General features: G+C 48.6%; 6 protein-coding genes across 37 annotated transcripts; 4 read left to right on the forward strand and 2 right to left on the reverse strand.

The window, feature by feature from the left end:
* Positions 1 to 2,587: 2,587 nt before the first annotated feature.
* On the forward strand, positions 2,588 to 3,826 carry LOC120700920 (F-box only protein 7-like). The gene has a single exon (XM_039985118.1). The coding sequence runs from the start codon at positions 2,588 to 2,590 to the stop codon at positions 3,824 to 3,826; it is 1,239 nt and encodes a 412-aa protein (XP_039841052.1).
* Positions 3,827 to 8,630: 4,804 nt separating this feature from the next.
* Positions 8,631 to 11,040, reverse strand: LOC120697030 (protein ELC-like). The gene has a single exon (XM_039980121.1). The coding sequence runs from the start codon at positions 9,836 to 9,838 to the stop codon at positions 8,840 to 8,842; it is 999 nt and encodes a 332-aa protein (XP_039836055.1). The 5' UTR covers positions 9,839 to 11,040; the 3' UTR covers positions 8,631 to 8,839.
* A 243-nt stretch (positions 11,041 to 11,283) lies between these two features.
* LOC120697029 (exonuclease 1) lies at positions 11,284 to 17,243 on the forward strand. Of its 2 annotated transcripts, none has more exons than XM_039980120.1 (12): positions 11,284 to 11,601; positions 11,693 to 11,729; positions 11,857 to 12,018; positions 12,410 to 12,488; positions 13,835 to 13,879; positions 13,958 to 14,107; positions 14,178 to 14,292; positions 14,759 to 14,859; positions 15,538 to 15,635; positions 15,719 to 15,811; positions 16,250 to 16,467; positions 16,642 to 17,243. In XM_039980120.1, the coding sequence occupies exons 3-12, from the start codon at positions 11,858 to 11,860 to the stop codon at positions 17,130 to 17,132; spliced, it is 1,551 nt and encodes a 516-aa protein (XP_039836054.1). In that variant the 5' UTR covers positions 11,284 to 11,601; positions 11,693 to 11,729; position 11,857; the 3' UTR covers positions 17,133 to 17,243. The 2 variants fall into 2 exon arrangements, with proteins under 2 accessions (XP_039836054.1, XP_039836053.1); XM_039980119.1 differs by having other exon boundaries at positions 11,286 to 11,601; positions 11,844 to 12,018.
* Positions 17,244 to 18,997: 1,754 nt separating this feature from the next.
* On the forward strand, positions 18,998 to 20,366 carry LOC120697034. The gene is made up of 3 exons (XM_039980155.1): positions 18,998 to 19,401; positions 19,543 to 19,725; positions 19,815 to 20,366. Exons 1-3 carry the CDS (start codon positions 19,123 to 19,125, stop codon positions 20,139 to 20,141), a joined length of 789 nt encoding a protein of 262 aa, XP_039836089.1. The 5' UTR covers positions 18,998 to 19,122; the 3' UTR covers positions 20,142 to 20,366.
* A 478-nt stretch (positions 20,367 to 20,844) lies between these two features.
* LOC120697032 lies at positions 20,845 to 29,555 on the reverse strand. 31 transcript variants are annotated; one of them, XM_039980146.1, is made up of 15 exons: positions 29,335 to 29,555; positions 27,121 to 27,312; positions 26,211 to 26,954; positions 25,921 to 26,061; positions 25,688 to 25,819; positions 24,985 to 25,359; positions 24,220 to 24,280; positions 23,982 to 24,082; positions 23,608 to 23,769; positions 22,945 to 23,176; positions 22,681 to 22,735; positions 22,501 to 22,553; positions 21,962 to 21,997; positions 21,524 to 21,648; positions 20,849 to 21,252 (listed from the first exon to the last, which is right to left on the reverse strand). In XM_039980146.1, exons 2-6 carry the CDS (start codon positions 27,256 to 27,258, stop codon positions 25,078 to 25,080), a joined length of 1,437 nt encoding a protein of 478 aa, XP_039836080.1. In that variant the 5' UTR covers positions 27,259 to 27,312; positions 29,335 to 29,555; the 3' UTR covers positions 20,849 to 21,252; positions 21,524 to 21,648; positions 21,962 to 21,997; positions 22,501 to 22,553; positions 22,681 to 22,735; positions 22,945 to 23,176; positions 23,608 to 23,769; positions 23,982 to 24,082; positions 24,220 to 24,280; positions 24,985 to 25,077. The 31 variants fall into 31 exon arrangements, with proteins under 31 accessions (XP_039836088.1, XP_039836085.1, XP_039836084.1 ...); XM_039980136.1 differs by having other exon boundaries at positions 23,982 to 24,088; XM_039980124.1 differs by having other exon boundaries at positions 23,982 to 24,088; positions 24,220 to 24,491.
* LOC120700386 (putative F-box/LRR-repeat protein At5g02930) lies at positions 28,783 to 40,584 on the forward strand. The gene is made up of 4 exons (XM_039984597.1): positions 28,783 to 28,791; positions 37,023 to 37,832; positions 38,157 to 38,342; positions 40,249 to 40,584. The coding sequence occupies exons 1-4, from the start codon at positions 28,783 to 28,785 to the stop codon at positions 40,582 to 40,584; spliced, it is 1,341 nt and encodes a 446-aa protein (XP_039840531.1).
* Positions 40,585 to 69,607: the final 29,023 nt, after the last annotated feature.

Raw genomic sequence — 69,607 nt, forward strand, 5'->3', positions numbered from 1 at the left:
GGTTTTTTTATTTTTTTATTTTTGTTTTTTACAAAAATATATTTTTATTTTCGAAATTTACAAAAATATACCCTGTCCGCCCCGCTGCGGGGCGGTAGGGATTTTTGTGCAAAAATTTTTATAAAAATATTTACACGCAAGTCCCTGAGGGCCGGTCGCCCGGCAGCGGGGCGGCCGGCTCCGGCCACCCGGCAGCAGGGCGCCAGGCGTTCAGCTGAGCTGAGCCAGGAGATAGAGGAAGCCGACGAACTGATGACCGCGAACGACGTCACCACTCGTTTTGACGGCGCGGTGGTTCTAGCAGAGTTTGACGAGTGTAACTAGGCCATCTTGTGACCACAGCAATCCGGTTGTTTTTGTTGTTCACCGAGACGACCGTGGATCGGACTCACATGGCCTGCCCTGTAGGTATCCGTCGTCGCTCTCTGCACGGAGTACTGTTGCACACGGTCTCTCTCTCTGCGTGTGTCTGAGGAATCAGACTAATACAGTCGCAAATGGATTTTTTATGGAACAGTGCTCTTTGTTCAAGTGGCTGGACTCTGAAATAATGAACCTTTTAAACGTGGATGATACATGGAAGCTAGTACTCCGTACTAAGCAAAGCATCGATCTGCGGACACTCACGGACGCTGCAGCGCGTGCGCGCTTCAGTTTTACGAGCGTAAAAGAATTAAATTGACCACTAATCACTCCTAGCGCCCCGCTGCCGGGCAGTCTGGGGCCCGGCCGCACCGCTGCTGGGCGACCGGCCCCAGGGTAATGTGCGTAAATATTTTCGTAAAAGTTTTTGCACAAAAGCCCCTGTCGCCCCGCAGCGGGGTGACCAGGTCCCGGCCGCCCGACAGCGGGGCGGACGGGGTATATTCCTGTAAATTTCGAAAACAAAAATATATTTTTTATAAAAAACGAAAATAAAAAATATAAAAATAAAAAAACCGCCTCCTCTCTTGGGCTTGCGGCCTAACAGGTAGTTTGGGCTTGGGTTCGGCTGCAACGGCCCACGCGAACATTCCGTCGCCGATTTGGAAGCGGAGATGATCCATACTCCGAAGACTCCGATGAGGAAACTGTGCGGCGGCGGCGGCGGCCGACGCTTCTCTAGCCTAACAATAAAGCTCGCCATGGTCGGGTTTTTTATATTTTTACTATTATAATGAAATGGTTTTTTATATTTTTACTATTATAATGAAATAATGAAGGGCACTTATTTATTTAGCATTTTTAAAAAAACTCCTACATATTTAATATTTCTATAGCTGTAACTTTTATATTTTTACTACTTTGACTGATGTGGCACGTCACGATGACCTGACACGGTGGCACTGAATCAGCAAGCTCATGCAAAATATCATCGATGCCTCTAATCTCTTCCTCTCTTTTCCGTCTCCAACAGCTGGATTCCACAGCTTCTCTCACTTACAGGTGGCCCCCCACTCGTCAGCTTCGACTTCAACCCCACCCGGACGCCCTTGCCCACGGACATGACGACGGCTCTGCTCCCCGCGGCGCCTGGCCACGACCGCGGCCGACCCGGATGCGCCGCCCAGGGGCCTGCTCTCTCCCCGCCGCCGGCCTTGAGCCCCTCGCGGGCGCCGCCCCTCCTATGCGGCACCCATGGCCGCGCGCGGCGGGTGGCCCTGCTCTGCTGCCGCCGCTCCACCTGCCATGCGTCGATGCGGATGGCGTGTGCGCGTGCAGTTTGACGGCTGGTTAGCTTGCTGGCTCCGTGCGAAGCTAGCTTGTGTGTGCATCGATACAGTATGGAGAGGAGGGCGCGGACCTGGCCGAGCTCGCCGGCGAGGCCGTCCCGGCGGCTGCGGATCCCGACCGCGGGCCTCCTCGAGCACCTCCGCGAGCCCCCGCAATGCGCCGCCGCAGCCTTGCCGCCCTCCTGCTGCTCCTAGCGGCCCGCCCCCACCGCCGGCCCCTCGGACTTCTCCTGCCCCTTCCACAACCATGGCGAGCCTCCGCACGACCACGGCCACGGGCACGGGCGCAGCTACAGCGGCGGCGCGAACCACGACCACCACCACCACCATGCCCACGGCCGCGACGAGATCCAGCGGCGGCTGCTTCCCAAGGAGATGGCCGAGGAGGCGGATCTCGAGCTCGAGTCTGATGCCCCTCGTTTTTGCCTCTGCCGCGCTCGTGCTGTCCGCCGCGCTGCTGCTCGCCGTCGCGGCGCTGGCCGGCGTCCTGCATCGCACCCGGCAATGCCTTCCCCTGGAGCGACGCTACGAGTCGGAGCAGAGCGCGTCGCGGGCCACGAGGAGGAAGACGGAACTGACGAGTGGGGCTCACCTGACAGTGAGAGAAGCTGCGGGTACCAGCTGTTGGAGAGAGAAGAGAGAATCAGGGGGTAGCGAGGACATTTCGTATGCACTTGCTGACTTAGCGTGCATTAATTAAAATGGAAAAAATATAAGAGTTGTAACTAAAAAATATTAAATATGTAGGAGTTTTTTAAAAGTGATAAATCACCGAGTGCCGTTTGTTACCGTGGTAAAAATTGTAAAAAACCCGCCATGTCGGGCTCGACGGCCTTCGAATCGGATACCCAGTTTCGATCGCCGAATCGCCGCCAATGAAGGAACCGCCGGCCCTCGGCGCCGACTGGTCCAAGCTTCCGGCGGACATCCTCGGCACCATCCAAGGCGAGCTCGAGTTCCCCGACCTGTTCCGCTCCGCCGCCATCTGCCCCTCCTGGCGCGCCGCCGCCAGGTCCCTCCGCCGCCACGGCCTCTACTCGCGGCCCCAGACCCCCTGCCTCCTCTACTCCACCGCCGCGGCCGGCGCCCGCGCCGCCGAGCTCTACAGCCTCGCCGACAGGACCACGTACACCATCCCTCTTCCGGACCCGCCCATCGCCGAGCGCAGCGTCGTCGGGTCGTCCCATGGGTGGCTCGTCACGGCCGACGCCCGCTCGGAGCTCCACCTCCTCAACCCCGCCACCGGCGAGCAGCTCGCGCTGCCACCCGTCGCCACCGTCGAGCAGGTGAGCCCCGTCCTCGACGACGCCGGGGACCTGCAAAGGTATGACCTTTCTTTCTACGACGCCAAGCTGCCCAGGAAGGAGAACCAGCCGCCGCAGCCCTACGCGGCGGACCGGCTCCGGCTCCGGCGAGTCCTGTACCTGAAGGTGGTGCTCTCCTGTGATCCATCGCGGGGTGATTGCATCCTGATGATGATTCACAATCCATACCGGCAGCTCTCGTTTGCGAGAGTTGGAAGCAGCAAGTGGCACTGGATCACCACCTCGTTCTGGGTGTCCCAGTACTCGGACGGCATCTACCACGACGGCGCATTCTACGCCATGAATCTCCTAGGAGGGATTCATCGCTACACCATTGAAGGTTCTTGTGCCACACGAGATATTGTTCTGAAGGACACCCTGCCATACATGGCATATAGCATGTACATTGCTCGGACTACATCCGGAGACTTTCTGCAAATCCGGAGGATCACGACCGACACAAGCGAAGATTCACTGGAAACGCGGACGAGTGACCTTGAAGTGTTCAAAGTTGATCTTGAGGATCAACAAACCGTGGATGTTGATACCATGGGCGACGATTCCTTGTTCATCGGGCACAACTATTCCTGCTGTGTTTCCACAAAGGATTACCCTGGGCTGCGGCCCAACCATGTTTATTTCACTGACGACGATGAGTATTCGCTAATGGATGACCAAGATTACCGACGGGATGTTGGAGTGTATAGTTTGGAAAGTAAAAGTACCACTGAGATAGTCACTCCCGAACCATGGTTGAGTAGGCCAATCCCCGTATGGATAACACCAAGTTTCACCAAGATCAACAAATAGGTGTGTGTTCTTTGCATATTGTTTATACCTCTTTTACTCATTTACTCCTAACTAAGATGGTTGGAATCATTTCCATCTACCCCCTCCGTTCCAAATTATAAGACATTACAACAATCTTGGAGAGTCAAATTTTTTTATGTTTGACCAAATTTATATAATAGAATAATGATATTTATTATATAAACTAAGTACCATTAGATTTTTTATTAGTTATATTTTTATAGTACATCAATTTGATATTATAAATCTTTATATTTTTCTCTGTAATCTTGGTCAAACTTGAGATTGTTTTGACTCTTCAAGATTCTTGGGATGTCTTATAATTTGGAACGGATGGAGTAATTTTTATCCGTGGAACAATCATCCCTGTGTTCATATTTATTTATAATTTTATATATGCTTAGTTCCATGCACACTTCACTATCGAACGTATCGTTTTCAAGTTTCCTAGGCCCAAAATCATAGAGCTACAACCATCTCTGCAACTGTAGGCAACACCTTACTCTTTATATTAACTCAATCATAAACTTCCATCTGCCAACTCAACTAACTCAGTATGCATATTCCATGAGCTGCTCTATTTAAGCATACTCATTTCTTCCGTCACTCCTACGGGGTATGTTGTTCTGAATTTTCCCTTTTTTTTTCCTAGTAGGCTGGGGTGATATGATCTCAAGTTCTCAACGTTCAAGATGCCTACATGCTTGATCCGGGTATGCACTGCTTAGGAATGAGGGGCACCAGGAGGCACACCAAAACTGGCTGTGTTGCTGTGGCTGTACTCTGTTAATCAGAAACAAGCTAATGATTCCAGAGAAGTCACCAGTAGCAACTTTGTTGTAACGATGAAAACTGGACACCTACTTTAAGTATTCAGTATGAAGATCCGTAAGAGGAGGTCTGGGGTGGTGGATCTTGCGGCGTGCTCTTCCATGTTGTCGAGGCTGCCAGCGGAGGATTTGGAAGTGGTGGCTTCGATTTCGGCCCTGGTTCAGGCGGATTGGAGTTTAGGCTGGCGAACGGGATTCCTGAGCTCAGAAAGATAACTGGAGATCTTGGACTCCTTTGTAATTTTCTTTTACTTCAGGGTCCTGTTTGTAAAATGGGAATTGTACTGTTCATCAGTTTAATATATCCTCCCCTTCGCAAAAATAAAAAGTTTTGAAAGTTCAGCTTTTTACCAGAGAGAGCGAAGAGTTCATCATGTATATGGCATGTACCATACATATAATGAACATAGTGAAGAAAGATATTAACTAGTGCAACCAATCATTTGGTTCCCAGTAGAAACTAAAGCACAAAAGGTTGAAATCATTTCTTTCTAATTTTTATCCGTGGAACAACGTCATCCTTATGTTCATGTTTTTTATTTATATATGCTTAGTTCCATGCACACTTCACTATCCAGCGCATCGTTTTCAAGTTTCCTAGGCTCAAAACCATGGAACTACAACCATTTATGCAACTGTAGGCAACACCTTACTCTTTATATCAACTCAATCATTAACTTCCATCTGCCAAGTCAACTAACTCAGTATGCATATTTCATTACCTGCTCTGTTTAAGCATACTCATTTCTTCTGTCACTTCGTTCCTCTCGGGTTTGTTGTTCTGATTTTTTCGTTTTTATAGTAGGCTGGGGTGATATGATCTCAATGTTCAATTTGCCTACATGTGGTCACATGATACATGATCATTGCTGCTCCAGTTGGTCATCTCATTTAATTTCTTCTTGAGGAATGTTGAGTACTCTATCCTACTTGTGATGAGTGAATTGTCAACCATGCAGTGTGATCGTGCGCTTGGTCTTTGGATTGCAGGTACACGGGTGTCGAGTGTCGACGGGGAGCTGTTGTGGAGGTGCTGTGGCCGATGGACCGTGCGGTGGACGGCGGCGAAGGGCAGCCGGAACCGGAGCTCAGACCGGGCGGCAGCTATGACGTCCACTCCTGGATCGAGGGCGCAAGCGGCGACGGAAGGCGGGTTTCTTGGTTTGCGCCACAAAACTAAGGAGGCGGACGGCGGTCGAAGACGCCAAGTCGTGGAGGCACGGGCGTCGGTCTCGGGACTGACGGAGGCGACGGGCGTCGACGGCGTCTAGGGCCTCGCTGCGGGCGAGGAGGTGACGGGCGTCGGGCGGCGTCTAGGGCCGTCAGAAGGCCGAGGCGGGAACGGCGTCTAGGGCCAAGGCGTGGAGGCGGGAATCTTCCCGCGCGTGAGGTTTTGGCGATTTTCTCAAAACCGTCCACCTACCCGGGTTTCGCGGACCCTCCAAAACCGCGGACCTGATCTTCATCAAGATGTCGGCATCGCGGAGAAGACTTCGTTTCGAAGAAAGAACCTCGGCCGTCGGATGAGATCGTGTACAGGGGGTGCTACAGGCCAACCGGTCTGACCGGTCCCTAGCACCGGTCTGACCGGTCCAATGCATCGGTCTGACCGGTCCCGTGGGTATAAATACCCCTTCACTTGTGTTAGGTTAATTGCGGCTTTTGTAATCTGTTCGGGGACTCATCTGTTCTCCAGGCCGCCGCCCCTGCGTCTCCCTCCCTCTGTTCTTCTCTTTAGAGTAGGATTTGATTATGAAATTGTGAGACTTTGTATTGGATTTGATTGGGAAAGGAGGCCCTATCCTCCTTGTGCCCTCTGGGCTTTTGAATCAATCCAATTCCGTCCCTCTTGTGCTTTTTGTGCTGGATTTTGGTTTCATCTTTGGTGCACACGATTGCGATGGTTCTACGAGCTCTTTGTTGTGATTCCCGTGCTTCTAATCCTGTCCCAAACACTCTGGAATCACAAGCTCTTTCGAATTGGATTTCTTTAGTTTTTGAGAAAACCCCAATCCTTCTTGATCTCCCCTCGAATTCTCAAGATTTGTTGATCTTTAGGACGAGATCTCTTAGGGATATGTTCACGGGGTAGGGGCGAAGCTATCCCCCAAGTTTCATCGATTTTCATGGTCGTTTGGTTGAGATTCATCGTTTGAATCCAAGTTTTCGGGGGTTTTCTGGGTGCCACCGGTCAGACCGGTTGGCAAGACCGGTCAGACCGGTCTGCTAGTTTTTGAACAGCTGAGACCGGTCAGACCGGTCCAGGCAGATCAGGTCGGCTGTTTTCCCGATTCGCTTCCGAATTGCTTCGGGTTTTCGCTCGCTCGTACGAGGCATTTTGTGTTGGTTTAGCTTTTCAATAGCTATTCCAAACTTTGGTCAGAACACTCAAGGGCTTGGGTGATTTTCGGGATATAGGCCGACGGTTTGAATTTCAGAAGAAATTTTGATCGCCTCCCATTCACCCCCTCTGCTCGCCGGCTTCTACCACTTATTATGGAGCGAAACATGCTAGCGTTCAACCAACTAGAGGGATTGAAGGAACGAGCCCTCGCTCCCTCTCATCTGCTTTCTTCCTGCGCTCCCTCTTCGTTCTCCGCCAGTCCGCCGCTCTCCGTTGCCACCACCATGGCCTGATGGTCTTTATACTAATAACTCAAGTCATTGACCTCCATCTACCAACTCGGTATGCATATTTTATCACCTGCTCTATTATTTAAGCACACTCATTTCTTTTGTCACTTCCCTGTGAGGTGTTGTTCTGAATTTTCCTATTTCTAGGTAGGCTGGGGCGATCTAATTTCAAACGTTTGATATGCCTACGTGTGGTGTGGTGCGTGCTTGATCCGGGCATGCACTGCTTAGGAACGAGGGGCACCAGGAGGCACACCAAAACGATTACTTCTCCTGTCGATGCAAGACATGCTGCAGAAACGGGTTCCTTAAAAATTGCTAGTTTTGTCGGAACAATGAAACTTGGATATCTACCGAGCATTTGCCGTATAGCATCGCTGAATTCAAGAAAGCATCGCTGAATTCAACAATTGAGTTTAGCCTTCGTGCAATGTTGGTTTCGAGTGCAGTTTTCATCAGAGAGGACAAAGAAGTTATTATCACTTAATATGCAGTGTGTACCACACATAGGGAACAGGGGACAGAGTGAAGAGAGACAGGGGCGGATCCAGCGTGGGGGCTGGGGGTGCGCCAGCCCCCCTACGTGCTTGCACATCAAGGAAAAGTAGGGGAGGAATGAGGGGAAGAAGAAGAGAAGAAAGAAGGAGAGGGGGGGGGGCTGGAGGAGGAAGAAGGATGTCAGCCCCCCCTGTCCATGAATCCTGGATCCGCCACTGAAGAGAGATATTAGCAGTGCTGTCGATCACTTGGTGCCCAAAAGAGAACGGCAAGAACCTAATTTACTCTCTAGTCTGAAGTTCTGAACCTGGCTAAGCCCTCATAACCATGTACCATTTGACTTCCATATAGAAGCTTTGTATCCACACTTGATGATCCGCTCCATGTGTACATATGTACTCCACCTCTCACAGGGTCATTGCTGCTCCAGTTGGTTGTCTCGTTTATTCCGTCACTTGTTCTGGGGTGTTCATGAGGCACACTTGACACTACTCAAGCCATGTTGTTGGATAGCAGCTCTTGTTTAATTTCCTGGTGTTGTTCTGAATTCTTTTACCAGCTATATTAGTAGCCAGGCTGGGTGATGAATCTCAACATTCAACCCATGACACGTACAGCTGCATTCTTCATTTGTGATCCTTTGGAACGAGGGGCAACAGGAGGCACAACAAAACGGGACGCCGTCGACGTTCTTACGCTACATTTTGTTGATTACTGTAGTTGAGAAGAAGCAGAGCAGCCTGCTGAATTGTAGTCACCACAAGAAAAAATCTGTGGTACTAATCACCTTTCCGTTATGACAATTGAAATCGGACATCAGCTAGTGGTTGACACGGCACTGCTGAATTCAACAGTCGGGTTTGACAATTTCAGAGTTCAGTTTTCAATTTTCCCTTATCAGATCGAACGAAGAGTTCATCAGTTGTAGACTAATTTCCCAAGGAAAATTGCAATTTCTGAACACAAGTGAAACCATACCTGTTGATTGGACACTACACTGTGCCAAATAAACGAATAAATAAAGATGTTAACTAGTGCAATCGATTATTAATTAGGCGTTCATCGACGTGGACGCTGCGTAGCAATGGAAGAACTGCTCCCTGGCGAGGACCTTGACGCGCTTGATGTACTCCTGGAAGCTGAGGTCCCCGTTCTCCAGCGCGTGGCCAAGGGCGTCCATGGCGTCGTCCGCGGCGAGCTCCGACGCCTTGCTCTCCAGCCACCGCGGCGCGTCGCCCGCGGCCGCGTGCGGAGCCAACGCCGCTCCCGGATCGGGCGCGCGGCTCGCCGTGCACAGCCAGGCGAGCAGCTGGCCGCGGTGGGCGAGGCTGGCCGTCACGGCGCGCTCCAGCCGCATCCTCTCCTCTTCCAGGTCGCGGACGGCGCGGCCCATGGCGTCGCCGCGTGCCCGGAGGCCGGCCTGCAGCGAGGACAGGGCATGGATGTCCCCGTCGACGCCGCCGCGGAAGGCCGCTGCGTCCCTGCCCAGCCTCGAGGCGAGCTCGTTGGCCAGCACGGCGTGCATGCGCCGCCGCTCCTCCTCCACCGGCGTCGCTCCGGCGGTCGTCGCGTCGGCGAAGCCGAAGGTGGACTTCAGCGGGTGGCACATCCTCAAGGCCGCGACGAGGCTCCGCACGAGGCCGGCGAGGCTGGAGGTCGGCACGCTCCATTCGTCGAGGTACGGCAGCGTGCGGTGGACGCGGCCGGTGCGGTGGTCGACGAAGGGGTGGTCGGGGACGAGCGACGCCGACGGCGCGGCGGGGAGCGCGTAGACGAGCGGCGGGCGGTAGGGGTACTCCCTGGGGAGCCACAGGGTGAGGAGGACCGGCGGCAGGGCGGGGGAGACGGCGAGGAGGCCCCGCGCGTTGAGCAGCACGGTGGAGGCGCCGTCGTCGCTGGTGTAGGTGTCGACGGAGGGCGAGAGGGTGGGGAACTCCTGGAGGACGGCGAGGACGTGCTTCCGGACGAGCCACCGGAGGTCAGGGTGCTCGTACGGGGCCAGCGCCGCGTCCACCAGCACCACCGTGCCGACGGCAGCCGCCGTCGCCATGCACGCCGCCGCGTCCTCGCAAGCGGATCAAACGCTCCCAGAGACTCCGACAGAGATAATATGGGTCGTCGGGACGAGGCCGTTCTGCTTGTTTGGATCGGTAAAAAAATTGGGATCTTTGTCATGACTTCAACACGGATTGACGAAGACAAGAACAAGAAGCTTCTGCTACACTGTGCACGCAAAGCCTCGCCAAGTTTCCATTGAATTTAAGGTGTTCATACGGTGACAGCTACCTCCTGCCATTAGTTATCTCTTAACAATTGGCAAGAAATGCTGTTAGGACTATCTCATAGGTGTCCTTGCCACTAGCAAATGTGAAGGCGATGATAACGACTTCATGGTTATCAAGCAAGCTGGAAAAGTAGAGAATGCCGGCCTAGAACGACAACATCTGTGATATTTTGGACATCTGTGATAACTCCATTTGGTCACAACCAAGTGAGGGCAACCAGCAACACTCTAACAGCACCACCCAACCGGCCGTACTTTTCTCACACAACAATGATGCTAATACTATACTTATACAAAAACATTTTTTCGAGATGCATCTACTCATCAGTTTGGAAAAACCCAACTCAAATTCGAATATCACTTTTTTTTGCAGGGAATTCAAAACCTCACTTTTTTCTTTATTGGAAGAGCAGTGTTTCTCAATTTTACTCTCAGTAATGCTGCATTTCCTAGCCTCCTATGCCGGACAGCCTAGTAGAACTTGGAGAGTTTCCTGTGTGGCATGAAAATAAGCGAAAAATGCCTACTGGTCTGGTTTAACTTTTACACGCCAGGCTTGGTCCTGTCTCACTGCTGCGGGGACTCGTGCGTGCTCGGGTTTGAGCTCAAGTGAAGCAATCGAAACAAGGGAGGGTGAGGATTGAGGAACCCGTCAGAGAAGAAATCGAGTGAAAAGTGAAAACTCTCAGAAGCTGACCGATCAGCAATGAGAAAATTTGCTTCACTTCACGGGGATACACAAAAGTCTTGTGGACTTGAGGTGCTGCCACAGACCGTGATAGCTACCGTTACCTGTTTTTGTTGTTGAAATGTTTGGCTGACCAAATGGCAGGTGGACTTGTTGTATGTGACAGACAATTAAAGGAGTATCAACAAGGTCAGTCCCTAAGTAAGTACTGTACCTGCTCTTCGCAAAAAGAAAAAGTACTGTACCTGTTGTGGCTCAAATATTCCTTTTGGTCACGAGATGTTCCCAGTAAAACATATATTTTTATCGTTTAACTCCGTTATTTTCTTCTCTCGTTTTTTTGAGATTGAGAATTTACTCCGTTATTTTTCTGACAGCTTGCTGTTTAACTCCGGCCTATAGTAGCTCACGGGCCTGCTTGAATGGAAAAAACTGGACCAGGCCCAGACACTCTTAGGTCTTTTGGATCAGGCCTTTATGGGCTGGGCCTTTTTTTTTATTCAGCACTGGTGAAAGCGCGGGAAACTAATCCGGCGCGCGCGAAACAAAACGAGGCTCCCACCCACCAGTCCGCCTCGCCAGTTGTGGGACCCGCGATACCTCTAAACCTGTCAGCGACTCCATACTCCTCGCCTCCTGGAGCATGCCCCCATTTCTCCCCCTCCGCCGCTTCTTCCAATCTTCCCCAGTCATCTGAAATCCCAATCCAATACTTCCAGGAACCAATCGAAATCAGTTGGCTTTCGATTGTGTGCGCACACGGATGGGGATCCCCAATCTTCTCCGCTTCCTGAAGCCGTTCATCGAGCCCGTGCACATCAACAAGTACGCCGGCAAGCGGGTAAACAGATCCCCATCCCACCTCTCGCGCTGCAGTTTCTCTCACATTTCCATCCCTCTTGGTTTCCTGACATTTTGCGCTGAATCTGCAGGTCGGCATAGATGCCTACTCCTGGCTCCACAAAGGAGGTTCGGTTCGTTTGTATACCTGCAATGTGTTGAGTAGTAGTACTGATAAGATTCTTTCGACAGTATTTTTAACATATTTTGTTTGATTCTTGTGTTTGATTTATGGTATTTCAGCCTATTCTTGCAGTATGGAGCTGTGCATGGACCCCAAGAGCGCTGCAGCCAGGCGCTACATCAGCTACTTCATGCACCACATCAACCTCCTGCGGCATTACAAGGTTGTTCCCGTCGTCGTCTTTGACGGGGGCAGCATGCCTTGCAAGGCGGCCACGGATAATGAGCGGCAGAGGTATGGCAACTCGAGCTGTGATGATATTTGGTTAAGAGTTCAGAGTCTCATTGTCCGTCTCTGTGTGTAGTTTTGTGATTTCTCTCGTCAGCTTATGTGCTTTGATGGTAATATAATGTGCAGTGATTTGGGATTATTTCCTTTGTTAGCATGATAGCATCCATGAGGCATTTCTCTTTGTCAGTGCATACGGGGCCAAATTGGAGCTGGGCTGTCCTCATTACCTAAAAGGCTAAAACCAATTGTTGTTATGCTCATAGCCCATCAGCTATTCGATAGTTGTATAAGACTCCTGCTATTTAGATTTCTTTGCGGTCTATTATAAAAAGGTTATTATGCGATTCCAAACACCTAAGCTGTACATTTAAGTCTCATTTCTATTTACATTCAGGAAGAGGGCGCTCAGTTTGAAGATGGCAAAAGAAAAGCTTGAGCAAGGAAACACAGCTGCTGCTGCTGACCTATTCCGGGTAAGCGTCTACCTTTCTTCTTGCAGTTGTTGTCATACTCATACCAGAAAAATTGCTGCAACCTTTTTGTCTTCTTAAAATATTTGGTGTCATTTTGATATCTACAGACATTCAATGCCAAAAATTGACCCTCCACAACTTTGATCATTATTTTTCTGTGACTGTGTATGTTATAAAAAGTTATTTAAATCTACAACATCAATATACTGGAGTCGTTCCCATGTGACAATCACTGTTTTGTATTATGTTGTCAGAGTATTAAAAGTAGCACTTGCAATATTCTGGGATGTTGCAAGTAAAAGAGAATGCAGGTGGAAATTTGTTACTTTAAGCCCATGAGAACTACCTTAAATTTCGTCCCCATTTCCTTTAGGGACAGTGAGTCTGGACTCTGGAAGCCTATGTATCAACTGACAATTAGCTCTTTTCGGTGAAATATAAGACATAGGGTGCACAACTATGAAGTACTGAGGTTTGAAGTATTCGCTTATCACTAACCGTGTAGTTGTACTATGGAAGGGGAAAGTTAGAACAAGGGCAGAAGTGCTACTGATTTAATTAAGAAAAGTAGAATTCAAAAAATTACAAAGCCGTGATTGAAACAAGTACTCAGTGGACACCACCTGTAACTGAGGACAGAAAACAGAATGCAATCTTTAATACTGAAATTGACACTGCAACAAGGGATTTTCTAATACTATGAGAAATGTGTATGATAGCCTGATAGCATACTGTGCTGCACCATTAACCAAGCAAGATCCTGCAGTATTTTCAGCTGCTGCTTTCCAAGTAGTACTGATGGAATCATGGAAAGGGAGCAACAGAACCTGCACTGGATGTCATATTCAGATTTCTTCTAGTATTGTCCACATGTTCTCCAGTGTTTTAAAGGCGTCGCCTAGGTGTCCAGGCGGACCCAACTCGCCTTGAGTTACAGTGGCGCCTTGTCGCCTAGGCGTCCGGGCGTACCCAGCTCGCCTCGCCTCGCCTCGCCTTACCGCCTTTAAAACACTGATGTTCTCCACTTCCATTATCTTACTATTTTTTATCCATCTTTAGTGATGGGATGTGGTGCCAGAAACTTGTCACTTGCTTTTATGCATTCTATAGTGATTATTGCTTGATATTCCCAAATTTCAGTGTAGCTCTTGAAATGCTGCTAGGATCACATGACTTGATTGGTTTTGTTGATGTCATGATATAGAGTTAGGAGGCCAGTTGGCAAGCAGCAATCAAGTCATACAGAGGCACTAGTCAGAATAGAAGAGGATTCCTGTAATCCTTGGTTATGATGAGTAGGAGGCAGACATAATTATGATTCTCTGACACTGATTGTTAATTTACAGAAAGCTGTGCACATTACTCCATTGATGGCTTATCAACTAATTCAGGTACTACATTGAAAGTAATTCTGTGTACACATTCTTTACATCTTATAGAAAAAAAAATCCTAAGTTTTCGTTTTCCAGATTTTGCGGTCAGAAAATGTTGAATTTGTGGTTGCTCCGTATGAAGCTGATGCACAGTTGGCATATCTAACTACTCTTGATGCTGATCAAGGGGGCATAGCTGCTGTAGTCACGGAAGACAGTGACTTAATAGCATATTGTTGCCCTGCTGTGAGACAACTACTTCCTCCTCATATGCTTTTCATTCTGTTTGCGGTATCTGACATATATCAAAATTTAGATTATATTTAAGATGGATCGCTTTGGGAACGGTGAAGAATTCACAATGGAGAGAACCCTAAAGACAGAGAAACATGGTCTTTCCTTCCGAGATTTTGATCAACAACTTCTTACGGGTAAGTCATGCCCATGTCCGAACATTTTCCCCAGATGAATTATCAGAAATAAAAGTGATCTGAGTACTACTCCAGTTAAAGACGCCTCACTCTGCACAATTTAGCCTATTAAAGGTTCCACATTCTTGCAGCTTAGGTTTATCGAGCTTCTATACAGAATGACACCGATGTATTTTGCTTGACAAGTTACTGTATCTTTTGTTTTATTGTTTTTCTGTCACAGGTTGGCTAGCCATTTTCATTATCTTCTCATTTTTCAGTTTTCACCCTAGAGGACCTATGAAACTAAATTCTTTGCTTTCAATGTGTTATAAGAACATTACTTTTTTCTTAATCTATTCCCGTTTTTCAAATGGCAATATAAACATGTTAAAAGAGAAAGGAAAACTGCAGAAAACACCTTAGAAAAGGTTGTATTGCAAATATATTTTAGTACTGCTGACATTTCACTTTTATATTTGGACAGGCATGTGTGTTCTTGCAGGATGTGACTTCCTTCCATCAATTTCAGGCATTGGTACTAAAAGAGCATATTCCATCATCTCGAAATATAAAGATATCAATCGTGTATGAATGATTACTCCCTTGATCTTGTGTTATTATTAAGAAAAGAAACATTATTTACTCTGTTCATATTTTGCCATAAACTTCATTTAAGAAATGCAGGGTAAGATAGTAGTACCATTTTGAAGTATATGTGCAGTTTGCTAAAAGGGACAGTGCATTGAAAATTTTAAGATGCACTTATTTAGAAACTGAATGTTTTTTGAGCTATTGTGTAATTTTGTGTTTTAAATACTCCAATCTGTAACGTTACTGCATAACATTCTATAATGTTTTTGGAACATTTATTTCAGAGTACTTTGTGTAGTGACAGTAAACTATGAAATTTTTAAGACACATCTACTTACAATACAGAATATTTCCGAAACCATTTAGAAGCATATTTTGGAGTACTCTGTATGTAACCACTGTAATATACTGATTGAACTTTTGGAACGTTCAACTTTGAATGAAAGAATCTGATATATAATTTGCAGCAGTTACATTTTCTTAAACAACAATTACTTTGTGTTACTGAAATTTTCTGCTTGATACATTGCATACTGTTGCACAAGTGCACTCTCCATAATTACACCATTTTTTTATGCTGTATCTTATAATTGTCTGAACAATCTGCAGTCTGCGGTGATGAATGTTGTTTTGTTGTATAAAGAGCTGCCTGACTGATTTAAGCATTGCCAGGTTATATCAAACTTAAAGCTTGACAAGCGGTACTCTATGCCAGATGATTATGCTGATTCCTTATGGAAAACTCTTGCAGTGTTCAACCATGCTAGAGTGTAAGATTGTGTTTTATCTTGCTTTGCGCATCTGTATGACTTGTGAAAAGACACTGATGAGCCACTTTCTTTTAATGTCCCAGATATGATGTCAAAAGCAAGTCACTGAAACATTTGAAACCTTTGGATGCACAATATCTTACTTACTTGGATGGAGACCTGGATATTCTTGGACCGTATCCTAAAGTTTGTTTGATAAGCCTGAGCATGAGCCATCTGTATAAAATGTTTGTTGCTGACTACATCTCTGATAGTACTAGCATCAATACAGGGGGACAGTTTTATGTACTACCAGGTTTTGATGCTTCAATTATTGGTTCCTTCATTAAATGGCTGATTTATTTAGGCAAACAACTAAACTCTAACTTGCCACTAATTTAGGTGCGTAGTAGTCTGTCCTATTCCTTTTGGTTTTCTTAAAGTGCACTTTGTGCACTAACCATGCTTTGATTTAACCAGCGGTCATATGTGTAGTTGTCATAGTAGCAAATATCTGTAGTGAACTACTGACTTGATATGGCTTGCTGCCTACAAAGAAATATATTTCAAATCAGTCTTCCAGATAATTATTTATTTTGTACTGTTACCACTGTGAATTCCTTAATCATCTAAAGAGCATTATCACCATCAATTGCAAGAGGGATTGCAGAGGGGCACCTGAATCCAATTACCATGAAAGCATTTGATCAGTACTCTAGAATCATTAGCCCTATTGGTTTTCTTGATACCTCGGCATTTGACATTGCTAATGAATGTGGTTCTCAGGAAATTTCAACACAAAAGAGTTGTATTACAATCCTTTCATCCCAGGAAAGCAAAGAAAATATGTTAGGTAAGTGTGAACTTGGACAAACTTAACATTATTCTTTTCCTTTTTGCGAATCTAATTTCTTTCAAAGATAAAATGGATGATTATTATGCCCTCACTGTCCTATGGTACTCCAGTGAACTAGTCAAGTTCAGGACTTCTCATAGTGTTTTTATTTTATTATACAATGTTTTGCAGTTGATGAGATTTCTAGCGATGGGCAAAAGTGCAAAAAAGGTGTTCTTGCCCTTGGCAAATTTCTACAGCAGAAGCAATCCCCTCGAGTGGAAAGCAATCAAGTGGAGCTGAGAAATATCCCTGAGAACAACCCATTCAAGAAAAGGAAATTACCAGCTGATAAGGGTCAAGAATTGGGTCAAAATGAGTTACTAATTGATCTGGAAGATGAAAAATCCGATTTATCATGCTCAGCATTGTCACAAGAGAGCAATCAGACAATCAAGGATACGAAACAATTGGGTTTTGGCCATGAAGATTATGACGAACCAAGTTTGTTGTTGAATGAAGTACCTGTTGCTATTTGCTCATCATTGACACGACATAGTGTCAAATCTATGCCAAATAAGATGGTTCCCAAGAGGCAAAAAATCCTGAAGAGGTCCATGGATAAGACGAACAAAAAAGTTAATGGAAGCAGCGGAATAATGAAATTTTTCACGCGATTGTAATTCAATTCACCTGACTTTTCAGTTTTTCATTTGAGTTATTGAGAAATGGATGTGTTGACAGCCTTTTTTGATCTGTCTTGCTATAGTAAGAAAATTTTGTTTATCTTCAAATGCGAGTCTATTTGCGGTGATGGGTTCCAAACATGTTTTTTTGGGGGATCCATATCATGGTATATGTTCTTATCATGCACAACTATAACTTTATTTTAAAATTTGATGCATATGCATGAATGCTAGCCCGACACTCTTGGGAAAAAGAACTAGTGTACATAGTCACTGCTGTTAAGCTCTTGTATCTTGGTGAGTTTTCTAAAAAAAATGAAGACAAAAAACTCACATCTAACAGAAATTCTGTTTACCTCGTCTTCTATCCTCATTTTCTATCCAGGGGGTGCCGCTGGGCATCTTTGTCTAGCGCTGAGCGCTAGCTATTTCTTTTTGGATTTGGAGAAGCTGTTGGATTTTATTTTTTTTCGCTAGCTATTTCGTTTTACATAATAGATATATCAAAATTTTAACTATTTATAGATACAAGAGTTCTTGAAGATGCTCTTACATAGTCATTGCTTAAGTTGATGTGGATACTGTTTCGCTAATTAGAATTACTTATACGAAAGTGCCTGTTTTTAGATATTAGAAATATTCTAGCCTTTTGCATGTCCGATTCATGCAACCTGTACACGTGTGCCATGAACCAAGAAACTAATAATATTGTACACACACACATATATAATCTATCTCCAAGATTTAATTTACCACCATTAAAATAAGTATATACTTTGTTGACCTAAACTTCATATGCAAAACTCCTCTCGGCAGGCACACTCCACAAAATCATGAAATACGGGCTCATGCAAGGGGAATCCAAAAGGCTTTAGAGCAAGTATTATGGGTGGTGGAAAACCGGCTGAGAGTCTACGTGGACGAAGAGAAAGAAAGAGACTGGCGTCTGGCGACGCGCCGGCTGAAGCCGAGGAAGAGAGCATGCATCTGCTGCTATTGGTTCAGATAGTGGGCCCCGCCACCATCAAGTCGAGCGTCCCGGCGGTCGACGTGGTTATTAGCCATGCTCTCATGCTAACTAGGGCTAGGGCCTACTCGGTGGATGGAGATGGATAAGTACGTAGTGTAGCTAGCGGCTAGGGCTTGGTTTCTGCCCCAGCCTAAGGGCAGCCCCAACAAGTCGTTAGGAGTGAAGCCACCTCAACATTTCAAATTAAAATAATATGAAGAGATAACATGGCGTCGCTACGTTAAGCGAGATGCAATAGCACAACTTCTCATGCAAAGCGGGTCCCACCACTTCACCTCTCCACGGTTCTCTCTGCTCTCTCTCTGGTAGTCTCTCTGCTCTCTCTCTGGTAGTCTTCCTATGGCCTATCAGGAACATGGCACGGAGGGCTAGCATAATTTAGGAAATTGAGCTAGAGTAAGGCTGTTGGACAGGTCATCTACACTACATGCTATATTCTACGTGAATGATATTATAGAGAGTAGTATGCTACAATCATTGCGGGTGCCCTAACACTGTTGGGCGTCAAATCGGTATCAGAAATGGGACAGTGCCTCGGATGGGTCAACATGTCAGAACGGAACGGAACAACCATTCTGGGACCAGTTGACTGCCGGTGGCGCGTGAGGGTGGTTCCGGGGGCCCCACAAGTTGAACTTGCCTGAACCGTAACGCGCATGCTACTGCCCGGCCGGGCCAAGCAACCGTACGATCGGCGATCGCCGCTACTCGCGATGCAGCCTCTCCTGACCTAGCGCGTCCGTTTCCGTTTCTGCAGCCCACTGTCCTGTCCCCCCGCGCGGCCGGCCCTCCGGTGACCTACTAGCCGCCTCCCACTTTTCCTCGTCTCTCTCTCGCAGTCCCACCTACTCCAGAGTCCAGATCCAGAGAGACAGCGCTCACAGCTTGGTGTCGCCGGCGGCTGGCCATGGAGCTGCGATCAGGCCGCTGCGTCGTCGTCCCGACGCCGGCGGCACGATGCGGCGTGTCGACGTCGTGGCCCCTCGGCTCAGAAAGTTCAGGCTGCTGTCCTGTGGGAACCGGGACTGGGTCATCAAGTTCTCCGAGTCCAATAATATCGACAACCTCTCGTTCAAGTACTGCTCCATATCGTCTTGTTCCGTTGGGTTTGCTTGCTGGCGCCTCAAGAGTCTGGACATGGCCATCATCGAGTCGAGCTCGAGCACCAGCGAGCAGGGACGACATGTCGTCGATAATCTTGTCCACGTGTTTTCTCTGGTGATAATCATCTTCGGCGTACGTGCTTCTTCAAATCTTCACTGCTAGCTACTGTAAACTTTTCCAGCTTTGATTACATAATTTCCATTATTTTTTATTAGTTACATAGCTAGTAGTCGACTAGTCGTCCCAGGAGCTAATAATGACTAATATTTTCAGGGTGATCCTAGCGCAAATCGGAGCTTCGCGGAGGAGATAGCATGCCTTCCAGTGACCAACTTCTCTGTTCTGAAGCTGGAAGTACCTATACTGCAGTGCTTTACTGGACTACCAGTCGTGCTTCATCACCTGCTCACCACTCTGAATGTTAGAAGGCTCCAGCTGGTCATATCCCGATACACGGTATGAGTTCGCTTAGTTTAATTTGCACATCTTAAGTAGCAGTCATCATAGATGAAGCTTGATCAGTATCTGATTTGATCCTTGTTTAGGCATCATCAGTTGCAAAACTTCGTACTCCCATCATGGTGGTAGATGAAGATTTCTCCTACCCTGAGCTTGAAGAGGTCGAAATTGAAGGCTTCGATGTAACTCATTATCATCAGCTTCATTTTCTGGAGGTTCTATTCAAGTCTGCACCTGTGCTAAAAATTGTGCGAATCAATTTGTCATCGGGGGTTTCACAAAGTCACCTGGGGTACAAAGAACTCTCCAGCATTTTTCAGGCAAATGCTACGGTGCAATCATTTGTGAATGGAAGTCTTCAGAAATGTGATGAAGACAATCTGCCCCAGGCCCCATCGTCGCATCGCATGTAGGCGGTATAATCGGCTGGTAGGCGCCATTATGTGTCGCCATCCTGCCTTGCTTGCTCTTCGTGCTCCAGCCTTGATGTTTGTTAACTAATTGAAGCTATTAGTACTTTTGATGTTTTTTCCATATATTGCTTCCGTGTTTTAATTCGATCGAAACAATTTATTCAAACTTAAGAGGCCTTTTCTAGTCCATGGAATTGGTTGCTTTTTCAATGGCTTCTATTGCCATCTACAATTTATTTATTTGCAAACATTTAAGGGTGTGTCTCCACGTCAATTGATTGATATTTACATTATATGTCAATCACCAGTTTTGGCCGTAGATTCATAATCCTACCGTTGGGCATCCCCTGAGCACACTTTCCTGATTCGGGCCCGCTTCTTACTATTTGTTACCCGTTAGTAAGCATATCGGGCGCACTTTTATTGTTCCAGACAGGTTAATAAGTTGGTGGGCTTTTGTTCCGTTCGAGGCCTTTTAGCCTGTTGTATGTTGGAGGTTTTTCTTTTCATGTTGTCTGGTGGGGGCCTTTTGCCTGTTGTCTATCATGTTGTCTGTTGAGGGCCTTTTGCCAGTCTGCTGGGGGCCTTTTTTGCCTGTTGTCTGCTGGGGGCCTTTTCTGCCTGATGTCCCCCTGAATACACCATACCCCTAACCGACCACAGCTTACAATCCAGCCCGATAGAAGCTTTTTTGGAGGCCCAATACAAGAACACGCAAAAAAAAATTATACCATTAGCCCATTACATAGGTTAACAAAATTGATCTAATAACTACACAGAAAAAAGAGGCGGCCGTGTATGGTATGGTAGCCGCCAAAAAATGTGATATATCATAGATCTGCCTCCATCCCCAGACACACAAAAGGAAAAACAGATCTGCTGGGTAAGCCCCGTGAAACCATGGAGGAAAACCTTCCCAGAAGCAAGAGAAAGCAGCAGATGGAGATCCATTGGGGGGATCAACAAGAATATGAGCAGGATGCATCGGCAGACAATGTCAGTTCCTCTCTCCCCGACCTCCCATGTTATCCTCTTGGGTGTTCCTCCTTCCAGCTGATGACTTGTGACCTCAGGGGCACTTTCTCAAACTCAATTAATTAAAAAAGTGAATCTGCAAAAAGGTTAGGTACTCTTGTCAGTTTAGTTAGGCATAAATCTGAAGAACATGGAAAACATGGTATGGGATGTTGATGTTCATTTTTTCTGAGATGAAGAAAATAGCATATTTGACTTGCAAAACCATTGTCTATTTTGTACTTTGATGAGCAGTCATACTGATTTCTAGTTAGCTGTTACAGATATATTAAGATCCTCAGATTTTGCGTGCTAGATGTGGAATCATTTTAGAATCTAGAAATTAAGATGTTAGATTGTTTACTTACAATGATGCCTCATGGTGACAGCCGCCCCTTTGTTGGTTCTGCTGATTGTTGTTCCAATTTTGTGCTTTAGGTGGGAAATTTCACTGCAAACAATTGGGGTAGAGGTCCAAAAGAACATGATGTTCCTGTAGCAACAGGTGCTTTTATGTCAAACTCAAACATGATTATGCAATAGAGTTACACTGGGCTGATGATGGAACAGATTAGAAACTCTCAAGAAGCACCATTTTGTCAGCAACATGTTGAGGTATGCATTGGGTTGAGGGGGAGAATCATTAATAAATATGATAGTATATGGTTAGAATATACTACTATGGTTTTTTTAAATAAAGGAATAATCATATCCCGGCCTCTATATCGCAAGTTATATACTACTATGGTTAGTAAGAGACTCTTGAACTGGTGCTTGTAAAAAATAAATACAGACAAACAACATACCACGAAATGATTGGAGGCAGGTAACATCATTTTTTTCTGGCTCATTCGGTCGTGATGACAATCCAGGATGCACAAATCCACAGAACATACATGTGAGAAAAAAATAGGTGCTCCAGTTGCTATGTTTTACATATTCATTATAGATATTTACAAGTGACGAAATCTTGAAAAAATATAATGCAGGAACAATCTGGAAAAAGCTTTCAATTGCTGAGTGATGCTAGATATATGGATATGTGGAATTCAATACAATGTTCACAGGTTTGTGAGTGAAAAAATATCATGATTTTTTACAAACTACTATGTACTAAGCACATTGAACAAAAAAATATTTCGAATGTTTCCTAATGGGTGTTTTTCTCAGTTGATTGAGAGAGACCTTAATTTACAATATCAAGAGAATTCAAGCTCGGTGCATCAGACATATTTGGATCAGCATACTGACCTCAACAAGTTATATGAGGTGGGGTGGAAATTAATAGAAAGTGATTTGACATTTTGTCATTAAAATATAGGATGTATATGAAGTATTTGTCTACCTTTTCCCCTCTTCTGCAGGCTCCAGTTGGCTCTTTGATGCACATGCTGACATCTGATGATTTTGATCCAGCATTTGACAACTTACGTGAGGTAAAAAGGCACACATGAAGATTTGAAAAAAATAGAAGACAATTATTATTGTGGGTTATGTCATATGCTTTGAGAGCTTATGTGCTAACCTTCTTTTGGCTATGCAGCATGATCTTCACATAACAACAAGCAGATGCACAGATCCTGATCCATCGAAAATCAATGAGACAATTTTTGCATCCAATGAACAAGCAGAATCAAATGTTCAAATTTCTAAAGAAAGCAGATGCACTGGTCCAGGTCCATTAAGAAGGAATGAGATACGAGTTGTGGTTGATGAAGGTGCATTACCAGAAGAACAAATTCCAGTAACAAAAATTGCCATAGATACAACAGATGCTAATTTGCAATACCTAGAACGAATGAATGATGAACTGCTACTAAATCATATGCACTCGGCCCCTATGTGTCATGATGCAGAGATTGAACAACCAGGTGAGGGTCTGAACACACTTGCAGAGGTACAGTATGAAGACCATGACATTCTGGGTGTAGCACCTTGCATATCAATTGCTTCTGAGAATGTTGATGCACATGTGGGTGTACAACCTTGCATATCAATTGCTTCTGAGAATGTTGATGTGCCTGTAATAAATGAACAAAATGGTGTGGGTCCTCATGCTGAAATCAATGAAAAACATGACATTACAGAGGAAGATATTGAAATCTTTAGGCAAAATGAAAGTGTGGAAGCAGCTATATTGCTCAGTCAAAAAGAGGAGAAGAAGCATGTCCCGTGCATTGACACGCAGTTTGAAACACCAGAAGAAGCTTTTAAATTCTACAATAGTTATGCCTTGATTGTGGGGTTCTCTACTGTTAAAAATGGTACATACAAATCAAGACAAAAAGCTACACTTGGAGAGGTGACAAGGAGAATTTTCAAGTGTTAGCGGGGGGGGGGGGGGGGGGGGGTGCAATTCGACATAATGATGCAAGACAAGATGAACAGACCTTGAAGCAACATAAATCTGGGGTGCAATTAAGCAAAATATCAAGAAAAAGGAAGCAAGTACCTATCACCACAGATGAAGCAGCACCTGTTCCAGCAGCAAGGAAGAGGAGATGTGATATTGTTGACAAGACAAATTGTCCGCCAGAGATGGTGATAACAAAAAGGGGCGATGTGTGGATAGTTACTAGGCTCAATCTTGAGCATAACCACAATTTGCTTGCACCTGCCCTATCAAAATTGTTGAGGTCACACAGATATTTAACAGATCAAGAAAAAGCTATGATAAGGACATTTACAAATGTTAATGTGCCAAATAGGAAAATATTGGCATTTATATCATTCTTGAGGGGTGGTATGCAATTCACAAACTTGATCAAGAAAGATATAAGCAATTATAGAACAAGAGTGATGAGAGAGGGGGGGGGTCAGACTGACATTACTCAAGTTGTGAAGTTCCTAAAAGAGAAGCATGCTGAAGATCCTATGTTCTTCTTTTCTTTCGATGCTGATGAAGACAACAAAGTGCGAAACATATTCTGGTCCTACGGTGTAAGCAGATCTTGTTATGAGGAATATGGAGATGTTGTAAGATTTGACACAACATACCAAACGAACAGATACAACTTGAAATTTGCACCATTTGTGGGAATAAATGGGCATGGAGATAACTTACTCTTTGCTGGTGCAGTCCTTAGCGACGAAACAATACAGACCTTCAGGTGTTTGTTTAGCACCTTTCGTGCGTGCATGAGTGGAAAAGCCCCAATATCAATAGTTACGGATCAAGATGGAGCGATGAGAGCAGCAATTGAACAAGAATTTCCAGATGCAACACATATGAACTGCCTTTTCCACATTATGTCTAAAGCAGAAATTCTTTTGGGAACAACTTTATCTGGAAATCCAAAGTTTGCTATGGATTTCTATGACATTGTTTATAATTGCCTAACAAAGTAGGAATTTGAGAGGTTGTGGAGTTACATGGTACATAAACACAAAGTACATCATTTGAAGTATTTGAATGCAATGTATCAAAACAGGGAAATGTTTGTTCTAGTTTACTTCAAGGACAAGTTCTTCCCGTTTATATGCTCTACTTCTTGAAGTGAGGGTACAAATGCAATATTTAAGGATAATGTTGGACCGACGTCTAGCTTGATCTTATTTGTACATGAGTATGATAGGATTATAAAAAAACATGGATGAAAAAGGAAATCTAAGAGATAAGAACAAGGCATAAGAAGTAGTGTTGCTGCACCCTACATATGCTTTTGAAAAACAAGCAAGGGACTTGTACAACACCCAAATATTCTACCAATTTCAGCAGTTGATCAAAGCAACAGGTAGATACCAAGCAAATGAAGTTGAAAAGGGCAAGGTTTACATGATTTATAAATCTGAGGAGCATGCAAAAAGAGAAATTAGGCCAAGAAAGTACCTGGTTCTAGTAGATCTGAGTCAAGAAAACTACATTTGTATATGTGGGCGCTTCCAGAAGGACGGAATATTGTGTGTGCACATACTACGGACTCTAATCCATGTGGATGTTGGTGCGAATCTCACGATCCATAATGTCATTGTTCTCATGCAAACTACTCTTGACCTGGTCCCCACTTGAATGTACAGCATGTGCAGGGTCATTGTCAAAAACAACTCTACAGCACTCATTGTTGCACTTGGGCCTCTCTTTTGCACCAGCATGCTGGTAGAAGTAACTCATCACATCTAGAATGATATTTTGAGCATTTTCTGCGGCAAAATCTGTTGGTGCATTTGCATGCTTTGTGTACAAAGCGGTAAGATCATCCAATATCTATGAAAAAACATATCATAGGTGATTAGGCATCTTTATAGGTGATAATGGGAAAGAAAACACATTAAAAAAAGTTCAGGTCAGTAAGATCATCCAAAACCTAGAAAGAAACATACCATAAGTGATTAGGTATCTTTCTAGGTGATAATGGGAAAAACACATTAGAAAAATGTTCAGGTCACGTAATAATAAAACTGCTAAAAAAATTTCATCCGATTAATTACCGCATAGCCGAAAAGACCCAGCACACATACCAATGGAAAAAAGGGATATGCATATATTATGCAATTACGGAACAACAAAAGTGAATAGAAAAAATTAAACTAACCTTATGAGACATATTTCCTTCAACACATTTAGTCAAAGACTTCTTGAACATAGAACCATCAATAACACATGTAGGGGATTGGATCTGTGCGCTGGTCCTCTTATGATAACAGGTTAACTTCAGTGGTAGTATCTGTTGTGAGAAAAAAATTTAACATTATATAGATTAAAATTATTTTCAAAAATATTTGGTGCTAATGTAAGCAGCAATAAATTGAACTAAGCAAGTCTTATAGGATGTTTTCCATATATATGCCCTTGTACAGAGTCAAGCTTAGCCTTCTCCTCGATCATGTCTCCTTTCCACTCAACAAGCCTTGGCAAAGTGGATGGTAATTGTTGATGATCAAGATTTAAGAAATCAAGATAGACAACCTGTACACAATAAAAATAGAAAAGATCATTGAGTAAAACTAAATTAAAGCAAGTCACCAGGAAGCTATTTCATAGAAAAAAGGAAAAAAATAAATTGCAAGAAACATAACATGATATATGCAGAGAAAGTAATAACAAAATATACTCACACAAATAGTGTACAAGCATCCACACATGATGATGGAGGAATGATCCACATTCTTCATAAGTCCATTATACTCCTTGATCTGTTTTAGCAACCAGTAGTGGACAAACTCACTCCAATCCCACTCATTTGCTTTCTTTACATCCACCAAGGGCTGAAGGTACTCAGTGCTGGGGTGTGTCGTTGAGTTTGGGCATAGAAATGTAACAAGAGCAACTATGAGAAAACTGCGCACAAGATCATCTTCTGAAATGTTTTCCTTTGACAAATTGTCACCGAAAGCCTTAGCTGATGGAAAAGTTGTCAGAGTCATTGAATTCAGGAATTCACCCTTGCCGCTCTCGGGATCAGCTTTCCTAATTATCTGGCCACCAATGGGGATTCCTAAAACATCATGGATTATCTGAGGGTTCAAGGGGATAGATCTGTTGTTGACAACAATGCTTGAGCTACTGACTGCCACATGATCCACTATCCAGCGAGCGAAGGGGAGTGGTATGGAACACTTGTCGAAGAGCAGAAGTGAGCCAAATCCATAGGATTGTATAATTGTTCGTTTGTCTGGGTTCAATGACTGAATGACTTCCGAAAAGAAAGAAACATTTAGCTTGGTGATTGTCTTTTTTGGAGCAAGACGACCAGAGCCACGACCTGATATGCCACAACCACCAGCGCCATTGGGGACCGTGTTGATGCCATCAATAGGTGCATTTGCAGAGGATATTATCTTCCTGACTCCAACACAAACCTAAAAATAGGAAAAGGCTAGATAAGAGCTTTGTGACAAATCCACACAATAACATGATCGATAAGTACATAATTTTAGTACATATATTAACTTCAAAAGAATTGAAAAACAACGAAGGGACCCTTCCAAAATAAAATATAAGAAATAAACATGAAGAAATACTTACTATTTTCTTAACAATGGCAAAAAGTGTATCATCATCTAGTGCTTCAATATTCGTTTGTAGCTCACGCTGCCCATGCACTTCTTTGTGTGCAGTGCCACCAAAAGTATCATCCTCCCTGTCGCTAGCTGATTCAACCATTTCATGATCATCTTCTGGATCATGACAGCCACTCCCCTATCCTGGTGGCATTGTCTGAATACAGTAAACAAAAAAAATGAGGAACACAAAGCATTTGGAATAGAGCTCAGAGATGACTGCTTGAGCAGGTAAACAAAAAACTAGAGCTCGGCTCGTATCTCTTGAAATTCCTTTATTTCCTGAAACCATGAACTATTATGAAACAACTAAAACTCTAAGCATTTAGAAAAAATGCAGCCATAACATTACAATCACAGGGACAAAAAAAAGCACAAGGGAGTATCATAGGAATAAAACAAAAGTATAATTCTGAATTTTTTGGGTTCTAGAACATAGGAACCAATCAGAAAGTTGTAAGTCCTTTGCCCCAATCTAAGGTGGAGGGTTAGTCTCAAACAACCAATAGATCAACCATTCTGAAAAAAAAGCTGAAACTCTAAAAACATTTGGTAACTTCTGAAACAGTTTAAGTGGTGATATTTTTGGAGCACTGAAGGCAAAGCATCTAAATGATAGCTAAACCAGACCAGAAATATTGCTGCAAAACAGGTACTACAGAGATGCTTTTCTACTAGATAGTGATTCAAAAAAAAAAACATGTTCCATGGGAAGAATGCAAAAATCCTAGGAGGATGCGAACTGAGAGGAACACACATGAATAAATTTGACAACATGCAAATCATTAAAAGAATGGAATAGTGATGCGTTCTTGCTAGTCAGTAAACTAAGATTAATTGAAGTCTTTAACACACCCAATACTAAGAGCATTTCTAAAATTTTCAGAGTTAATATCCTAGTGATGGACATGTTAAGTGTCTCATTAAAACCCCTCTCTTCCTATTTCACAAAATACATTTGGTGATGGTATACAGAAAGTAGTAGATATGGGTCAAATGAAATAAACTATAGTTCATACCGAGTGAAATTACAAAAAGACTTTGTAAATTTGTGGTAACATTTGAACAAGGAACAAGCATTACGACATGCAAATAACAAGGAACCAACAAAAGATATTCTAGGATTCATCAGTTTACATTAAATAAGCATTACGACATGGCATTCTCAAAATCTTAAAGGCATGAAATGTAAGTGAAAATTCAGAAAAGTGCATATACAAGCAGATAAAACAAACGAGAGAGCGGGAGTATCCATCAATAAGAAGGCTAGCTCTCACATTGCATGGCAAAACACCACCCAGGAACTGCAGCAACTTGCCCCATAGTTCCCAAAATCCTCAGCTGCTGAGGACATGCACAGCTGCTCAATATATTAAGAGCCAAAAATGTCGCAGCAGGATGGATGGCTGCGGAAAGCACAGGTCCGAGAGGACCACTCTTACTAGCCGAGTTGACTTCAACATGAAGGATTTTTTTTTCTCATTGTTAACTTAAATATTCAAGCTGACAATATTTTGAAAGATGAAAAGATAGACAGACATATAGCAGCTCTCCTCACTAAATTTCGGCAACCACATACACAAATTTACAATGACATGAAACTCTTTTATCAAATTGTGAACTAGAAATGGAAGAGGTATGTGGGGAATTTGAACACAAAAATAGTCTAACAAACACGGCACAAAAGCCTGCTAGCCTGTAGTAGCTACTGAGGGAGGGGAGGATCAAGGATGATGAGAGTAGCTGGCGCATGGAAGGTTGGAAGCTGGCAGCCTATGCTGTGCATCTGATGGAGGCTCCCAGAGCCAGCCTGCCTACGCTACAAATCCAGAGAACACAGAGCGGCACCATGTCAAGGGAAAATTGATGTGCCTCGGTGCAGCGCATCATGTCCCCTCCGGCTCTAGTTCCAACATCGGATCTCCAACCCCCTCGCAATCCACTACCGAATCTGCATAGGATGACTCCAAGGCACCAGCCCCTTCCACCCAGCCCCAAAATGGAACCCTAAAACAAAATAACAGCAAAACAGAAGCTAAATCGACTTGAATCGCACACAGGAGACTCAGACAACACCCACATCGGCTTGAAACACACAAGGAGGATCAGAAAACACCCACAAATGAGAAAACCAAGGGGGAAATCACATCTGGTAGGTTCGATGGGTGTGGAGATTCACCAATAAAATGCCGTATCGCTGGTGTTGCCGCCGTCGATGAGCACACGCCCGGCACCGATTCACTGTCCCTCTCGCCTCAGTTCCCTCGATCTGGTGAGGAGAGGAACAAAAATCACCAGAAATCGCCGCGAGCTGTCTGCCACCTGCGCCTCCCACCTCTATCCTTTCGATGGGGATAAAAACGAGAAGGCCAAACAAACAGAACAGAGGATGGGTCTCCACCAAAATTGAACCCGACCCGCTAAGCATTAACAGGCGTCAAACGTACCAAAAGCGGGCCTGGTAGGATAATTTGCACACAAAGCAATCTCGCCCATCCATTTTCAATCGGATGTGCCAGCAAGTTGATTGACGGATAAGTGGAAAATCAATCAGTTGACAAGGAGCAAAACTGAACATTTAAATGATGGTTTCCTTTAATCCTTCGTTTCTGACGACTGTATCATAACTACTCTCACCTGAATGGCATTCGAACCACAAGGGCCTGTGAACATGCCATTATTGTATGGAAGCACGTACTACATCAAGGAACAAGTCAATTCGCTATAGTCGTCATTTAACAGGTAAGGATACTTATGATGAGGGGCAAAATATTCAATATAGATAACATGTTTCAGAATTAATGCTTCTGCTAATCCTTTTTTTCAGTGTCCGTGCTTATTACAACTATCATTAACTTTTGGTTCAGACCATAAAAATTAATTTTCCTACTCATTATGTTGTTGTTTTATTTTCTTTTGCCACATTAAGTAGAAGTAATTTCATCATGTTTTAATTCTCTAGAAACAAGGTTTGATGGGCATAAATTGAAAACTTCATCAAATGAAAATTTATTAATGTAAGCTATATATCCTTCCGAGCTTGAACGCCACTCTGGATAATGCAGTTTGGAAGTGTAGTAATTTGTCTCTTATTTGAAACTGAACTGATCAATGGAGTAAAACCATTTATTATGTATATAGTCACAGTTGATTAGTCTTCATAAGTATATATGTGAAAGCGGGTCATTAAGTGACGCGGTAAAAGTGATGGGGCACACAACTCCAAGAGAGTAGCTATCCTCCTAGCTAAATTTGGAATTTTTCCAATCCTGTAAAAAAAAGAGAGCCTCCTAAATGGTGAGAAACCAACAGACTAGGTATACCTTACTCCCATATTCAAAACCTTCGTATCACCCCCCCCCCAAAGCAACGCCGATCACCTCCTCCACAGATACATCGCCGCCCTGTCCTCCGATCCATCGAGACCCCCATCCATCAAGCATGAAGATTCCTATCGTGCTCCTACCGTGCTCCATCCATCACTGCATTCATCATCGATCAAGCCTAAAGCCTCCTGTCATGCTCGTGCCATGTTCCACCCATCACTGCATGCATCCATCGCAAGAGGGGGCTGCGCCGGCGTGAGGGAGCAGGAGACCGCGTGAAGGGGCGGCAACGGCACAGGCGGCCTCATTTGGCACGGGAGATGATGTGGGAGCTGGGGAGGGGGGAGGAGGAGCAGATGGCAAGGCACCAACGCTCCGGAAAAAAGCAAGCTGAGGGGGAGAGATATCGAGCGTGATAGCGAGGGAGTAAAAAAAAGAAAAGTCTGTTGCGTGGAAGGGGTTTTTACTCCAACTTATTCAAATTTACCCAGCCAAATCAATTTACCTAGACGGTTGGAGTTACTCTAACATAGTAATAATAGGTAATAACACCATGCTCTATTGTGTGCCCCCTTAAAATTCATTTCTAGCTAGCTGCTTCTGGGCCGGTACTAACACTGTGCTCGTGTCCCCCAAATCATAGATCCATCATCGACCCTCTTCTCAATCAGAAGCATATGTAAATCTAACGCCGACTCCCATACTATAGTTTTGTGGTCATCTCCTCACATAAGATGGTCCCTCGTCCATTATTGATATGATCGACAGCTGCTGGGGATTGATGAGAAGAGATTTAGCCTATGGGCAAAATGTGGAGGCAGATGACCGTGTGGCACAGTGGATTGAGGTTTTTCTTGATATTTCATGGTTTCAAAGGGAGATGGTGGTTGAGTGAAAAAAAAAGGACATAGGAGGATGAAGCATATCCATTCACCTATAGGTCACATTTGAGAATTGAGATTGGGATACGCTTGAAAACACATTATTGACGATAGCGCCGATAGAGTTTTCATGACCCCAGAAGCCTGTTTCTGGGGTCATGAAAACTAAAGATTAAAGTCTTATTATTTGCCACAAAGTTTCTCTACAATAGTGAAAAGTAAGCTTTCATAAAAAAACTACAAAAATACAATTTATCCCGCATCGGTTGAGGTACCATATATACGGGTCAAAGAACATTAAGTTTCATGGTGCCTAATTAATATGATATGTAACAAAACTAGGTTCTCATTTATATATAAATGTTTTTATGGTAGTTGTATAAAATTGTTCCTCGCCGTTGTGTAAATTCTGCCAACACTTTGAACCGATAGAGAAAATGATTGATTAATCACTTACTGCAGGTACGGTAGAAAATTATTATTTGACCTTATGAAAACTGCACTAGCCCCACTCAATTTCACTGGAAACATATGATCATAATACTGAATTTAATTATTTCATATTGAATCCTAGAAATACTCGAATTTACTCGACAAAGAAGAAAATTCTCCTAGTCCATTGCTTGGTCTTATGTATGTCGCCAGGGCAGCACTCCCTACCTTGGCCGTGGCAAAGCTGCACTGCTAGTGCCACTCTCATTCTCCAAGCCACTTAGGGTCTGTTTGGTTAGTTGGTTAGCTCTAGTCTGGCTAGAAAACTAAGCCAGGCTAGACTTCACCAGGCTTAACCAGTACATTCAGCTGTGTTTGGTTTGGATGGCTACTGATAGTTTGGATGGATGAGTCTCCTCTGCAGTACTGCAGGGAGACTCTCCCACTGACCTGTGGCCCCCTGAACCATGGGGCCCGCAGGTCAGTGGCACCGAGTCCCTCTGCAGTACTGCAGAGGAACCGGTTCCAGTTTGGATAGTCTAGCTTGTGTTTGGTTGCCTGTAGAAATTGGTAGGATAATCTTGTATTGGACATAGGTGAACTTACCATCTCTCTTCCTCGCCCATCCTCGCGTCGGACATGGCGTGGAGAGATTCGACGGCAAATTGAGCTCCGCCGCACGCGAATCCCTTCCTTGTCAAGAGCTCATGAACCTCCCTGTACATGGTGAATCTAGCTCTGAGATCTCCTATGCGTGTGGCCATGTACGCTGCCAAGCATGGTGCCACTCATCGCAGCAAGCTAGCGGGAACAGCTCTCGCTGTCACCTCCGAGAAGCTTGCAGCAGCAGCCCCTACCAAGCAAGCTAGCAATCAGCAGCCCCCAGCGCTGCATCTTGTGACTCTCGTCTCTGCTTCTCTCTTTCCGTTTGGTCACCTCTCCAATAGGCAAAGCGCAGCTATTTCCCCCTTCTGAATTTCCTCCAATCCACGCAGCTTGAGCTTCTCCCCCTCTTTGTTCTCGATCATGTGTTGCTCCTCTTCCAATCCAAGCACAAGAGCTGTTGGATATGTTCCAAATTCATATTGGGCGGGCCGACTTCTGCTGTAGCAAAGTGGAGGCCCGAGCAAAGCCAACGGTTCAGTACATATACCCTCGATTAGGGTTTACTCCATTACTCCCTTGTAAGCCGCCATACGGCGTTGTAATCCAAACTCTTGATAATAGTGAGAAGTGTTGTTGGCTGGCGCCCGTGGTTTTTCCCCTTCGCATTGGAGGGGTTTTCCACGTAAAATCGTGTGTCTCCGTTGTGATTGATCTTACTTGTTTCATTGTTTAGTCGCCGTTACTTGTGACAAGAGCTTCACCATCTTCCATCTGGTCCTTCCTCGCCTCCTTGCTTGAGCACAAGCCGAGCAGTACGCCACAATAAAATCCACCAGTCACCTCCACTTGCCAGCCATGTTGGTCTGAGCATATGCGCAAGCAGGAGTGCACGGCGGGGGAGCTGCCCTGGCCGCGCGCGGCCGCTCCGCCGGCCAGCAGTGGTCGTCACCCCGGCCGCGGGGGTGGCGCTGCCCCGCAGGGAAGCCGACCCGGCCGCTCCGTCAGCCATGGGGTGCGCTGGCGCGCCGACGACTAGGGAGAGAGCTGCCTGGCCACACGAACGCTACGCCGACATGTCCCGCCGCCGCGGCAAGCGAGGGAAGGAGTTGGGTGGTGGAAGCACATGAGGTGATGGGGAGCTTCCCGGGCTGCGGGTGACCCCTCCGCCGCCGTGCGTGGTTGTGGCGCGGTCTCGCTGGAGAGCTTTCCCGGCCGTAGGTGACCCTCCGCCACAGTGGTGGTGAGGCGATTTGCTCACATGTGTCACCGTTGGCTTGTACAAGCCTGGCTTAGCTAGTACGCCTCACAGCATAAAGTAAGCCTGACTTAGGTGCCTGGGCAGGCAACCAAACGCCATGAGGCTGCATTATGCAAGCCTGTTCAGGCCTAAGCCAGGGAACCAAACGCGCCCTTACTTGTTTGAGTTATACTCCACGCACGTAAGGGTTAATCCAGAGAGTGGTGATCCCTCAAAAAAAAAAGAGAGTGGTGATCGATTTGTGTTGTAATCACGAAAGTAATAACTTTTAGCAAAAAAAAAATCGATCGGCTGATATTCGTCCGATCACAAGTGGGTACGGCGCCCTTTCTCGCAAAAGCATTTCCTGACCGGTTGACGTCAGCGGTTGTCACATCCTGAAATTTTTGGATTTCAGGATGTGATTAAAATTAAAAATAAATAAACAATTTTCTCATAGTTTTAAAATTTTCTCAATATTTATTTTGTTCACAGAGAATTTAGTGTAAAAGAAAATAAACATTTGGTTGTTTTCCAAATTAAATAAGGTTGTTCTTTTGTGTTGCATTTTTTTCCGCACTACATTGTTTTATTGTTTGTGTTTAGCTTAAATTTGAATTCTTTTGAATTTGAATTTAAATTGAATGTGTTTGAATCATTTTCAAAAATAAAAAACCTTTCTCTTTTTCCCTATCCTTTTCAGCCCAGCCGGCCCATGTCTTATTTTTCTTTTTCTCTCTTTCTACCGTGGCCCAAACTCCTTGTCGGCCCAGCTTCTTCTTTCTTCTTCTCCTCCACTGCAGCCCAGCCGGCCCACTCCCTTCTTCTGGCCCAATCCGGCGCCCCTCTCCCCTCTCACTCTCTGTCGCGCGGGCCCCGCCAGTCAGGGCCTTCTTCCCCGCCGTGCCCGAGCAGGACTCTGCTCCGAGTCCGGCGCCCGCGCGCCCGCACCTTCCTTGGCCCTCATGCCAAGGATCCCCGGCCCCACCCCTATAAATAGGACTACACGGACCCCCTAGACCCTGAACCGAAGCCGCCGCCTCCCCGCTTGCCAAAACCCTAGTTCGAGCTGCCATTGTCGGAGTCGAGCTCGGTTGCCGCCTTTGCGCCGCCGCTTCGTTACTCTCCTCGACGCCCAAGCCACCGCCGAAGCTTCCCGGCAAGGTAGGGCTTGACGCCGACCCGGTTTCCTCTCTCTCTTGTTTCCCTTCGCGCGAGATAGCTCGCCGTCGTAGTCCGAGCCGCCGCTCGCCGTGGAGCGCCCTTGCCCGGCCTCCAACTCGCGCACCCAATTCTCTAGATCGTTTTGCCGTGTTGCGCACATGTTCCCTGACCCGAGCCCAGTTCGAATCAAGAGCCGGAAGGCCATTCCGGCCTTACGCCGGCGATCCGCCGTCGCGCGCCGCCCTTCACCAGTCAAGCGCCGCCGCCGTTTGCCCCCTTTGCCCAGAACCGTCAGATCTTGATCTAACGGTCCATATCAGATCTAACCCAAGTCAATACTGGTCAACCCTATCCAGTTTTGCAAAAGAGCCCCTGGCTTTTCTAGGAATCAAGCCGCAGTCCATGCCAGTTCAAAAGTATTTATAAACCAACCCTGTTTATTTTGTTTTAGCCCTTACACTTTTATAAATTTAAACCCGTCGTCCAGAGCTGGAGTTTTTGCATGTTAGCCCCTGCATTTAAGGTTTAATTTCATTTTAGTCACTGGTTTCTTTAGAGCTAGCCCCTGGAAGTTTAAATCTATCGCAAACAAGTCTTTAGAACCTTGTTTTAGCCATAACTTCTACGTTTTAACTCCGTTTTCATCGATTCTCGCACTCACGTGATCCTTGCAACGTGTGCGATAGCTTTATGACCTTGTTATCCTCTGTGAGCACAGTTTTCAGTGTCTTGCAAATCTTTTCCGCTAGCTCTTAACTCTATAGTTAATCGCGACTAGATCCCTGAAGCATCGTTTATTCCATAGAATCGCCGTTTTAGTTCCGTTTTCCGTGTTTCTTGCGCTCTCGTAACCGTAGCAGCGAGCTCTATCCTTTAGTACGCTCTTTTTAAGCCTTTCTTTTGTTTTGGTGTATTGTTCTTAGATGTATCTTCTTGTTTGCTTTGTATGTTTGCCCGAAGATTGTTCCGAGTAGAAGAATCGATGTTCGAGGATTGAAGATCAAGTTTTCCATGCGAGCAAGAGCTAAAGAGCAGTAAGAGTAGCTTTTCGTTGGAGAAAGGCAAGTGACCCTAACCATACTTCTATCTATGCTTTATTTACAAGATGATATGATTTAATTGGAACATGGAGAACCACCCAAGAAAACCGTACAACCACAATACTATATGGCTCTGGTCTTGGCTGATTAATTAGAAACTCTAGCTTGTGACAATCTTACCGAAAGGGCAAGAGGGGATGCATCGACGGGGTATAGCTCGGTCCTCTTGGGGCAATTGGTATTGTTTAATGGTCCTTTGGCAAGGTACCACCTCATTAGGACAGTGTTATGACCGCTTTGGCTTGAAACTTTAGCGGATTGTCACGGGTTAGGAAATCTTTGTAAAGGCCTCGTAGCGTTCCTATGCAATCACACCTCGGAAGTGTGGTATTGTGCCTGATCAGCACATATGCGTGGTTGGGTTCAAAGTTCTTCGGAACTTTTACGCGAATTGTGGTGAAAGTGTACAACCTCTCCAGAGTTAAAACTAACCGGTTAGCCGTGCTCATGGTCAAGAGCGGCTTGGCCCCTCACATGATTAATAAACTTAAAGATGGATTTAAATCACTTTCTGGTTATTTCTTGTGGCCTTGCTGAGTACCAACCATAAGTGTACTCACCCTTGCTTACTGCTGCTCAGAAGGAAAGATGTATGAAGTCTGTTGAAGATGTTGCTGAATTCTAGGCGTACGCAATCCTCAGTCGATTGCCTGTGAAGTTTGGAGTCTCCGTTTCCAGGATAAGTTGTATAACTCTGATAATATTTTAATTGTTGTTTTTACGTGATACTGTTACTGATTATTCACTTATAATGTCACTATATATATGAAACTTGATCCTGACATACATATAGTTATGCATTCGGTTTTGTCTTTAAAACCGGGTGTGACAGCGGTGGCATCAGCATCAGGGTTTGGTTGGGTTCACAACAAGCGAGTCTCCGAACTGACCAGACCGTGACCTAGCTGCAGTTTCCACTTTCCACTCCGCAGCCCCCCACTGCCCACAGCAGACACCACAACTCTCGGTTCGCGTGCCCTAGCCGCCTCCGAAACAAACGCTCTCTCTCTCTCTCTCTCTCTCTCTCTCTCTCTCTAGGCCCAAACGACACTACTACTCATCATCAGCGCCTCAGCAGCCTCGTGTCGGGATCCACATCCATGGAGATGTAGCTCCGGTAGGGCCGCCGCCTCCGCCCGTGGCAAGGACCCGCGCGTCGTCGCGGCCGCGGGGGCGAGGACCGGCTCAGCGCCCTCCCCGACGCGCTCCTCCTCCTCGTGCTCGCGAGCCTCGGATCCACGGCCGAGGCTGCGCGCACAAGCGCCGTCGCCCGGCGGTGGCGCCCGCTCTGGACCGAGCTCGACGTGCTGGTGTTCCGCCGCGTCAACCCGGACACGCTCGCCGGCCTGCTCGCCAGGGCCAGGCACCCCAACCTCCGCCGCCTCGAGATCGACATCTCCAGGCTGAACCGGCCGCTCCCGGCCTCGCAGCTGTCCTCGCTGCTCCGCGCCGCCGAGGAGCACAACCCGGAGGTGCTCGTCTTCAAGGTGACCGGCTTGGACCACTACCTCGGCGGCGTCCCCTTCCAGCTGTTCTGCTTCGCGAGGGCCACCTCCATCCACCTCCGGATCTGGAACCGCAGCTTCGCCCTGCCCCCCGCCGGCACCTTCGCCAGGCTCGAGCGCCTCGCCCTCTCGCTCTGCTGCGTCGACCCCGCCGAGTTCCTCCCCCGCTGCCCGCGCCTGCACGTCCTCCACATGGACTGCTTCTGGATGCAGCACGCCGTCGAGGTCCACTCGCCGTCTCTCCAGGAGCTCGCGCTCAACGGCATGCCCCACCGCGACGACGCCGACGGCGACGCCGCGCCGCGGCGCGTCGACATCGCCGCCCCCATGCTCAGGGAGTTCAGGCTGCGGACCTACGGGGGCGTGGAAATGATGGCGTCCTTCTCGGCGCCGGCGCCCATGGTGGAGACGCTCTCCTTCATTCACGTACTTCGCCATTGCGTCTCGTGCCGTTGGATTGGCCGACAGCCAGCTGCACGTCATGGATTTGGCCACGGCGATGGAGTGGCGCCGCAGCAGGAGAAATGGTGGGCGGTTCGATCCTCCTGTCCGTGTTCGCGTCCTCTCACTGTTGGTCGTCTTCAATGTGCGTGCGCCTTCTGTGATCTCGATCTATCTCTGCACAATTTTATTCAATTTATTTCCAGCTTTAAAATTAATTAATTAAGCTACAACGATCATTTAATTTTCTGTTATTAATAATTTATATTTGAGCAATAGTAATAGAAGTGTTTGTATTATTACTAGCAGGCTAGTTATGATGGTGCTAGCCGGAGCTTTGCGGAAGAAATAGCAGGCCTTCCAGTGAGCAACTTCTCAGTCTTTAAGCTGGAAATCCGATCCATGTGGCATGACTTTGGGGCAGTTGTCTTTGATTCGCTCAAGGCAGTGAAGAATGCAATACAGAGGCTTGAGTTGGTTCTACCTCAGACCATGGTGTGTGTGTGTCTATATACACTTCCTCAAATAAATATGAACCATATGCATCATCATCAGAAGCTAATAAGCTAATGCAGCATACATTAACACTTGTCTAGGATCGTGTTTGGGTACCCAGACGATATTTGGATTACGATCCTGATGTCTGGACAAATGAAGATTTCTCGCTGCCTAACCTTGAAGAGATCCAAGTTGAACGCTTCCATCTAATTGATCACGATCTTGACGTCCTAGAGGTGTTATTCGCATCTGCACCCAACCTAAAGACAGTCCGAATTCAGTTGCCTGCTTGGGTTTCACAAAGTGGCCATGGATACATACAACTTTGCAGTATTTTGTGGGACAATACTTCTGCGAAATGCTATATCAATGGAAGACTAGAAGTAGAGAGTGAAGAAAGCCTTCCACCTGGCCCACCTAGCGCGTCCTGATGATCATCTGCTGCTGGTGCTATCACTACCGGAAACCCGCTGGTTGCCGTGTGCCGGAAGCTTTGCCGTGTGCCACATATCGGGCACACGGCAAACGTAGCATTTGCCGTATGCCGAAAAAGCAACACACGGCAAAGGACCCAACACACGGCAAAGCCCATGTTTGCTGTGTGCCTGCCTTCCTGACACACGGTAAATGATACACACACGGCAAACATGCCCGTATGCCGTGCGCGCACCCGATGAACACACGGCAAAAATAAAAACACACGGCAAAATTCAAAGTTTGCCGTGTGCCACAGTTGTAACACACGGCAAACATGAGGCACACGGCAATTTTTTGTTAAAAAAACTTGATTCCGCCATTGCAACTTTTATGGGTAACTTGTTATTGTATGTGTCACTTTAAATTAGATTTTGGTATTTTTCTCGATCCTTTTGCTATATTTAACTTTTTTATTTCAATGAAATGAATTTCATAGAATAAGTGAAGTTTGAATTGCAATACTTTTACATAGAGTAATAATGAAGCAAAAAAATTATATTAACATCCTGAGATCCCATGTGAGACCATATACAAAAAAAGGATGGAAAATTCGAAATTCTTGCTCATGAAACATGCCCTGGTACATGTGGCCCAATAGTTTTAAAATTTTATAAAAAAAACAAACGTAGTCTAAAAAATATAAGATTTGTCATGATATTATGATTTCATACTTGGATGCCATGGTAAAAATTTGAAAAGGTTTCGAACAAGTTTTCACCTGTACTCCTTATAAATCGAAGTACATCCAGAAAAGATCTATAGAGTTGAGAAGAAGCCGTTGAATTTGGAAGTCAAAGTGTTGATCAAATTGGATGTTGACTTCAAAACTTTTTGTACATGCAATAAATATCTTAGGATCATTCATGCCAAAGTTTGGCTATTTTTCGGTTTTGTTTGATAATTTTTATTTTTTTTGCAATTAAATAATATCATGTGGTATACATTGAATTTTAGCTATATGTGCATAAAATAATGATTTTTTTCAATATAATAATCAAACAAAAAATGCTGATTGAGATGTGCAAGATATCTAAAGTGTTTTCAATTAATTTTATTTTGATAAGATGTGGTTCAGTTCCATATAATTATAAAACAGAAAATGTATTTGCCGGGTGCCACATGATCAGGCACACGGTAGCGCGGGGCACACGGCAAAGCTGGCCGAAGCCGCCACCGGCGACGCTCGCCGCCAGGCCGCTGCGTCCATGCCTCGCGCCCAGGCCGCCGCGTCCACGCTTCGCCAAACCGCTGGCCACGTGCGCCGCTTGCGCTCGCCGGTCCCACCGCTGCCCCGCGCCCACTTCTTTGCCGTGTGCCGGATCGCGGGGCACATGGAAAAGCGCCCGCCCCTTATCCCCTTTGAGCCTCACACATGCCACACACAATCACACACACACGCCACACACAATCAGACACACACACGCAGCCCGTCACCTACCTCCCGCTCGCGCCCACGCCACCCTGCCACCCCTGCTCGCGCCCACGCCAACGCCTCCGGCCAAGCTCGCGCTCGCGCCCGCGCTCCCCCGTGCCCACGCTCGCTCCCCGATGCCACGCTCGCCGCGCCCACACGCCCGCGGGCTCGCCACCCCGCCTCCCGCACTCGGCCCGCGCACAAACGGCCACGCCCGCCGACACCGACGCCGACGCCCGCGCCCATGCTGGACACGCCGTCGCCGACGCCACCCCGAGCTCGCCGGCGCACGGGCGGGGTTGCGACGCCACCTCCGTTACCCTGCACGTCGCCATGGCTGCCGGATAAGCTGGCCGCCACCCACGCTCGGCATGCCGATGTCCACTACTTCACGGCCAACCGCCTCGACCGCCATCGAGCCCTAGGTGAGCACGTGCAAAAGGCCGTCGCTCCTTCTCATGTTCGTAGTAGATTACATAATCTCATTGCCCGTGATGATATAAATTATTACCTAGATTTGGACTTGGTAACATATTATGATCTTGTGCTTGTGGCTGCATTAATTGTGTCATGTAGTCATCATGCTCATGATTGTCATCAAACCATGTGACAAATCCATGCCCAAAGCAACTCACCTTTGTGTTGATATGATTGGGCTGGGTGTGTCACATGGTTTCATGTATATCATGATCCTCTTTTGTTGACATGATTTATTATGCTGCAAGTTCAAGATCAAATGAAACAAAACATATCTGAGGCATACAACACTAGTTTAATGCTTTTTATTGAGATGACTAATAGTAACAAATCATTGATTATAATTTCACACATGTTATTCTTTTTTGCAGGACCGAGCACCGCCACCTAGTTCCCATCGCCGGATTCCGCCACCGGACCACTTGTGCCACCCACCTCAGTTTGCAGGACGTATAGCAAGGTGTGGCATACAAGACTCTGCTTTGCGTATCGCATGGTAATGATAGTGGACCGGTGGTGCTCGCAAGAATGGCTGGAGATGCACGAGGCTGCCCGGCAGCAGCGTTTGCTGATGCCAGGTGCATCGCACCATCAGGGCAACCGTAACCTCAAGGCGTACACGGCTAGATATGTATGTGAATTAATTTCTTTATTCTAATGCTCAATTCTGCATAATTTCTAACCATTTTCCTTTTTTTCGCAGTCGGCGTCACATGGTGGTGTGCCTTGCACCCAAGTCCAAGCATACTGTTTGGCCCACAAAGGAAAGGCGACGTCCGATGTCACTTTCAACCCGCAAGATCCGTCCGAAGTGTACAGCAACGCAAGCGTCCACAGCCGCCTCAGTGGGTACACCTCGATGGCACAAGAAGTTCATGGGCTGGAGTTTGATGCGATCAATGAGCCCATTGATGGAGAAGTCGTCATGAGGGCGGGAGGAGGCAAGAAGCATGGACGGTACTGGTTTGGCAACAGCTTAGTCGACACGGCGACTACTCCCACTCTCTCGCAGATTCGAGCCAGTAGTACCAGCTCAAGCCCTGCCATACGCCCATGGCCAGACAGTACACAGACTCAGTTGAGGCTGTCAAGGTTATTTCTGTTTCATCCGTCGTTCCTCCATTTTTACATATGTTCGCTTTGAATTCTAACCCTGGGATAAAATCCTTTAGGCCCAGATGGAAGCAGCCTTCCAAGCACGGCAGGAGGCAGCAGAGGAGAGGTGGAGGGCTGAGCGGGATGACATGCAGCAAAAGTTGGATCAAGCTCTAACGTTTATGCAAAGCCTGGGTTCGGCGATGGGTGTTTCGCCTCCACAATTCCCTCCGGCCCCACTTGTTCGTCGTGCAGAAACTCCTCCTACCGTAAGTGGCTTTGACTCCTATCGAGTTTTGGAATGTCTTAGTGACTTAGCATTAACCTAGATTTACTTAAAAATAATGTATTATGATACATCTACAATGACTTAAAACTTAGGCTAATGCTTGTAGTTTCATTCTTATGTAACTCAATTTTTATGCCTAAATTTGAATGCCCGTAACTTAATTCTTATAGAACACATGTAATATATATATTCGCTTATGTGCAGAATCAGTCGGCGGCATCCAATGATGGGCCAGTGAATCCTGACTTCTCGCCTCCGGTGCAGCAGCCTCAGCAGTTTGTGTGGCCACCGCCTCAATGGGTGGCTTAGATTCAGCAGCAGCCGTCACCACCGCAGCAAGGTTGGTCGCAGACGCCTACATGGCCGTCCCCGCCGATGTGGCCGCAGCACCCGCCACCGCCACCGTCGGCCCTGTGAGTTGTATGGACTTCATTTCTAGAGACAAGCTTTGCACTTGAACTTGAATGGACTTTGTCGTATGAACTTGTATGGACTTGACTTGAACTTGTGGTTGTCGATGAACGATACTAGAGTTTATTTGTATCTGTGCATTTCTGGATAATATTGAATGCCTCCGATGCTTATTTGGATTGCATGCGATGATTATTATGATATATGTGAACTGTTTGTATTATTTGGGGTACCATATACGCAATAAATAAATAAATAATACAGGATCAGGGACATTTGCCATGTGCAAAAACCATGTCACACGGCAAAGGAACCAATGTTTGTCGTGTGCCAAAGCCAAGGCACACGGCAAACATTGGTTCCTTTGCCGTGTGCCACGTCGCCAGGCACACGGCAAAGGCGGCTGCCACATCACTTCCTAGGTTCCTACTTTTTTTTTCCGTGAGTCAGCTTTGGCACACGGCAAAGGCTTTGCCATGTGCCCAATAAATGACACACGACAAAAAAACGCTTTTGCCGACGTTTGAATGCTGTGTGCATATGAGGATTTGCCGTGTGCTCGGCAAAGCAGCAGTCTCCCGTAGTGCATGCGTGATGCATGCGTCACCACCCTGCCTAGCCCTTGGTGCTCCAACAACTTGCTTGATACTTAGCTTGTTGAGCAGTTGAAGTTAAATATTTCGCATGTTATAATTTTGAAACTGGTATGGTTTTAGAGGTTATATTATTTGATAGTTGTATATCAAAACCTCCCATGTAATAATTTCGGAACCACCTGTATATTGTTGGAACTTAATGCTTGCATATTGTTTATTCCATGTCAATGCTTGTTTTTTCGACTGCTTTTGCATGCACCATCATCCACAGGTTTTGCAAATGCTGGAGTGAGAGTATGTTTTGATATATTGTTGTTCTTTTCTTAATGCCATAACCTTGAAAGTAGGTAACGTACAGAAGTGTGTTTGTGAACATGCCACTGTATAGGAGCATGCATAACTACACTGATGGAAAAGAACTACCTACAGGTAGAAGGTATTGAAAGGTATGTTTTGCTGATAGATTCCAGTTTTGGTAAAAATTAAACAAAAGGAAAATCTTGTATGTGGGGGGTGGGGGGGGGGGGTGGGGGGGGGATTGAGTGATATTATATGATGGTCATGGGCAGCGGTGACAATGCCAGCAGGCCGTAAAAATCTAGTTAATCAGTTCTTTTAGCGAAAATCAATATTTTCTGTCATATATATGTAAATTCCTGAGTTAACATATGTTCACTACTGCAGTTAATCAGTGTTCCCCTTTGTCTCAAAATTAAGAGTCGATCTTCCTAAAGTCCAATTTTATGCAGAGCATCCAAATAAACAACAATAACCAGCAGCCCACTTTTACAAAACCTTATTTCGCACCATTATTTGTGCGATTAAATTAATACTATTGAAATAGCATCATTAGCCTTCAAAATATATTGTCGGTACCTGTAGCAGGGATACCCACTCTTACTGCAGCAAGGTAGGACCCGTGTAGTTATCCGTAACTGCGTGGAAAGGACGGAGTAGCCAGGCCCCACGGGTCAGGCTCTCCCCTCTCCAGGCCAACGGCCCCGGACCCGTACCCCGCCTGGGGATGGGTCCGGAGACGCCACGTGCCTCTAGGCAAGGGAAGATCCGGCTGACAGCCGAGACCTCGGACCCCATAGGGGTCCGGGACCTCCTACGCCCGCCGGACCCCCCATTTACCGCGTAGGGGTCCGGAGCCGCCACGTGGCCCGGAGGCGCGGGCTCGAGCGCGAGCCTTCCGCTGGAGGACTCGCTCGACCACTGCATTTAATGCTGATGGACAAGGCGTGCTCTGCCGCCGCGGAACGCGAGACAGCTTTTGTCAGGCACCGCTGTGCGCCGCGAATTACCAAGGTGCACAGTTCAGCCGCCTGCACCGCACCCGCGCAGAGCCCGTCTGCCGCATTAAATGGATACAACGGCACGGCACTTTTCCATCATGCCGCCTACGCCGCAAGCTACACCGCCTGCCTAAGCAATGTGGCGGGCGGCGCCACTAGCTGCATCTGGCACCGACCCGACAAGACAGCGCTAGGACATGGTGGATGGAGGGCTCCAGGAGCAGGCAAGGGATCCAGGAGAGAGATCTCCATTGCCTGCAACGCATAATGTATGGACAATACGGTATTTAATACTACGACGTTGGACCCACCTGTCGGGGACCCAACAGCTGTGTACGCGCCCCCTTGAGATATAAAAGGGAGGCGCTCGCTGTGCACAGGATGATCTCCGGACAGACTGAAGCTCTCCTAACCTTCTCACTCTCGTGGGAAGGCAATACAACACACAGTGGACGTAGGGTATTACGCTCCGGCGGCCCGAACCACTCTAAATCCTACGGTGTTCATCGTGTTCTTGAGTGAGATCGATCTAAGACTAGCTAACCCCCGAGTACACACCCTCTGGGTTTAGGCGGGTGCCTTCCGCCACCCGGCTGTGGTTTGCAACACCATGACATTTGGCGCGCCAGGTAGGGGAAGCATTTAGCTGGTCGCATTTCATCATCTTCTTCGTCCCCATGGTTCGCGTGGACGACGTGGAGATGACGGAGGGTGTGGCGTCCTCCATGCCACATGCCTCTCGCGTTCCTGCTCCAGGGGCAACTGTGCCTGTGGAGTAGCCACTGTTGGCGGCGGCGCGCGCCGCTCGCCGGCAAGAGTCAGGGCGCCCATCAAGGGCCCCCTCACAGGCTGCGAGCGGTGGAGCGCTGGCAGCGGCTAGGGAGTTGCTTCGCAACCCCCCGGCTGAGGCAGCCTCGCCAGACGCCCTGAAGCAGTGGCGGGACGACGTTGACCGTCTCCTCCACCTGGCTTAGGCCTCCCCCAGTTCTGCAAGGACTGGGCAACGACCTCAGCCCGGCAACGCGGTGGTACCTTACCACCAGCGTCAAGGCGGTGCGTCGGCGTCCGTGCGCCCCCCCTACCGTGAGGGGTGCACGAACAGAAGACCTGCGGGCGGAGCTCAACCGCCGGCGCGCGGGGAAGGATGCTCGCATCTCCGTCGAGAGGGCGCGAGAGCGCCGTCTCAACATTGAGGGTCGCAACCTCAATGTTGATCTGGACGCGGTGGCACCCAGGCCTCCAGTGAATGCCCGTATACAGTCAGGCGCACCAGTGGCTGGGGTGGGCTGTGCTGCACTTGCGGAGCACCTCCGCGCCGTGGCGTGGCCACCCAAGTTCCGCCCACACCTGCCGGAAAAGTACGACGGTACTACTAACCCGTCGGAATTCCTGCAGGTGTACGTTACCGCCATCACAGCGGCTGGTGGTAACGGCGCCGTCATGGCAAGCTACTTTCATGTAGCCTTGTCTAGGCCAGCCCGGACCTGGCTCATGAACCTCACACCTGGGACGATCCAGTCCTGGGAAGAGCTCTATGCGAGGTTCACAGCGAACTTCGCCAGTGCATACCAGCAGCATGGTGTGGAGGCACACCTTCACGCCGTGAGGCAAAAACCCGGGGAAACGCTCCGGGCCTTCATCTCGCGCTTCACCAAGGTACGGGGTACCATTCCTCATATCTCAGATGCATCTATTATCACTGCTTTCCGCCAGGGGGTACGTGATGAGAAGATGCTTGAGAAGCTGGCGACGCACGAGGTGGAAAGCGTCACTACGCTTTTCTCCCTGGTAGACAAGTGTGCCAGGGCCGCTGAGGGCCGTGCATGGCACTCAGCCCCCCAAGACGGAGACACCAAGGCTGGTGGCTCCGGTGCTACCGCTCAGGGCGGTGGCAAGAAGAAGAAGAACAAGAACCGGGGTCGCGGGGAGCCGCATTCTGGCGGACCAGTCGTTGCAGCAGCAGCGCCAGCGGCGGCGCCGGCAGCGGCGGCAGCGGCTGGGGGCCAGAATGCACATGGTAAACGTCCTTGCCCTCAAGGTGGAAGTGGAGGTTCATGCCCAGTGCATCCCACCGCTCGTCACAGCGCCGCTGACTGCCGCGAGATCCAAAAGCTCGCGAAGCGGGTCAGTGGGCGGCGTGAGCAATCCTCCAAGGACGGTTCACCCCCTCCTCGCCAGCGGGCCGGCAAGGAGAAGGCCTCCGACAGCGGGGCCGCGGCCGGGGAGAAGGAGCTGGGGTACCAATCCCCCGCTCGAGAGCTGAAGGGCGTCTATCACGACAACGATTCCAATTCCGACAACGGCGACCGCCGCAAGAAGCTGTACGTAATGTATGGCGGAAGCTGGGAGCTTGTCTCCCGGCGGGACGTGAAGACCCTTCGCCGGGAGGTCCTTTCGGTGAAGCCGGGGGTCCCGAAGGTGGCGCCGCACCAGAGGTGGATGAACACCACCATCTCTTTCGGGCCATCCGACTGCCCGGAGAATATGGCCGGAGCTGGTGTGCTACCTTTAGTCACCGCTCCTGTCATATCCAACGTGAGGCTCTATCATGTGCTGATTGACGGTGGGGCTGGCCTCAACGTCATCAGCTATGCAGCGTTCAAGCAGCTGCAGATCCAGGAGTCCAAGCTGACTCCCTCTCGCCCATTCTCCGGAGTGGGCCCACATCCGGTGTTCCCTCTGGGGAGCATCACATTGCCGGTCACGTTCGGGACCGAGGAGAACTTCCGCACAGAGAGCATTCTATTCGATGTTGCGGAGGTGAACCTTCCATTCAACGCCATCATTGGCCGACCGGCACTCTACCGCTTCATGGCCATTGCTCATTACGGGTATTTGGTCTTGAAGATGCCTTCCCCTGCCGGAGTCCTCACCGTGCAGGGCGACCGCACCCTGCCGTTGCTGCAGTTGAGAGACTGCATGCTCTGGCGGCAGAGGCTGCACGTTCCGAGGAGGATCCGTCCACCTCGCAACCTAAGGCGCCTGCAAAGGCCCCCAAGGTCCAACCGTCCGATCCGAACCATGTTCCCGTGAAGACGGTGCAGATTGGAGCGGACTCCACCAGGACCACCCGCATCGCGGGGAACCTGGAGGAGAAATAGGAAGACGCGCTCATCGCTTTCCTCCGGGCAAATGTCGACGTGTTTGCCTGGGAACCGTCACAGATGCCCGGGATCCCCAGGGAAGTGATCGAGCACAATCTGAGGATCTACCCCGACGCCACGCCGGTGCGCCAAAAGCCTCGGAAGCAGTCTGTGGAGCGGCAGAACTTCATCCGCGAAGAAGTCCACAAGCTCCTACACGCCGGCTTATCGAGGAGGTCCACCACCTCGAGTGGTTGGCCAACCCGGTCGTCGTCCCAAAGGTCAACGGGAAGCTTCGAATGTGCATCGACTACACCAGCCTCAACAAGGCATGTCCAAGAGACCCCTATCCTCTTCCGCGTATCGATCAGATCGTGGACTCCACCTCCGGGTGTGACCTTTTGTCTTTCCTAGATGCATACTCTGGTTTCCACCAGATTCAGATGTCTAGAGAGGATAGGAAGCATACTGCCTTTGTAACAGTAGATGGGCTTTATTGCTACATTGTCATGCCATATGGTCTAAGGAATGCCTTGCCCACGTTTGTACGAGCTATGAACAAAACTTTCTGTAATCTAATTAGAGATATTGTTGAGGTTTATGTCGATGACATTGTGGTCAAGACTAAGGTAGGGTCAACACTAGTGGAGGACCTGTCCCTCGTCTTCGACCGGCTCCGCGCCACGCGCACAAAGCTGAACCCAGAGAAGTGCATCTTCGGCGTCTCAGTAGGGAAGCTGCTGGGTTTCCTGGTCTCACATCGAGGCATCGAGGCAAACCCAGCCAAGATCAAGGCGAACGAAGCAATGAGGCCTCCTAGCCGTATCAAGGACGTCCAGAAGCTTACTGGGTCTCTCGCTGCTCTTAGTCGCTTCATATCGAGGCTGGCCGAGAGGGCCCTTCCCTTCTTCAAGCTATTGAGGAGGTCCGGTCCATTTTCTTGGACCGAAGAGGCTGAACATGCCTTCCAGGAGCTGAAGCAGCATCTCACCTCGCTACCAGTATTGGTGGCTCCAGAACCCGGTGAGCCGTTGTTTCTGTATCTTACTGCGTCTGCGGAGGCAGTCAGCATGGTGCTGGTCACCGAAAGGACGGAGCAAGCTCGCCAGGGGAACACCAGGGTCCTCCCGGCCAAGGATGGTGAGCCGGACCAAGGACGCGGGGGGCCGTCAGCCTCACCCCAGCTTGAAGGTCCGGATCCCGCACAAGCGGGTCCAGAGGAGCCTCGTCCCAGTGGGAACCCAGAACCGCTGGGGGGCCAGGGACCTGATGTGGTGGACAAGGGCAAGCCGAACCCAGTAACTAGGGTCCGGACCGTCCAAAAACCAGTCTAATACGTCAGCGAAGTCCTTCACGAGGCAAAAGCCAGGTATCTTGAGACGCATAAGCTTATCTATGCAATACTTATTGCGTCCAGGAAACTGCGCCACTACTTTCAAGCACACCGAGTTGTTGTAGTGACCTCTAACCCGTTAAGAGCGATCCTGCACAACTCCAACGCCACATGCAATATTGCCAAGTGGGCAGCAGAGCTGGCAGAGTTCCAACTGGACTTCCAGCCACACCATGCAGTCAAGAGCCAGATCCTGGCTGATTTCATAGCGGAGTGGACTCCTTCCCCAAGCAACTCTGGGGGTCCGGTCGTCAACGCTGGACCCCGGAGCCGGAAATCAGGACACCAGTTTTCACCGAGCCTCACTGGACACTCTTCTTTGACGGGTCCGCCCGCGAGAAGTGGGCCGGAGCTGGTGTGGTCCTCCTCGACCCAAACGGAGATCAGCTGAGGTACATGGTGCACCTTGAGTTCAAGGCCACCAACAACATGGCGGAGTACGAAGCTCTGATCTTTGGCCTGACGCAAGCCCTCTCATTGGAGGTCCGGCAGCTTCTGGTGAAGGGGGACTCCCAGCTAATCATCAAGCAGGTCCTAGGGGATTGCAACTGCAACAATCCCCAGCTCGCCGCATACCTCATACACGTGAGGAAGCTCGAGAAGGACTTCGACGCCTTGGAACTGCAACACGTTCCCCGCGAGCACAACTCAGCAGCAGATGATCTCTCTGCGAGAGCATCTACCTGGGCATCCGTGCCCGAGGGTGTCTTTGAAAGACGGCTGCTGAGACCTACCATCCAGCCTGCCGAGCTGGGTGAAGGGGATCAAGCTAGCACCCTGAAGCCAGTGGTCCCGGCAGCATTCCACATATGGTGCCCAATCTGGGCTGTGTGCTCTGTCGAGGATCCTAGTGACCTCGTAGAGCCACCCCCACCAACTCAGGGAGCTCCCGATGCATGGATCTCCGAGATCCGGGACTACCTGAAAGATAATATCCTCCCTGATGACGATGTGTCCGCTGAGCGCATAGTCCGATTGGCTAAACGTTACGCGGTGGTAGAAGGGGATCTCTACCGCCGTGGCGCCAATGGTGTTCTCATGCGGTGCATTTCCCAGGGAGAGGGCCGCGAGTTGCTCGCAGAGATCCATGGAGGCGAGTGCGGAAGTCATTCCTCCTCTCGCACGCTTGTTGGCAAGGCCTTTCGGCATGGCTTCTACTGGCCAACAGCACTCCAGGATGCGGCCGAGCTGGTAAGGTCCTGCAAAGCATGCCAATTCCATGCAAAGCAAATACACACCCCGGCTCAAGCTCTGCAGATGAGTCCGCCCTCATGGCCATTCGCTGTGTGGGGTGTGGATATCCTGGGGCCATTCCCCCGGGCTGTCGGCGGGTACCGGTTCCTCTATGTCGCCATCGACAAGTTCACCAAGTGGCCGGAGGTTACCCCTGTGGTGAATATCACTAAGAAATCAGCAGTCGCATTCCTCAGGTCCATTGTGTGCAGATTTGGCGTCCCAAACCGCATCATCGCGGACAACGGGACCCAATTCAAAAGCAGACTCTTCCAAGAGTACTATGAGGACATCAGCATCCAGCTATGCTTTGCGTCCGTAGCACATCCCCGCAGCAATGGACAGGTTGAGAGAGCGAATGCAGAGATCCTCAGGGGACTCAAGACCCGCACCTACAACTGCTTGAAGAAGCATGGTGCCAAATGGGTTGACGAGCTTCCGTGCGTACTATGGGGCAACCGGACCACACCCAGCCGAGCCACCGGGGAGACTCCGTTCTTTCTGGTCTACGGGGCTGAAGCATGCCTTCCCCCAGAAATCCACCTGGGCTCACCACGGGTCCAGGCCTTTGACGAATCCATGCAGGAGCAGCAGCGGTGTGACGACGTGGACTTCGTTGACGAGCGAAGGTGGCACGCAGCAATCCGAAATGCACGCTACAACCAGGCGCTCCGGCGCTATCATCAACGGTTCGTACACAGCAGGGACCTCGTCCTCAGACGGATCCTGAGCCGAGCAGGGCTCCACAAACTTTCCCCCAGCTGGGAGGGGCCCTTCAGGGTTACAGAGGTATGCCGGCCCGGATGCGTTCGCCTCGCCACAGAAGATGGAGTGCCGCTGCCCAACCCATGGAACATAGAGCATCTGCGTAAGTTTTACACCTAGGCAGAGCATGGAAATAAACTTTTCCTTTGTAATAAGATAGAGTTAGCGTGCGGCCCAGAGCGGTTGGGGGCCACCCTCGTAAACCCGACCTCTGGCATCCATCGCACCGTCGGCTAACGCGCGGCTCAGAGCGGTAGAGGTCCGACCTCGTAAACCCGGCCTCTGGCATCCATCGCGCAAGCCATGTACATCAAGATTGCAAAGGAAAGATTTTCTCCTAGTTCTGTCTTTGTGTCAAGTTAATTTTCGTGTCTTGATTCTCGAAGTTTTCACCTTCCTAACCCCCGCGGGGACCTCTACTCTTGTTGCTACAACTAAGATCTGCATTGAGCTGCTGGACTGCCATACAGATCCGGACCCTCTTGCTGCTGAGAAGGGGTCCGGACCCCTAGGGACCTACTCTGGAGAGCGGGAGCTTGTTTCCAAGGGTGGTCCGGAGCCTGTGTAGCCGCTTAGCTGGTTCCATACCCAAAAGCCTACACACTCCACCACCCTGCAACGAGTGCTCTAGTACCTGGAGCCGGGTAATTGGGGGCCCGGACCTCGTTCCAGCTCAAGAGTTGGCTTCCTAAGTCCAACACGGCATGTCCAGCTCTATATCTCAAAGGATCGAGTACAACAAAGTGACCTCACCCACTGCTGCGAAGGGTCTGGGACGATGAAGCCAGGTCCAGAAAGATCGTGCTGTTTCCTGGAGTGGTCCGGAGCCCTGCATAGTGCCTTAGCCTGGTTCCAACCCTAAGCCTACGCATTCCACCACTCTGTAACAAGCACAGAGCTACCTGGACCAGAGCATCTAGAGCCCCGGACCTGGTACCAGCCTGGGACTGGTCAACAATGAGTCCCGCGGGCCTGCTACTAAGCTGTAAATTTGAAATGGTGCGCAGGTTAAGCCCTAACTAGTGGTAGCCAGCCTCAAACCATTGAGCCTACCTACCAGGGGGTCCTAGCATCCGCTTCAAAGCCTCCATGCAGATCAAGATCCAATCTCGATGGTAGACAGACTCAAAACAACTGAGTCTATCTCCCAGGGGGCCTGGGGGATCTGCTTTGTCCCAGACGTCATGAATGGATTCTGCATGCGTCAAACAGCTAAGTTGAAGTATCGTTGCTACTGTATAAGCAAATTTGATTCTTCTCTCTGTAGTTCTGTATGCTACACAGGGAACAAGGCGCTTGCTCGTCTTACAAACTATGCGGCACCTATGTCCAAGGAGATCCGGAGTATCTTCTATGGCTCACGTGGCAGACAGGTCCAAACAACTGAACCTATCCGCCAGGGGGCCAGGGCGCCGGGGTGCTGCATACCGCTAATCAACAATAGACAAACAGCTAAGTTGAAGTTTCTTCTATTTCAAAAAATTCAACTAATACAATGTTTGTTACATAATGCAAAAGATACAATCCCCAGCTTAAGGGTCAGCGGGCTCTCGCTTGAAGAAGGCGGCGACGAAGTCAACGACCTCCCGCACGCTGTCCCGAGCGGCGGCCTCCATCTCCGCTACGGGGCCATCGACCACGGGCGCCAGCGAGATGGTCGAGTCGTGGCTCCGGAGGCAGGTCAGGATCTGCTCCGCCACCATCCGGATCAGCTCGCGGCCCTCGGTTTCGAGCTGTCCAGCAAGGACCGGCCCCAGGCGCTGGAGCCTATCCGAAGCAGAATTCAGCACTGGGAGGGCGTCAGCTATCGAAGCTGGCGGCTCCGCCACCTGGATTGGGCTCAGTCCAAGTGGCACCAGTGCCAGGCTCGCCTCGGTCGCCCAGTCAGCAATCCGCTGGGCCTCCACGCGCTGGTCCTCCTGGTGCTTCCGGACCGCCTCCCGGACCGTCTCTTGCACCCGGGTGTCCAGAGCCGCCTTGGCTACCTCCACCTCGCGGGACCTCTCCTCGAGCTTGGCCTCCTTCCGCTCCGCCGACTCCTTCAGCTTCTTGAGTGAGTCCAGCTGTCGGCCAAGTTCCTTCTCTATGCCGGTGACGTGGGCCTCCCGTGCATAGAGGGACTTCCGGGCCTCCTCCAGCTCTGCCTCGGCATCAGTCAGCTTGCTGCTCTCTCCTGCAGTTGCTCGCGCAATCCCTGCAGAGTAGCAGAGAAGACGTCGAGCTCCTGCCTCCGGACCTCGAGGTCCTCGCTGCGAGTCTCCAGCTCGGACTGCTGAGCCGCAAGGCGACCCTCGAGGTCGGACCGCTGAGCCGCGAAGCCAACGACCTCCAGGGTGAAGTCCTGCTCCCGCTGCGCCAGGGATTTCTCTCGGTTCGACACTGCGAACTACCGGTCAAACACCTTCCTAAGGTTGGCTCGGTAGGCCTCTTGGTCCGCCTTGAGCTTCGACCGAGTTTCTGCAGCGTGGGAGGCTTCCGCCTTCGTCTGCGCTTCCAAGCGGGTGTGCCAATCGGAGAGGCGATGGCGCTCGCTCTCCAGAGCAGACCACTCCCGCCGGAAGGCCGCCTCGGTGGAGGAGGTTGCCTCCTCGATCGACCGCCGAACCTGAAACAGCACCTGGGGGAGGGGAGTCGCATCCTCCTCTGGGAGTTGGAGCTGCAGGAGCCGCCTGCCAAAGACCACCTCCAACTCCTCCTCTGCAACAGGACCGGAGCTGGAGGTGGGCGCTTCCGCTGCAGCACTTGTCTCCGGCGCCTCCGCTGCCGCCACGGCGGGTGCGGCTGTGCCCAGCTCCGGCGCCTCCGCTGCCGCCGTGTCGGGTGCGGCTGTGCCCAGCTCCGGCGCCTCCGCTGCCGCCGCGTCGGGTGCGGCTGTGCCCAGCTCCGGCGCCTCTGCTGCCGCTGTGCCCAGCACTGGCGCCTCCGCCGCTGCAGCGTCGGGGGGAGCAGCACCCAGCACCGGCGCTTCCGCTGCCGCCGTGTCGGGCGCGGCTGCGTTCAGTGCCGACGCCTCCGCTGTCGCCGCGTCGGGCGCGGCTGCACCCAGCACCGGCGCCCCTGCCGCCGCAGCGTTGTGCGCTGCTGAGTTTGAAAAAGACACGCCTATCAGCATCATGTCACGCACCATTGAGCTAGCATAGGATGCTGTACCTGAGGGTCCCGCACCCGCTGTTGCTGTTGCTGTCGACGTTGAGGCCGCGGCCGCCTGGGCACCAGCCGACGAGCCAGCGATGGTGGAAGTACCGCCGGGGCGACGACCTCTGGAAGAAAGCCGGATAACAGTAACCCAGAAGTACCGGGAACCCAGCGTCCCCGGAGGCCCGGCCTCTTCTCCTGCAGCTGCTGCTGTTGCTGCTGCTGCCCCTGCAGCTGCGATACAGGCGCAACCCGGGCTTCCTCCTGCTGTTGCTGTCCCCGTGGCTGCGGCACGGGAGCGACCCGGGGTTGCACCTGCTGCTGCTGTTGCCGCTCTCGCGCCCGCTGCTCCTGTGGCTGCTGCTGTTGCTGTTGCTGCCGGCGGGAAGAATTCCTCGGCGGCGATGGTGGTGGTGATGTCGCCCTGGAGGACCCGCGAGGGCCGGCAGCCCGGGAGCTACCCTGGCCCGCGCTCTCAGAGGTCCTCTGGCGCTTCGCGGCGGACTCCGAGACCAGGGTCCCGTCGCCCCTGAGTAGCCTACGCCGACCTGCATCTCCCGACGATGCACCGGAGCTGCTCTGTGCCCGGCTGGAACCGGCCGCGGCAGCACTGCTGGCCGCGCCCTGCTTCCCCTTCGTGGTGGCGCCGGGCCCCGCAGCGCTCACTGTAGCTTGATCCCCGGACGCGCCAGGGATCTGGAGCCCACGGTTCGGGTCGCCTCCGGTCTAGCGTGGGGCCAGTCCCCCGTCGTCCAGAGTTGGCAGGGTAGCCAGCACCGCCACCCTCACCGGGTCCTCGCAGAGGGGGACTATGCACTGAGGGAGGATCAGGTTCTCCGGGATGAAGGCGTCTCCCATCACGTTCCGCACCAGAACCTCCAAAGCCTCCTGGGTCAGGTAGCTCCCCTCTCCGCGGTGGGTCCTGCTGCAGTCGTTGAGGCCAGTGAAGCTCCAAGCAGGGCGCGGGCGCTGCTTCAGGGGGGCGATCCGGCGCTTCACGAAGTCTCCGAGCACGTGCCACGAGGTGAGGCCGCTCTCCGCCAGCGACCTGATCTTGTCCAGTACGGAGTCGAACTCCGGCTGCAGCGACGGCTTGGCCCTCCATGATGCTTTGTCGGAGGCGGGCCCCTCGGTCGGCAGGGCGAGGCGCTCGTTGGCATCGGTGGTGGCGATCACCCAATCCCTGCGCCACTCCTCCCACTTTCTGCCGGCATGGCCAGGAATGTAAGGAGTCGGCAAGTCACTCCTCATCTGGAAGTAGTACCCCCCACTTCGTCCCTGCTCCTTCCGGACCTCACCAGAATGAAGAAGTAGCGGAAGAGGATGACGCAGTGCCGCACTCCCACGAACATCTCGCATAAGTGCACGAAGATGGACGTCAGGAGGAGGGAGTGGGGCGTCAGATGCTGAAGTTGGAGGCCGAAGTCTACCAGCAGCAGCAGTAGGAACGAAGAAATCGGCAGTCCCATGCCGGTGGAGATGCACGAGGTGAATAGCACAAACTCCCCGGCGCGGAGGTTGCCAAGGGGAACCGAGCCTGCTCGGACCCCCCAGCCGGTCTCCTGAGCACTCCACCCAAGCAGGCGGCGCACTGTGTTCAACTCTCCCTCGGTCTGGAAGCGGCGGGGATGAACAAGGGATGCCATCTCTCGGTGGAGGGAGGAGCAATCTGCGTGGAGGGTCAAGATGCAAGGAAAGCTCAAAGGCAAAGGGGCAAGAAGGTTGGGAGGAAGAAGGCAAATGCGGGAAAGTAGCCGCGGAATGCGGTTCGCCCCATTATAAAGCCTGACTCAACCGGCGTGCTCCGGAACCGTCGCCGGAACCCAAGCGACGTCTGCGCCTGGTGTTAACCGCCCAGTCCATGACATGGGGGCCCAGGCCCACCTGTCGGGGTGAGCGGGTAACCAACAAGGGTGCGAAAAGACGGGAACTGAACCGTCACCCGCGTGCACGGAGCGCGGTGGAAGCTGAGCTGGCGTGCGCGCATTAATCGCTGGCGTGGCCAAGCTTTTCGGGAACTGCGCCGGTGGTAAATATTCCGTTTACCCTGGCCGCATCTATGCCAAGCGTCGCGCGCGTGACTAGGTGAACCACTGTACGTGGGACCCATGGTCAATAAGCCATTGCGATGGGATGAGGCAGCAAACAACCCGATGGATGGTCAAAGCCGGTCAAGACCCCTGCAGTAAGAAGCTTCAAGCTATACGAAGCCAAATCGCAGTAGTGGCCCCACCTGTGGGTTCGAACCTCCCCCAAGGTGTGCCCGGGGGCCACTGTCGGTACCCTGTAGCAGGGATACCCACTCTTACTGCAGCAAGGCAGGACCCGTGTAGTTATCCGTAACTGCGTGGAAAGGACGGAGTAGCCAGGCCCCACCGGTCAGGCTCTCCCCTCTCCAGGCCAACGGCCCCGGACCCGTACCCCGCCTGGGGATGGGTCCGGAGACGCCACGTGCCTCTAGGCAAGGGAAGATCCGGCTGACAGCCGAGACCTCGGACCCCATAGGGGTCCGGGACCTCCTACGCCCGCCGGACCCCCCATTTACCGCGTAGGGGTCCGGAGCCGCCACGTGGCCCGGAGGCGCGGGCTCGAGCGCGAGCCTTCCGCTGGAGGACTCGCTCGACCACTGCATTTAATGCTGATGGACAAGGCGTGCTCTGCCACCGCGGAACGCGAGACAGCTTTTGTCAGGCACCGTTGTGCGCCGCGAATTACCAAGGTGCACAGTTCAGCCGCCTGCACCGCACCCGCGCAGAGCCCGTCTGCCGCATTAAATGGATACGACGGCACGACACTTTTCCATCATGCCGCCTACGCCGCAAGCTACACCGCCTGACTAAGCAACGTGGCGGGCGGCGCCACTAGCTGCATCTGGCACCGACCCAATAAGACAGCGCTAGGACATGGTGGATGGAGGGCTCCAGGAGCAGGCAAGGGATCCAGGAGAGAGATCTCCATTGCCTGCAACGCATAATGTATGGACAGTACGGTAGTTAATACTACGACGTTGGACCCACCTGTCGGGGACCCAACAGCTGTGTACGCGCCCCCTTGAGATATAAAAGGGAGGCGCTCGCTGTGCACAGGATGATCTCCGGACAGACTGAAGCTAAGACTAGCTAACCCCCGAGTACACACCCTCTGGGCTTAGGCGGGTGCCTTCCGCCACCCGGCTGTGGTTTGCAGCACCACGACATATATAGTTAGTATTTTTTGGTTGAAAAGAAGCTAAGATATAATAATAATGGACATGTATATCTTTTGTTGCAATCTAAATCTGGTGCATTCCATGACGTCGCTGTGAAAGAAACTTTAACCATATAGGATGAAAAATTTCAAGCCCTCTAAGCCTGTCTTCCCCCAATACACACCCTGAGCCCTCTCCTCTCCCAGGTCGCCCCTATATATCCCTTTCCACCATCGCCGTAGCTATCTCCACTATGCTTGCTATATACTCCAGTACAAAGTAGGCTAGGCTGCTAGCAATTGTATTTACAATTAATGCGTCATATATAGATAGAACTATACACCTACAATCACAATGGCCGGATATTTCACACTGTGTTGTAGAGGCCAGAATATTGAAATATTCCTTTATCTAAAAAAATACACCTACAATCACAAAAAGTCCTAACACCATTTGGATTACAAAAAAGGTCATCATCAATATCAAATGATATCTGATCCACATTTTCTTATATATTATATATTAAGCGATTGAGAGTTGAACCATGCAGCACTCTCACTTGCCTGGGAGATAGAGGTAGTACCAGCATATATATTTTACAAAAAAAACTTTCCTGACACTATGTTAATTTAATTTAAAGCAAATCAATTTGAGTTCTCGACGTCGTCTTAGTGCATATGTTTGATTCTCTTGAACTCTTTATTTGCAGAACACACTACATAGAAGTATCAATTTATATTAAAATGTTTTATCAGAAAATAGTGTGCTCTGTTACATTGCAGGCATATATAGCATCATTTTTGTGGTGAATATTAACTTTATGTCCCTCCGTTGACAACAAAAGTTTGCCGAAAAATCTGAAACTTTTAATTTGAAATTAGAACCGGCCTTACCCATTTAACCGTTTGTATTTTATTTTGTGTGCACAATTAATGCTCAAAATGGTGTGAATATGAATAATCATGAGCAAATTGCCCCTCAACAGTGTGGCTCAACTATACATGGAACTGTTGATGATGATGCATTGATAAATAAAGCAGTAAGGCTGCCTCTTCACTCTCTGACTTGCAGCATATAACCAGTAAATAAACCACTTGTAAATCTTCTTAGTTAGAAAATTTAGACGCGAAATATATACCTCTCCCCAGTTCTATAGTCACAGCCAGTGTGCGTGTCGGATAATCCGATGTCGTTAACAATGTGAAATTAACAAAAGGCCATGTCTGCATGTGCCAGTTAATTGCACCAGCCTGTATTTGCTCATGGATGCATATAGCTTGACCATGATGCAAAGTTACATAAATTGAGAATTGAGAATGCGAGATAGCTGTTATATTATTACATAAGGGCTGACCATGTGTCTCTATGCGAATATATGAGCCTAGAGCTTTTAATCATGAATATTTGGACAAAAACATGAGGTTAGATTAAGTACAAGAAGCCTTTTACTCTCTTTCAGCTTATTCTTGGTGAGCCCCTATAAGTGTATACACCATGAGTGCTGTATACTTTCAAAACTTTTAGTTACTTTTCTTTGAAATATCATACTTCACAAGAAATATTTGATTAAAGCTTCACCTTTGGTGACTGCATGTGCTAATATCCTAAACGCATGCATGTACTTTGGATTGCGAGAGTAAGCACTCCCGGTTCAGATCAAATTATTTCATTTTTATATTAAAAAAGTTCAATGTTTTAAATAGTCGGCTATAGCTGCCAGGACAGTCGCTAAAGGAATTTATCTCGGTAAAGCCGGCTATAGCCTGCTAAACGCTGTAACGGCAGCCCTACCGGTAAACACCTTGGCCGGTGATTTAAAACCATGAAAGAATCAAAATGGTGATGTGGAGAATCAAAGTTTTGTCCCGTTTTTGGCCTCACAAGAAACTACATCGCAGCACGTGCATACGGAGGGAATCCACCAGAAATCACCATGACTGGTACAAACGCAGCCTGAAGAAATTTGTGCAGGGTAGAGGAATATAATGGAGGATGCCCACACATAGCATACACAGAGTTCTTGCTTGAGGCCCCATGCATGGCAACACCGTCAACGTCACGCAGTGTGCTGTGCTGTGCTCCAGCAGTCGATGACGTACAGGCTGCGCAGGCGTCAACTTCCGCGTGACCTAGACGCGTCCTGGTCCTCTCTCTCCATCTCCAGAAAGAAACGCTCAGGCTCAGTTGGTGACAGACAGTGCCTCCTCAGGTGGTTTGGCTGGCAGCCTCTGGCACTCGGTTTCCACGCCGCAGCCCGCAGCGCAGGCCTCTCCTTCCGCGTGACCTCACCGACTCCTAGTACTCTAGGAGTAGGAGGAGCCTGTCCTTCCCTTCCCGTCGCAAACCACACCATGGAGGAGCTCCACCTCCAGCCGGGCGGCGGGGGCCGTGGGGAGGACCGCATCAGCGACCTCCCCGACGAGATCCTCCTCGACGTCCTCGCGGGGCTCGGATCCACCGCCGAAGCCGCGCGCACGAGCGCCCTCGCCCGCCGCTGGCGCCGCCCCCGCCCCCTCTGGACCGAGCTCCGCGTCCTCGTCTTCCGCGGCCTCGACCAAGGGACCGTCCGCGGCCTGCTCGCCAGGGCCACCCACCGCCAGCTCGCCCGCCTCGAGATCCGCGTCCCCGGTCAGCAGGCGGCCGTCGAGGTCACCGCCGCGCAGGTCACCTCGCTGCTCCGTGCCACCGAGGAGCACCAGCCGGAGGAGCTTGTATTCGAGTTGCCGGGCGGCGCAGGCGCCGGTGACGACCCCTTCGTGCTGCCGTGCTTCGCCCGCGCCGCCTCCGTCGACCTGCAGATCTGGAATCGCAGCTTCGTCCTGCCACCGGCCGGGGAGTTCTCCAAGCTCAGGAGGCTGACCCTATCGCCGCTCTGCACCGTGAGCCCTAATGACTTCCTCTCCCGCTGCCCGCAGCTGCGGTTGCTCGACATGGGCTGCTACTGGGTGTTCGACGTCGTCACCCTCAGCTCGGCGTCGCTCCAGGAGCTCATCCTCAGGGACGCGCCCGTTCGTCCCTTCGATAATCCGAACGCCACGCCGCAGGATAGCATCATCGTTGAAGCCCCCGCGCTTGAGAAATTCAGGCTGCAAGCGTATGGGATCAGGGGCGTCATCACCTCCTTCAAGGCGCCCATGGTGGACACTCTCTCGTTCGCCTTCTGCTCCAAAGCGTCCCGTTGGATTGGGTTCAGCTGGCCATGGCGCTGGCGCGTGCTGAGCTTGTCCACTGCCATGGACTGGGTCACCAGGTACGGGGAGGTCCGTCCTGTCCGCCGCCGCGTCCTGTCCATGGCGATCGTCGACAACGATGTGCGTCCATCTTCTCTGATCTTCTACCTCGCTCCATGATTTTCCAGATTTAACAACTACATCAGTTCTGTCATTTCTTTCTATTTGTATAATATATGCTAATTAAATAGTTTTATTATTATCATCATCTCGTCATCATCATCAGGATAATCGTACGGTCCGGAGCTTTGCAGAAGAAATCGTACACCTTCCAGTAGTGAACAACTTCTCTGTTTTGAAGCTGAAAATCCGAACGGATGGTCATGAATTTGGAACAGTTGTCATTCAGCTACTCAAGACTCTGAATGCTGTACAAAGGCTCCATTTGGTCCTACCTCCAACCAATGTATAAGTTCTCTTTTCTTTTTCACACACCTTAGCTCTTAGGTATAGGCCGGTCGTCCTACACACTATATATATATACGTGTTAATCAACAGAAGCTAATATGACAATACTTTAACTCTTCTGTAGGAGCGAGGTTTTTGGTCCAAGAAACATGAAATCAGCAATGAAGGTATCTCCTTGACTGGTCTTGAAGAGGCGGAGATCGAAGGCTTGAACGTAAACGACCACGACTTTGATTTCATGAGGCTCCTATTTGCATCTGCGCCAGTGCTAAAGGTAGTGAGAGTTACATTGTTCCCGGGGTTTTCACAAAGTAGCCAGAGTTACAAACAGCTCTGCTACTTACTTTGGGCAAACACTTCGGTGAAGTGTTTCGTGAATGGGAGGCTTGAGGCTCTGTGAAGAAATGCAAGCTGCCATACCAGGTGCAGCTAGGCAGTCTGATCTCTGCGCGACTCTTAGTTCTCTCCTATATTACTTGATGCCTGTGAACTATTTGTAATTCAGCATGATGTTTCAGAGATGATCGTGATACCATAGTGTTAAAACCGCCCATGTTATAATTTCGAAATAATTTATTTGAACTTATAGAAAAAGGTTGTTTAATATTTGGTCGCTGGTTATTAATTATTTGGTCGCTGGAAATGCTTGTTTTTTCAGAGTTTCTTTTTATGATCCTCCATGTTTGCATATATTTCACCGACTGTTTGCTCTATTATTTGCTAATGTACCTTCAAGCTAGGTAGGTACTGTACTGCATGGCTGTGAACGCGTGCCATTGTACGTATAGAAAATGGGACAAAGTTTGCTAGTCATTTTTCTGGTTATAGGACATATATCTGAGGGGGTATCCTTTGCCAAATGATGCCCGTTTTGGTAAATGAAAATGTTTTCCAGCATGCATGGCCTGTGTGGGAATAGCAGGTAGCTATAGGTAGCTAGGTAGTTCCGAATTTACACCAAATGCAAACATATTATGCTTGGATAGGTAGATGTTTATTTTCACTACTGTCGCAGTAGTGAAATCTTCTGTTCACAGAAATGTCTTTTGTGCACTGCTAATATATATGGTTCTATAGCTTGATCCTATATATAGGTTATTAAGTGGTTAACTCCATCAACATTCATGCATATATAGTTGTCTCCTTGATTTGCTAATTCACCGCTAGATTCCCCACTTATCTGTCTTTTTATGAAGACAACATTGCCTGCTTGATCTGTCTCTGTTTTGCTTGGGTTTAAGCTTGCCTCACCCTGTCATATTGCAAACTATAAGAAAAACATTGTCTTCTGATGGGAACTAGCTATTGTGTTTTCCCCTACTTTATATTCAGTTAAGGGAAACTGCAGTCCCATTGAATCAAGTGGATTTGCAATTACCCTATTTTTTGTTGAATTTATGATACGTTGCTTATGGTTTACAAAAAGGTAAAAATGTGGTGAAGCCAGCCGGCTACAATATTTCTGGAAGACCCGCCCTGACATTGTTGACATCCTTCCTCCATCCTCCAATGTAAACAATAAAATAACTCCTTAGTGCTCTATGGATTATCAAATCTGACCAAGTGGCAGTGAAGTATACGATAGGAGTAAAATCAATCCATTTTGACCTATGGATTCATCACCCCCATGCACATCTTTTTTTATTTCAATTGAGATTTTTTGTCGAGTTGGGAACAAAGATATGGAGGAGCTATATATGCAGCAGCGGGGGATCTTATAAGTTGTACCGTTCAGGGAACCAACTACTGACCGCGTGTAGATTCCTATTAACATGTGATTTTTTTTTTCTGATTTTCTTGGCACCTAATAGTTCAGAAAGATGGTAATCGCAGACATTTCCTCACAACCGCCTCCAAAAAGTCATTAGTTTTACCTGGCAATAAAGATGTTTTTTTGTAGTGATTCTTTTTATTTTTATTTTTGAGATATTTCTGTAGTGGTTCCTGCTTGTTCTGATGAATGGAATTGACACCTTGCCCTGCTGTGAGGTGGCAAGTTTATGCTTATACCTCATAATAAGGAGTATTGTTAATCTTGCTTCGGTAATTTTTATCTAGCAAAAAAACATGACGATGAAAGAGAGATCGTGATCTGACAGTTATTTTGTCTGTGTTGTTGCTCGTCAGATTTACAAGCAGGAAATCTGGCTCACTGGCCCATTTTGGCGCGGAAAAAGAAAATAAAAATGGCTTAACGTCTATATATGTTATGTCAGATATTTTTTTTGCACCAAAATTCAAGTAGGGGTGGCTGTTTAATTAAGACCGGATCAGCGAGTCCACGCATTGGCTGGAAAAGAAAAAAAAATAGATTAGCTCGTGTGCGTTGAGATGATTTTTACAACAAAAACATATCATGGGATCGATGGAAATCATAAAGTTTTTTTTAGGACAGTCAAACATAAAATTAAGTGATCGATATATGGGGTTCTTGTTTTCTCTATTGGAACACTCGACAGTCGATCGATATCCGATGTGAGGGTAGTAGTTATCTTCGCAGCCAAAAGGACGAATCACAAATCTGTTTGCACAGGATGGCAGCTTCATCGACTTGTCGCCCTCGTTTGTGTGGTTAACATCCAAATGAAGCCTACTCTGCACTGTTTTTCAACCCCCCAGCTCATGCACTGTTTCCCTCACACAAATGCTACTGATCAAATGTCCAAACGACCATCAAGATAATCCCGCCGGCGGCGCCGGGATCAGGAGTCCCTTCCCGCTGCGGGTGCCCTGCCGCGACATGAACCTGGAGACGTCGCAGATGGTGTTCGTGGGGCCGTACCTCGCCGCGGTGGCGCGGGAGGAGTTCGATCGCGCGGGACTACAACCTGTTCAACGTCGGGCTCATGGCGATGCCCGTGGACCTGCCGGGCTTCGCGTTCCGGCGCGCCAAGCAGGGTGTGGCGCGGCTGGTGCGCACGCTGGGGGAGTGCGCGAGGGAGAGCAAGGAGCGCGTGCGCGCCGGCGGCGAGAGCCGGAGTGCCTGATGGACTACTGGATGCAGGAAACGGTGCGGGAGATGGAGTGATGGACGGGACGAGGCGGCGGCGGCGGGAGGCCCGCCGCAGGCTCACACCGGCGACGAGGAGATCGGGGGCCACGTGTACGACTTCCTGTTCGCGGCGCAGGAGGCAGGACGTGTCCACGTCGTCCCTCTGCTGGGCCGTGTCGCGTGTCGGCGCTGGGCGCGCACCCGGACGTGCTCGCACGGCGTACCGTGTTCCCGTCGCTGTACGAGTCGTCGTCGCTCCAGGGGTTCCGGGACGCGGCGGCGTTCGACCCGGAGCGCTTCTTCTCGGAGGAGCGCCGGGAGGACGTGGCGTTCCGGCGCAACTTGCTAGTGTTCGGCGCCGGGGCGCACCAGTGCGTGGGGCAGCGGTACGAGCTCAACCACCTGGTGCTGTTCCTGGCGCTGTTCGTGTCGCTCGTCGACTTCCGGGCGGCACGACATGGAGGGGTGCGACGACCTGGCCGTGTACATCCCCACCATCACGCCCAGGGACGGCTGCGCCGTGTACCCCAAGCTCCCATCCTTCTAAGCTAGCTGTCCTCTAGCACTATGCTGCTATATAAAATTTCTGTCTTCATTTGAAACAAATTTCACCATGGTTCTAGTTGCCAAACCCTTCAAAAATCTGCACATCATCTTCAGTTATATAATATTACATGTGTGTGGGATATATGAATGCAAGCTCTGTGTCTTGCACGAATTAATGCATCTAATAAACTGGAAAAATTTTTGGTAAAAGCGCCACAGGGTGACATATGAGTATTTACGAATGCAAAAGGATAGGAACACCGCCCTCTAGTGCTAGCTAGTAATTTACACCTATTCAAATGGCTTAAGAGTGGAACAAATAAAAACCGTAAAATCTCTCCCCGCACATAATAAAAAATAGGGGTTTTTTTTGGATTGGTGCCATTACAATTTTCTAACTTTTTCTAACTTTGAAGAAGTACCATTACTATTCATCTATTTTGAGTCTTACCATTACAATTTTTCACTTCTTTGAATCATGACATTTTATACATCTTTGATGCTCTTGGACCCATCGCAGACCCGCATATTTTCGTATAGCCCAAAATTCCCCTGCTGGTTCTCTCCCTTCACTCATTGACGTGTGGGGCCCACATGTCAGCTTACTACTCATCCCTAAAAAAAATCAATATTGTACTACTCTTCATATTGTACTACTCTTCTATTATCTTCCACCTATTTATTAGGTGAGCAGGCTCTAATCTGTAATATATACATCTCCATTTGTCATCAGTCGGTGGTACACAAGGGACAGGAAGCAGGCAGGAACATTGTCAATCAGCATGCTACTCTGTCTTTTTGCTTTAGAATGAGCGGCGTCAGGAACAACGGCGTGATGCTTCGCACTTTCGCTGAGCCAAACTTCATCAGTTGACAGTATCGTGACGTCAGCACGGAGTCCTTACGCCACAACCAAAGGCGACAAACTTGTGATTGAAGCCATGTTCTTGTAGTCTTGTTACGAGAGAGGTCGTTGATCTTTTATTATGAGACAGGAGGGACTAGCCCCTACTGGCTACTGATTAATTAGTATTAATAAAAGAAAAAAAAGTATGTTAAGAGTACAGGGTACAGATAAACAAAAGAAAGGGTTACATCACAGAGTCTACCTAGCCATTCTACTAAAGCTGGAAAATAAAATTGCTCTATGGATAACCATGGCAATTTTATGTTTGAACTCTTCCTATATCTTCGAATTGCGGCAGTCTGGTTCTCAAAATTTATGGCTGAAACTCTCTCTATATATGTTTGAATTGTAGCAGTTTATTGGTTCTCAAAAAATAAAACCATTTCTTGCGGTGTAAATATAATACTCAAAGACATGAGAATCATAATCTCCATCAAGAAAGGATGGACGTACAATTTGCCTTATGAGTGACTGCATGCAGTATGTAATCATACCTTGAGAGATTATCATGAGTTTGCAAGGTTATGGAATCCCAACAATGTCTAGAGAAGGAGCGAGGTTGATTTTGTGCAGGTCATCGGTGGAGACCAGAAAATTACAGCTACTGCAAATCGAGGTAGATGCGAGAATGCTGCTAATTTTAGCCTTTCATCTCCCAGCAGAAGGGGAAAAGAAATCCCCCAAGTAGCATTTTCTAACAAAAAAAACATCAGACACTTAGTAAATAACTCAAGAAATGCCTTAATTAGGCAAAATAAAAGACATCTATATATTCCTCGCAAAAATGACCATGTCTGTTTGAGAGATATCCTAATGAAGACGAACCATCTGTCATTTTCACAAAAAAAAACACTCAAAAATGTTTTTAATCCAGTAGTGACTCTGAAATTTTTTTGATAGGTGTGCCAAATATATCCAGGTGTGGACCTTAGCTAATAATTGTCATGTGCGCCCATCTCAATTAATCTCTGCCACTCGTCGATGAGCAGTATCATACATATATAAATATTATAAGTGAATAATTAGTAACAGTATCTCGAAAAAGAGAAACAAAATAACTAAAAGACTATCAGAGTTACACAACTTATCCTGAAAACGAAGGCTTCAAACTTCACAGGCAATCGACTGGGGGTTGCGTACGCCTAGAACTCAGTAGCATCTTCAAAAGACTTTATACACCTTCTCCTTCTGAGCAGCAGTAAGCAAGGGTGAGTAGACTTATGGTTGGTACTCAGCAAAGCCACACGAAATAACCAGAAAGTGATTTAAATCCATCTTTAAGTTTAATTAATCATGTGAGGGTCCAAGCCGCTCTTGACTGTGAGCACGGCTGATATATCAGTTTTACACTCTGCAGAGGTTGTACACTTTCACCACAATTCGCGTAAAAGTTCCGAAGAACTTTGAACCCAACCACGCATGTGCTAGCTAGGCACAATATCACACTTCCGAGGCGTGATTGTATAGGGACGCTACGAGGCTTTTCCAAAGAATCCCTATATGTATGTGTTGGTCCCTACCTTTGCGGTACCTCAGAAGACGCAGCTTCCTTCACCCGCTCCACTACACAAACTCATAACCACCAAACAAAACCACCCCAACACAACATATAGTTCATCTAATTACTTAGCCAAGACCAGAGCCATGTAGTATTGTGGTTGTACTGTTTTCTTGGGTGGTTCTCCATGTTCCAATTAACACATAATATTCTCATAAATAAGCATAGATAGAAGGATAGTTAGGGTCACTTGTCTTTCTCCAACGAAAAGCTACTCTTACTGCTCTTCAGCTCTGGCTCACTTGGAAATCTTGATTCTTCAATTTTCGAATAGCGATCCTTCTACTCGGAGCAATCATACAAAATAAAAAACAAGTACAACTAAGAACAATACACCAAAACAAAAAAAAGACTTTAAAAGAGTGTACTAAAGGATAGAGCTCACTGTTACGGTTACAAGAGCGCAAGAAACACTAAAAATGGAGCTAGAACATGCAAACTATGCGCTAAACAAGTACAGGGCTAAAACACGATTAACTGCAGATTGTGGGGATTGGCAGATAGCTTTCGCAAGCTTTGGAAAAAGGATGGACTATGACTGATCTGCATGGACCTAAACTTCAGAAGGTGTTAACTAGGAACTCGCCAAGACACAAAGAATAGAAGATGAAATACCTTGTCTCCCAGGACCTTGACGCAAGAACTTGAAGACACGTCCATGGCAGACGGGAGTTCTGTGCTCCGAAATTCCCGCTGATTCCCTTGCATGAGGAACTCGAGTGAGTTGGGGGAAACATAGAGGAGTCAACGGGGATCCCATTTGATGGCTCACCAGCATAGGAGTCAACGGAGACGTTCTGCAGCATCGTGGGGAGCAGCAGGGGCGCCAGCAACAGGTTCTGCGTGGGGAGGCCTTGACGGTCAGCTCCAGCAGCAGCGCTGCACCTTGCCATCGGCGTTGCTGCGCAAGACAGATGGGCAGGGACGGGCGGCACATATATGGATCGGAGGCTCCGAACAAGGAACGCAGGGGCGTGGCTTCTTGTCGTCCTTGCGGCGGAGCTAGCTTGCTCCCGGTGCATGCGCTCGGGCCGGAGAGCGATGGCGATGGCGTGCGGCGCAGCGAAGGGGTGCCAAGGCGGCGGCACTAGAGGGCGCACGATGCGTGGCCCTAGGTTGGAGGGGAACGCACGCTCAAAAAGCTAAGAGGCTGTGACGGCGGCGCACCCGGACTGGACTGGACTCGGCCTGGGCTTCTAAGGTGACGTGGTGGTGCCACGCGGCCGGTTGGATCAGGTCCGATACAGGCCTTACAGCTCGGCCCGCTGCTAATGTTTAGGTTCTGAGCGGCACTGCGTCGACGTGACACGGACCCGAGAGCACCACACGAGCGCGGCGCGGCTGCGCCCACCGCGCCACTGGAAGCACATGCATGGCTTGGACGGAAAAGGAGTGTGGCTGTGGGGATCATCTGGTTCGCGGCGCTGGCACAGGCTGACTTGCAGTGCGCTCGAGCCGGTCGAGCTGAAAAGCATGCAGCTGAGCAAACGAGGTTCATGCACCCCCGTGGCCTGCGTTTGTTTAAGTCTTGAAAGAGAAGAATAGATCCTCCGTCAGGGAGAGAAGATGATAACCGCAGCTGATAGGCTTATGTACACAGGGAGCATGCATGGTGCTTCAGCAACTGGTCTGTGCTGGTGAAAAAGGGATGAGCGCCCAAGGCCCTAGCGGGGTCTCGCATTGCGTTTTACTCCCAGAACTGGGCAACGCTACCTGTTGGCCAGGTGCGGCTGAAACGAGTTCGGTGGACCGAAGCAGCTTCGGTGATGGACTGAAAAAGGAAGACAACATGAGGGAAAAGAAAGACGGGGAAGAGAGGCGGCTAAGCCGACCAGCGTCGTGCTAGGCCGAGGGAAGGGGCATGCGGGCTAGTGAGTTCAAGAGAGCGAGGCCCAAACGATTTCGTGTCAATCATGAAAACGAGCTGACAGGGACGACAATGCAGTATCACCTGAAACGCCCAAATCGAGATAAGAAAGGCTCCGTTTCTAGCAAGATTTGATCAAGGTGAAAGATTAAAGAATTGAAAACTCGATAGAGCAAAACAAGTTAAAACCAAACCGAAAGAAAAGAGAAAGGATTTCGGTTGCTCAGAAAATATTTTTAGGCTTAAAATAAATCTAGAAAAGTCTAGATAAATCTTTTAACCCATGAAAAAAAAAATATTCTAAAAATCCCAAAAATGCCAAGAAAAAAACCTGGAGATATTTTGGGACACGATGAGTACAAATAAATTACTTGAATCTCATGAGAAAGATTATAGAACTTTCCATTAAATAGATTTAGCTAGAGAAATTGAGAATAAATTTTTCCAAAAAAAATCTGGAAATTTCTCAGAAAACCTTAAAGATGGATGAAGACATTCTAAAAGATATTCACATCCTAAAATTAAATATTTTAGGGTGTGACATTTATACTCTATTAGGTGAGCATGATGGTTCACTCGTTATTAATAACTTTCATGTTTCCTTCAAGTCGTGTGTACGTATCAATACCCACGGTCCATATATACATATCCATTATTTGCCATCAGTCTCCCAATTCCAAACCGGTTCTTTGTTGGGATATAGAAGGATCAGTAGTTAGTAGGAAGATTAGCAATCAGTCAGAAATCATGCTTTGCTGACATTCTCAACGATGAAACTTTGTCCATTGGATTTGCCCGGTACATGCATATTGTATAAACTTTTATTTTCTTTTTCTTTTTCTTTTTTTGCTTTTGCTTTTGCTTGAGAACGAGTGGCGTCAGGAAAGAAAGACACGGTTAC

Source organism: Panicum virgatum, chromosome 3K (genome assembly GCF_016808335.1).
Source record: "Panicum virgatum strain AP13 chromosome 3K, P.virgatum_v5, whole genome shotgun sequence".
NCBI lineage: Eukaryota > Viridiplantae > Streptophyta > Magnoliopsida > Poales > Poaceae > Panicum > Panicum virgatum.

Bases quoted from the DNA above. Each gene is read 5' to 3' on its own strand.
- LOC120697032 (XM_039980154.1), bottom strand. From the start codon at position 27,258: ATGGTTGAATCAGCTAGCGACAGGGAGGATGATACTTTTGGTGGCACT. The intron at 25,820-25,920 runs ATAAGACTTGCT...TTCTCACAACAG, and splicing joins ATATATATGGAAAACATCCT to ATACTACCACTGAAGTTAAC. The intron at 25,360-25,687 runs GTTAGTTTAATT...GTTTTTTCATAG, and splicing joins AAGGAAATATGTCTCATAAG to ATATTGGATGATCTTACCGC.
- LOC120697034 (XM_039980155.1), top strand. From the start codon at position 19,123: ATGCGGCGTGTCGACGTCGTGGCCCCTCGGCTCAGAAAGTTCAGGCTG. The intron at 19,402-19,542 runs GTACGTGCTTCT...TAATATTTTCAG, and splicing joins TGGTGATAATCATCTTCGGC to GGTGATCCTAGCGCAAATCG. The intron at 19,726-19,814 runs GTATGAGTTCGC...ATCCTTGTTTAG, and splicing joins TGGTCATATCCCGATACACG to GCATCATCAGTTGCAAAACT.
- LOC120697029 (XM_039980119.1), top strand. From the start codon at position 11,524: ATGGGGATCCCCAATCTTCTCCGCTTCCTGAAGCCGTTCATCGAGCCC. The intron at 13,880-13,957 runs GTACTACATTGA...TTCGTTTTCCAG, and splicing joins TGGCTTATCAACTAATTCAG to ATTTTGCGGTCAGAAAATGT. The intron at 16,468-16,641 runs GTAAGTGTGAAC...AATGTTTTGCAG, and splicing joins AAGCAAAGAAAATATGTTAG to TTGATGAGATTTCTAGCGAT.
- LOC120700386 (XM_039984597.1), top strand. The intron at 37,833-38,156 runs GTACTTCGCCAT...TATTACTAGCAG, and splicing joins AGACGCTCTCCTTCATTCAC to GCTAGTTATGATGGTGCTAG. The intron at 38,343-40,248 runs GTGTGTGTGTGT...ACACACACGCAG, and splicing joins TGGTTCTACCTCAGACCATG to CCCGTCACCTACCTCCCGCT.
- LOC120697030 (XM_039980121.1), bottom strand. From the start codon at position 9,838: ATGGCGACGGCGGCTGCCGTCGGCACGGTGGTGCTGGTGGACGCGGCG.
- LOC120700920 (XM_039985118.1), top strand. From the start codon at position 2,588: ATGAAGGAACCGCCGGCCCTCGGCGCCGACTGGTCCAAGCTTCCGGCG.